Here is a 72,089-nt window from a genome sequence, read left to right as displayed (position 1 = left end):
GAGGGCAAGTTTAGAGGAGGAGGAGGCTAAAGACACCATTGAAGTTCTTCATTAACAAGGAGCAGATTTCTTCCATGGAGTTAGCCCTTGAGGGTTGGAGCGATATCTCCATGAGTGGCTAGACATCCTCTTGGGGCTAAAGTTAGCCCCAAGCATGCTTTCTATATCTTAATCTTGTGTATTATTGAGGGATTAGTGTTGTAATTAATGTTTTGACACTTTGATATATATAGATCTTGTTTATTCAATGATTTATGTGGTTTAATGCTTCCAATTGATCATTTCATTCTATCCATATGTCTATGTATGCTAGAATAGATGTTCATGTGCTTGTCTCTAGATTTTGTGTTATTGATGCATGTCTATGTGTATTGATGTTATAGATTTAGAGATTGTCAAAACATAGTGCTTAATGGAATGCTCTTGTGATTTTCTTGATGGTTCATACTTAATCCTTGATGGATTGTGCCTCTCCCCTAGTTTATTTTCATGCTAGTAGTGTAGATGTAGTGTAGTTGTAGTGTAGTGTTAAATGGGAGGACAATTCATGTTTGTTGTTTGATGATACAAGCTTTTGAATACATGAAGCATATGTTTCTAACCTTGTGTTGTGTTTGGATTGTGAGCTTAATGAAAGGATTAATGACTTGTTTTGATCTATTGTGCCTTTCACATGTTGTTTAGATAATATATGCTTCATTGCTTAGATATTGTGCATTTCACATAATGTTTAGACAATACATGCTTAACTAGTTATCCTTGCTTGTTGAATTAACCAAACACACACACACACCAATATTGCAACACACCATTTGCCCTCATTAGTCACTTGTCAATGGTATAGAAATGCATTGCTTGGTAGTGATCTCTAAACCCCAAGATTTCTCTCTCTCTTACTTATTCTTAGTTGCATTCTTTTGTTATTACTTAGTTTAATTTAGTTGCTCTCTAGTCTAATAAACCAACCAACCAATTGTTTGATCACTTGACCTACTAGCCCTAATAGCAATTCCACAACCTTGTTCGACCCTCACAATCCCTTGGGATGATCCCTACTCACCCTAGCTATATTTATAGTGAAAGGTAGTAGTGGCTTTTATAAATGTAAAACTCTTGGCCCTTGCTTAAATTTCACACTCTCCAAGCTTGATGGTAGTTTGGAAGACCGGCCAGTTTTTGGCGCCGTTGCCGGGGATTAGGCAACGTCGTATTTGTGGAATTCATTAGGAATTATTACTCTTTTGATTGTGTCTTTACTTTATTTTTATTTTTCTTTAGATTACTTATTGTGTTTGTTCATCTTCGACAAGGAGCGTTGAGCTAGGAGGCAAGCAAAGAAGCCATCAAGCAAAGGAGCTAAGCAAGTAGGGACAAATGCTGAAAATAAAAAAAAATTTGCTAAGCTAAGCTTTAAATTTGGAGTTGAAGTGCTAAAGGACCTTTGTGAGACTTTTTTACCCAATCCCTTAGTTAAATCATCGGCCCGCGTGGAGGCTAGTTTTTAATTTCTTAGATAAATCGTGAGCACGCGTGGAGGCAATCTTTAATTATTCTTTGCATCATTATTGTTTGAGCATGGGAGTATGGGATCATTGTATGTGGAGGAAGTTTGTTGATTGTTGATTTGTTGTGAAAGAGGAGTGCTTGCTTGTTTTGTTGTGATTTGTGTGTCATTTGTAGTCTTATATAGACCTTGTCATATCATTCATTCTAGGCTTTCACATGGAAAATCTAGAGGGTAATCTTGGCTACTTAGGCCCACGTTTCATGCAAAACCTACCTCTTAATCAACATGACCCCAGAGTTCAAGCTCCAATTCCTCCAATGGTCCTTTGTGATCATTATATTCTTCATGCATACCATGCACTTACTTGCATTGTGTTGCCTAATTTTGAGGTTAATCAATATGAAATCAAGCTCGAGACCATTCAAATGTGCCCACTCTTTTATGGCTTGGATGAAGAGGAACCATATAGGCATCTTAATGAATATCTTGAACTATGTTCCACCGTGAGGTACATGGATGTCCTAGAGGAGGTTCTCAAATTACTCATCTTCCCTTTCACACTTAAAAATAAAACAAAGCATTGGTTCTATACTTTAGGGGTAAATTCAATAACATCTTGGGCACAAATGCAAAATGAGTCTTTAAAAAATATTTTACCCCATAAGTTTGACCAATGTAATGTGTGCTTCAATTAGAGAGTTTTCTCAAAGGGAAGGAGAGTTGTTGCATGAGGCTTGGGAGAGATTGAATGACTTGCAAAGAAAGTGTCCACATCATGGTATTCCAAAATGGCAAGTTGTCTAATACTTTTATGAAAGCCTATCCGACATGCAAAAGGACATAGTTAATACCTCATGTAGAGGTTCATATTTTGGAAAACATGAAGATGACATTTGGAACCTCTTTGAAAAAATGAGTGAAAACTCTTTGCACAAATATTACACTTCTCGGCTTGATCATGGTTTTACTAAAAGGGAGAAAAGTGTAACAGTGTGTCAAATTGAAAATTCAAAGGAAATTGTAGCCGAGGTTAAAACTCTTTCTCAAAAACTTGATAAATTCTTGTTGAATCAAAAACCGGCTATCAATGTATCTCCTTTTCATCATACAACTCATCTTTATGAGCCTTGCATGACATGTTCAAGTGTTTTGCATACTACTTTCGATTGTCCCCATGGACATGTTGTTAATGAACACTTTGAACAAGTTAATGCTACATTTGTTCACCCCTATTCAAATGCATATGTTCCATTGTGGAATGAAAGCCCTTATTAAGCTAAAAATCTTCAAAGAAAATACATTCCACCTCCTAAAAGAAATGGAGGTTCTCAAGGGTTCGTCTCTTCTTCTTTCCATCATCAAAGAATGAATGACTTCTCACATCCTCAAATGTATGATTCCCAAGTGGGCTTCCATTATCCTCAAGCACTTTCTAGTAATTCCACATTTGAAGACAAGGTTTTGATGGCCTTGGGTAGCTTAGAGAAGGATACCAGCTTGTTGCATTCCCACTCTCAATCTATATCAAAGCTTGAATCCCAAATTAGGACCATAGCTAATGCATTGAATGTAAGAGAAATTGGGAAATTACCTAGTCAACCCGAGAGGAATCCAAAGGCCCAATTTTGTGTGGAAGCAAACCCTACATCAGGGTATCCTTCCTAAGCTCAAGCGCAAGCCATCACCACCTTGAGAAGTGGTAAGCAAGTGGACAATAGGGTTGAACTACCAAAGGAAGATAGTGAATCGGTGCAACCTAAAGTTGTCACCCATCCAATTCCCTATTCCACTCCTACTCCTTTGAATGAAATTGTTCCTAACCGGAATTCTCAATCTTCTCCATCATCCTCTCAAATTACAAAGTCTTGTGAGCCAAAAGCTCCATTCCCTTATGCTTTAAAAGAAACTTCGCCTTATGGGAGGCAAGAAGGGAAAACACATGACATGATGGAAGTTTTTAAGCAAGTTAATATCAATCTTCCTCTTTTGGATGCCATTAAGAAAATTCCACCTTATGTAAAATTCTTGAAAGATCTTTGCACACAAAAGAGGAAGAGCAAGGGACTAAGCCCTAAAAAAGTGTTCTTCACGGAGCAAGTGAGCTCCATTCTTCAACAAAACACTCCACTTAAGTTCAAAGATCCTGGTGCTCCGACTATTTCTTATGTAATTGGAACCCATGAAATTTGTAGAGCTCTTCTTGACTTAGGTGTAAGTGTCAATTTGATTCCTTACTTCGTATATGTCTAATTAGGGTTGAATGAATTGAAGCCAACCTCGTTGGTGCTTCAAATGGCCGATAGATCAGTCAAAACACCTAGGGGCATGGTTGAGGACATTCTTGTCAAGGTGGATAAATTCTACTTTCCTGTTGATTTCGTAGTTCTTGATACCGAACCGGTTGCTAATCCCTCCAACCACATCCCAATTATCTTAGGAAGACAGTTCCTTGCCATCGCAAATGCAACAATTAATTGTAGATCCGGGATTATGGACCTCTCTTTTGGCAATATAATGATCAAACTTAATGTTTTCCATGCAAGTCGATATCCCATAGATAAAGATGAGTGTTGCCTTGTAGATGTTTTAGATAAGGTTGTTGAGGAATCGATTCCAACGATAGTAATTAAACAACCAATCAAGGATAGTCTTTCATCTCTTTTATCCAATGATCCTCTAGCTTCTTGTCTTCTTGAAGTGTATGGAAGTTGTGGATTTAATGATGAAAATTTAATGAATGAAGTAAAGAATCTCATGGAATCTGTTGCAAGTTTCAATTTTTCATCTTGAAAAACTTCAATAGAACATCTTCCTCCACTCTCTAGCACTCCATCGGTCTCATCTTTTGTCTCTCCATCAATTCTTGAGCTTAAAACTCTACCTTCCAATCTCAAGTATGCATTCTTAGGACCAAAAGAGACTATTTCGGTTATCATTTCTTCAAGTCTTGAAAAAGACCAAGAAGATGCTCTCTTAGGTGTACTTAAAAGAAAATAAGGAAGCCATAGGATGGAATGTGGCGGATCCTAAGGGAATTGACCCTTCTATTTGTATGCATCGCATACTTATAGAAGATGATGCAAAACTCCTTAGGGATGCCCAAAGGAGACTTAATCCAGACATGAAGGAGATAGTTAAGAAGAAAGTTGTCAAACTTTTAGATGCCGGAATCATTTACTCAAGCTTCGACAGCAAAAAGGTGAGTCCAACTTAAGTAGTTCCCAAAAAATTGGGGATTACGGTGGTTGAAAATCCAACACCACCCTTCGATCGATCGAACACTTTTGTCCTTATTCAAATGATTGATCCTATCTATAGCTGTACCACCCACTAACCACTTTTGTCCTTTTCTCAAAAATATCTCCCAAAATATCTCGGATTTGTTTTTTCCTAAAAAGCTCAACCAGTTGGATTAATCCAGCCTAAGTTCGATGGATCTCAGCCAGTTCGATCGATCCAAGTCCAAGGTTCGATCGATCGAACTTCCTTCAGTGCGAAAAAGTTAAATTTCCATCTCATTGAAAGTTATCCTTTATCCAATCATTAGGGACTAGTCTTTGCACGACCCCAGCTCATTTTGTGTGTCACTTGACCAACCTATAAAAGGAATATGATACACTCTTTAAGACAAATACAATTCTAGGGTTTATTCTCTTGGAGGGCAAGTTTAGAGGATGAGGAGGCTAGAGACACCATTAGAGTTCTTCATCAACAAGGAGTAGATTTCTTCCATGGAGTTAGCCCTTGAAGGTTGGAGCAACATCACTATGAGTGGCTAGACATCCTCTTGGGGCTAGAGTTAGCCCCAAGCATGCTTTCTATATCTTAATCTTGTGTATTATCGAGGGATTAGTGTTATAATTAATGTTTTAACACTTTGATATATATATATATATATATATATATATATATATATATATATATAGATCTTGTTTATTCAATGATTTATGTGGTTAATGCTTTCAATTGATCATTTCATTCTATCCATATGTCTATGTATGCTAGAATAGATTTTCATGTGCTTGTCTCTAGATTTTGTGTTATTGATGCATGTCTATATGTATTGATGCTATAGATTTAGAGATTGTCAAAGCATAGTGCTTAATGTAATGCTCTTGTGATTTTCTTGATGGTTTATACTTATTCCTTGATGGATTGCGCCTCTCCCCTAGTTTACTTTCATGCTAGTAGTGCAGATGTAGTGTAGTTTTAGTGTAGTGTTAAATGGGAAGACAATCCATGCTTGTTGTTTGATGATCCAAGCTTTTGAATACAGGAAGCATATGTCTCTAACCTTGTGTTGTATTTGGATTGTGAGCTTAATGAAAGGATTAATGACTTGTTTTGATCTCTTGTGCCCTTCACATGTTGTTCGGACAATATATGCTTCATTGGTTAGATATATTGTGCCTTTCATATGATGTTTAGACAATACATGCTTAACTAGTCATCCTTGCTTCTTGAATCAACCAAACACACACACACACCAATATTGCAACACACCATTTGCCCTCATTAGTCACTTGTCAATGGTATAGAAATGCATTGCTTAGTGGTGATCTCTAAACCCCAAGATTTCTCTCTCTCTTACTTTCTCTTAGTTGCATTCTTTTGTTATCACTTAGTTTAATTTAGTTGCTCTCTAGTCTAATCAACCAACCAACCAATTGTTTGATCACTCGACCTACTAGCCCTAATAGCAATTCCACAATGTTGTTCGACCCTCACAATCCCTTGGGATGATCCTTACTCGCGCTAGCTATATTTATAGTGAAAGGTAGTAGTGGCTTTTATAAATGTAAAACTCTTGGCCCTCGCTTAAATTTCACACTCTCCAAGCTTGGTGGTAGTGCGGCCTCTGATCTCCATCATCACTATCTAGTGATCCATATAAATATGTTGTAACCATATCCATTAGATTCATATGCAATCTTTCTGTGACTGCCAAATGTATAATGAATCTAAATATGGGTGCATCGATCACAGGAGAGTATGTTTCCTCATAATCAATACCAGGTCTCTGTGAGAAACCTTGAGCTACCAGTCGGACTTTGTATCTCCCAATTTCATTTTTCTCATTACGCTTTCAAACAAATACCCATTTGTACCCAACAGGATTAACACCCTCAGGTGTCTGGACTACAGGTCTAAATACTTCATGTTTAGCTAATGAATTTAGCTCTGCTTGTATCACTTCTTTCCATTTTGGCCAATCATTTCTTCGTCGACATTCTTCGACGTTTTGAGGTTCCGGATTCTTATTATCAATATCAAGAGCAATGACATGAGAATATGTTGTCGACAACAAATTTATTTCTATTCCATCTCGTTCCATAATTTAGTGAGATCTCAACATTTTAAGGTACCTTTGCCTCATCAAGGGCCATATCATCATTGGTTGCCTTTGTCTCATCAATATTTATTATTTCATTATGTTTGGAACCTGGGCCTCATTAAGAGCCTCTGCCTTATCAAAGGCTATTATCTCAGATTGAGCAATAATATCTGGTGCTCCTTTTGTGACCTCTTTAGGAGTGCCAATTTTTTTTTTGTGATTTCCTCTTATGAGGAGCATTATGTTTTGCACTGACTGGTCTACCACGCTTTAGGCGTGTTTTGGATGCATTTGCTGTATTACTAACAGAAGGTCCCTTAGGGCCAGTAATTCATGCAGGAATATTTACAGCTAGTATATGTGATTTTATTACTTTATTTATATCAGTAAATGCATCAGGTAATTGATTTGCACCATTTTGCAAGTGAATGATCCTCTGAATTTCTCGTTCACATTGATTTGTGCGAGGATCAAAATGAGACAATTCCAGGGCATTCCAAGCAATATCACGTTGTTGCTATGCCTTTTCTCCCCCTAATGGTAGGAAAACCGTCTCATCAAAATGATAGTCAGCAAATCGTGCTTAAAAAACATCACCTGTCAGGGGTTCAAGCAGGGCCGACCCTGAGATTGAAAAAATCTTGAGAGGTAAAAGTGCGAATTTTCATTAATTTTTTTTTTATTGGATCAAACTCAGCAATCATTTCAATTATACTTAAAAAGTTTCCATTATTTTCTTCATAAAGCTTCTCATTTTCCCTAGGGAATGCCAAACTATTTTTAGCAAGAGTTTTCACAACAAGAATTATTCTCAATAATACTTGCACCCAATGTTCTCTATCTTTGTTGATTTTTTCTTCCACACTTTTATCTATTGTTGCATTTTTTGTAATATGATTTTTATTTCAATTCAATTCCCCATGTTAACAATGTGTCCATGACTAGTCTCGTGACTTTTAAGTTTGTCCCAAAGATTTTTCCAGTCATTGACTCCTTCATTTGCCAAATGAGTTTTTTGTTCGTCACATTTAAACAACTTACAACAAAAGCAATAGACTCTATCTAAAGAACTCGAATAGATTAGCCATCTCCATGTTTTTCACCGTTTGACAAGTGTCGAATGTAATATGTAGAAGAGAAATATCTATTTTTTGAATTTTTAATAAAATTTTCAAGTTTAGCATCTCTTGGAGGACCTCTTTCAACTAATAAATCTATCATTTTTTATCAATATCTTTCCAATTTCTTAGATCATTAATGTTCAAAGGAAGATTATCATTCTCATTCATATATTCTTCCTTTACCAAATCTTCAAGTTCATTCACATTTTCTTCATTTTGATTCTCTTTTTTATCTTCATTCATTAAATCTCCATGTTCATTAAGAGTTTGTTTCATTCCTATGTTCTTTATTCACCAAATCTTCAACTAAACTCTCAGTTTGTGCATCATTCCTAAAAAAAAAACTTATGAATAGTGCCATTTTGAGATTGAATCAATTCTTCTTCTTCTTCTTCTTCTTTTTTTTCATACCCAGATTTAAATTTTCTTGTAGACATAATTGTCAAAAATCTTGCAAACTTAGACATCTAAATAACACAAGAAACACAATTAACATAACACTAAACTTAAAAAAAAATGCTTTGCGGAAAGAAAATATAGATTACCTCGATCTCAATGGCTCAATATGTAATAATATGATTTACAGAAAAACAAAAATACATTTCAAGTGAAGGATTGCTAGATTGGAATTTGGAACTCATGTATTACAAGAAATTCATTTGTCAAACAATAATTCCATAAGAACAATCGATATAGATTTTAAGTTCATCAAAATAATTTTTTGGTTTAAGATTTAAGTTCATCAACATAACTACTTGAAGTCTTGAAGACTTGAATTAGAGTTAGAAGTAAAAAACTTACACTGTTCAGTGAGTTCATACAGAAGAATAAGATGATGATGTTGCAGATGCAGATGCGACTATTGCAACTTGTGAGTTACGAACCCAAACTTGAAGTCTGGAACAGAGAGTCTACTCTATCTAGAGAGAGAGAGAAGATAGTCGAACAGAGAGCGAGAGCCAAAGGAATTGAGTTTTGAACTTTTGATTTTTGAGGAAAAAAAGCTTCTGATTGTTGCAGTCTTGCAGAGCAGAGAGAAAGGGAGTAAAAGTTTAAGATTAGTCTGTTGAGAACGAGAATTTGGATTTGGAGGCGAGGTTCAATTGTTCAAACCCTAATTTTTTTTTTTTTTTTTTTTTTGAAGCCCCTTTTTGCTGTATTTTGTTACAATTTTTTTTTTTTTTGGTGGCCCATCATTCTTGAGGCCTGATATGCTGTATTTGGTTATAATTTTTTTTTTTGGTGGCCTAACATTCATGGGCCTAAGCCCCATAAATGATTTGTTGCTTTTGGTTACAATTTTATTTTATTTTATTTTTGTAGCCCATCATACATGGGCTTATAAATTTGGAGGCCCTTAAATTCTGAGGCCCTAGGTGACCGACCGCCTTGGTCGCCTTGGGCCAGGGCTGGCCCTAGGTTCAAGATATCTAATAATAGATGGAAAATCAAAATCAACATAAATTCCAAGTCTATGTTAAGGACCCATTTTAGTGCGTTAGGGTGATGTAATTGGAACATATACAGCACAACCAAAAATTTGTTTGTAAGAGATATTTTGTTGTTGACCAAAAACAAGTTGCAATGGTGAGTACTTATGATAAGTAGTTGGTCATATATGAACTAATGATGCAGCATGTACTATGGCATGTCCCCAAGTAGACACAAGTAATTTTGTTCGCATAAGCAAATGACGACTAATTAACCGAAGTCTTTTAATAAAAGATTCGGCCATACCATTTTGAGTATGAGTGTGTGCAACAGGATGTTCAACATTAATTCCAACTGACATACAAAAGTTATCAAAAGTTTGAGAAGAAAATTCAGTGGCATCATCAAGACGGATTGTCTTAATTGGGTAATCAGGAAAGTGTGCCTGTAATTTGATTATTTGAGCAAGAAGTCTAGCAAATATAACATTACGAGTAGAAAGCAGACAAACATGTGACCATCGTGTTAAGATATCAATTAAGACCATAAAATAGCAAAATGGTCCACAAGGTGGATGAATTGGCCTATATATATCCTCGTGAATTCGTTGTAAAAATGGGGGAGATTCAACAATGACTTTTGAAAGGGATGGTTTGATAATCAACTTACCTTGTGAACAGGCAGTACATAGATGATTATTTGGTAAGATGATTTTTTGATCCTTTAATAGGTGTCCATGTGAATTTTCAATAATTCGACGCATCATTGTACTCCCTGGGTAACCAAGTCGATCATACCAAAGCATAAAAAGTTTTGGGTGACAAGATTTTTTATGTATCATAGCATTTAACTCAATTGTCCTAATGGTTGTATAGTATAACCCAGAAGAAAAAACATAGAGTTTTTCTAATATCAGCTTCTTGCATGAGGTAATGGAAGTAATGTAAAGATATTCCAAATTTCTTTCATTTGCGGTCTCAATATGATACCCATTATAAAGCAAGTCTTTAAAACTCATCAGATTTCTCCGAGATCTTGTAGAATATAAGGCATTATTGATTTGTAATCTTATTTCACGTGGTAAAATGATGTTGGCTCGTCCGGAGCCTTTAATCAAGTTGGTGGGACCTGATATTGTACTGACACTAGTGTCTGTCATAGTTAGGTGAGAAAAATATTTTTGATCTCAAAGGATTGTGTGTGTCGTTCCACTATCAGCAAGACATATACCATCACCATTTATTTTGGAAACAGTCAGATCCATTCCTATTCATGCAAATTTCTTTATTAGAAAAAAAACATTTATAACAAAAGAAACTTTGATACAAACTAGAACATAAAAACGTTAATACAAGGAAAATAAAAACTTGTTGAAGATAACATAGTAGACAGAACATGAAATGAAAATATGATTAATTGGTGTGGACATTTCTATCACCAATCAGGTGGTCTATTTTTCCATCATGGTCCTAAAAAAAAAAATCTAATACATCCAAATTTGTGATGTCAACAGGCTCATCATGATCAATGAAATTCATTTCTTTCCATTTCCCCTTTTCTTTCATTGAGGCTTGATAAAGTTTAACCAGATGCTTAAGTGTACGACAAATGCTTTGCCAATGCCCTTTCATTCCACACCGATAACAAGTATTATCATATGTCTTGGGAGGTCGAGCCACATCCTTCCCTTTTACTTGTTTCATTTCATTATAATCTCTCCTTTAGGGATATGGTGTGCATCTCTGATTGCGAAAATTTGAGGATTGATATCCTTCACGGTAATAAAATTGATTTCTACCTCGACCATATTCATTATTGTGGTAGTTATTTTTACCACGGCTGTATGCATTATTATAGCCATTTCTACCACCATGACCACGTCCACGTCTACGTCCACAACCACGGGATGAGGCAACATATGTTTCAGGGATCGGTGTCCATCCAGTTGGACAAGATTGGTGATTTCTTAACAAAAACTCATTATTTTGCTTTGCCACAAGTAAACATGATATTAGCTCTGAATATTTTTCAAATCTACGCTCTCGATATTGTTGTTGTAAGAGTACATTTGAGGCGTGAAATGTGGTGAATGTTTTTTCCAACAAAAGTTCATCAATGATGGTATCACCACACAATTTCAATGTAAAGCTGATTTTAAATAGGGCAGAGTTGTATTTAGCCACGGTTTTAAAATCTTGCAACCGCAGTTGCTGCCAATCAGCCCAAGCCTTTGGGAGGATAACTGTTTTTTGATGATCATATCTTTCTTTCAAATTTTTCTACAAACACAGTAGATCTCTTTCAGTGAGGTATTCAGTTTTTAGCTCCTCACTAATATGGTGCTGAAGGAAAATCATGGCCTTCACTTTATCTTGTAATGATGCATCATTCTCTTCTTTAATTATGTTTCCGAGACCCATGACATCTAAATGGATCTGAGCATCCAGAATCCAAGATAAATAATTTTTGCCAAAAATGTCCAAGGCTACGAATTCTAGCTTTGTCAAGTTTGACATTTTCAGAATAGCTTGATGTGACAATAAGATAACAATATAATTTAGCATAGTATATAAATAAATAAAATGGCATTAAGTGAAATAATAACATAATATGAATTATTTAAATAACAAAAGCAGTAAAACCAACCATAGTGAATAAGTTATTAAATAATATAGGGAGTAAAACCTACTATAAATCATTAAATAATAAAGGAACAACAAAGGCGGCAAAACCAGCCGTAGTGAAATAAATTATTAAATAATAAAGACGGTAAAACCTGCCATAAATCATTAAATAATAAAGGAACAACAAAGGCGGTAAAACCAGCTATAGTGAAATAAATTATTAAATAATAAAGGTGGTAGAACTGACTATAGTGTGAGTACATATATCACTTATTCATGAACAATAATCAATAATTAAAATTTTCTTACCCTTTAGCGGCAGAAATATAATTTTCTTCAATAAAGCAAACAAACCCAACAATCTATCAAAACTAACATCACAAAAAAGATATATAGTTGAGATAGAAAGAAGGAGAGAGAGCTTCTTCTTCAAATCTCAGATGGGTAGAGCTCGTACTGATAACGTGTAATAAATATATGTGTGTATATATATATCTATATATATAGTAAGATTAAGTGAGAGAAAATAAGATAGCTTTCATCATCTTAAGAAAGTATAACAGAAGGAGATAGATGCCTTTTTTAATCTTCACACCTATTACATACATATGATGCCTATTTATAGGCATATAATTCGTGGGCAGTAAGCAGCTTTCTATACCAGCTTGCTGTCATTTCCAATGTACTTCCCATACATGCTTGCTGCCATTTCCAATGTGCATTATTTTAATCACATGTGAACCCCACACAAAAACACACACATACATAACATTATACTAATTTTAGATATGACATCTTTATGTAATATAATTAAACAGTAAATTGTGCAATAGTATAATATTCTTTGGTAGAAAGAAATTGTTAAAAGATTAACACAACATAGAAGAAGTCAAATTCCTTGTTGGCCATTGTTTCTCGTCTAGAGAAATTACATTCACATATTATATTACTCATGCCCTTTTCACTAATTTTTATTTATTTATTATGTTTATTATTTTAAAGTCATAAAAGTTAAATCGACATAATTTTAATTACGTGTTGCATGCACCCTTTTACTGGTATACACATACATATTCAACAAGAAAGGGGTAAAGTGAATTTATATATGGGAGCAAATCTTCTGAATTTTTACTTTTTCACTAAGAGTAGTTCTCTAATTAATCCACAATTCATTTACTTATAATTTGTATTGGAATTCTATTTCATGAAATAAAATCTGGACACTTGGCTTTGTCCCTTCTTTATTTGATTGATAATCCTTGTTTTATAAACAATAGCCTGAAATTCTAAGTCGATTTCCTTAAGCCAATTTCCTTTTTCAGTTGAAAGGATAAGTTTAATTACTTTCAACTTGAGTTAAAAGACTATGGCAGGCTGCAAAATTTTACAGCCAAACACTAGTGTTGGCCTTGTTCCAGTCCAACAATTTTTACTTTGTAGAAATTATTGGGAAACGTGCAAGTTTTAAAAACTTTTCGAGGGATTTTGATTCATAGATCTTGATTTATCACATAGAGATAAGTTTTATGCAAAAATAAAATATGATGTATCATTCAATTAATAGATTGAATACTTACATCAAAGGTTTGTGTAAGCCTTAGATCTCTACTCTAAAGTGAATGTTCTCACTTATTGTAGATCCTTTTGTTAGATGTCTTTTCCTTGGATCTCCATCTTCTTGGTAATAGTCTTGCCCTTAAGAATCACCTATAAGCCTCCATGAATGACCTTGGAAAACTAGGCTTGTGGGAGCTTCCATTAGATGAGAACATTAACCTTAATTTTCTAGAGAGAGAAAATATATTACTTTTTTCTTCTTCCAAGACTTCCCCCTAAAAATATACATAGACCATGTATATATAGGCAATATAAAGATAAGGAAAAGGAAACAATAAATCCTTCTCAATCTCTAATTCACATGTCTCAAGTCTAATAGGATTCTAATATCAAGTTAGGCTATGAGTGAGAATCCTTTGGGCTTATTATTTTATTGGCTACAATAAATTAATAATTGGCCCGATCTATGGACTCAATTCAATTAATTCATAAATTAATTTCCACTCCACTAAAAGAAATTAATTGAACTCCAATTAAATAATAAATAACCTCTAAGTCAATGTTATTTTTTGACCCCTCTATACATAATTAGTTATTGGATAAATAAAGTCATCAATCCGACTACTTAATTAATATATTTATTTTGATACCTTTGATTATTTCCGGCTTGATCACAATAAAACATTTATTTGATAAAAAATAATAATTTAAATAAATAAATATATAATAAATCATTTTGTCTAAAAACACACGAAGGCCTTCGAATTTACTTTGTGATCAACTATAATTAATACAAAATAAATACAAGTAGCAATGATACAAATATTGAAAATATAACCCTCTAACTATTAATTACGTAATTACCTAAAGTGCCGGTCTAAGGATTCTGAAGATTCCGCCGAACAAATCAAAGTAATTATTAATTAATAAAAGAGTCTATACTTCTCTCATGCTTAAGAGTCAAATGTCATGACGGTGATAGGGAGCAATTGCATACGACGGCTCTCACAATATATCTTAACCTAACGCGGATCAAGTTCAAGTCTTAATTAATTATGAGTCCATCCATAATTACCGATTATGAACTATTTATGATTACTATTTACATATTCATGTGCCGGTCTAAGGATTCCGAAGATTCTGCCGAACAAATTAAAGTAATTACTAATTAATAAAAGAGTCTATACTTCTCTCATGCTTAAGAGTCAAATGTCATGACGGTGATAGGGAGCAATTGCATACGACGGCTCTTATAATATGTCTCAACCTAACGCGGATCAAGTTCAAGTCTTAATTAATTATGAGTCCATCCATAATTACCGACTATGAACCATTTATGATTACTATTTATATATTCATATATTGATCGTCATCACATACATATATAAGTATCTTTTGTAATCAAGTGGACACTATCAATTCTATAATGAATCGAAACATAATACATTAAATTCACTAATTGTATAAAACATAAATATTTCAGATTCGTCGGGAACATATGTCACTTTAATCCAAACAGGAATTTGCTATGTTAGGGCATATAAATCCCAACAGAATTATCCTCCATAACAAAAGGATTAAACCCTAAGAGTTTTAGTTTAATGACAAAGATTCTTATCTCACTTTTTAAAGGTCTGGAGTTTGAGATCTCTTGAGGTCACACCCAAGAAATTTTACCAATTATCATATTCCTTTTTATATATCATTGGAGGAGTACCACAAGCAGATTAGTATTCACTATTCATCATGTTTGGAATTCCACACATTGTACTAACAATACACAAATCAAACATGATGTTACATCTTCAACAAAGAGATTACTATAATGAAATAAAATCTACTGCAACACTAGTTGTAACGATCAGTACACAAAAACTTGACACTTAAGGAGTTCCTTCACCCACCTCCATTTATCTTGTTTCTTTTTCATTGAAGACATTATGAAACTCTTTTTATGTTAAGTTCTTAGTCACAGACAACATTGTAACTTCTACTTCAATAATTACAGTATCATTCACTATGAATCCCTTTGATTTGTCGTAGAGGTCACTTAGACAGGGCTGGCCCTGAGATTGAAAAAATCTTGAGAGGCCCTAGGCGAACTTTAAATGTGAGACCCTCTATACATAAGTTTCACACGCACAAATTTTTTTTATTTATAAAAGTGCGAAATTTTCATTAATTTTTTTATACTGGATCAAACTCAACAATCATTTCAATTATACTTAAAAAGTTTCCATTATTTTCTTCACAAAGCTTCTCATTGTCCCCGTGGAATGCCAAACTATTTTTAGCAAGAGTTTTCACAACAAAAATTATTCTCAATAATACTTGCCCCCAATGTTCTCTATCTTTGTTGATTTTTTCTTCCACACTTTTATCGATTGTTGCATTTTTTGTAATCTGATTTCTAATTCAATCCAATTCCCCATGTTAACAATGTGTTCACGACTAGTCTTATGACTTTAAAGTTTGTCCCAAAGATTTTTTCAGTCATTGACTCCTTCATTTGCCAAATGAGTTTTTTGTTAATCACATTTAAACAACTTACAACAAAAACAATAGACTCTGTCCAAAGAACTCGAATAGATTAGCCATCTCCTATCATGTTTTTCACCATTGGACAAGTGTCGAATGTAATATGTAGAATAGAAATGTCTATTTTTTGAATTTTTAATAAAATTTTCAAGTTTAGCATCTCTTGGAGAATCTCTTTCAACTAATAAATCTATCATTTTTTTATCAATATCTTTCCAATTTCTTGGATCATTAATGTTCAAAGGAAGATTATCATTCTCATTCATATATTCTTCAAACCAAATCTTCAAGGTCATTCACATTTTCTTTATTTTGATTCTCTTTTTTATCTTCATTCATTAAATCTCCATGTTCATTAAGAGTTTTTTTCATTCCTATATTCTTCATTCACCAAATCTTCAACTAAACTCTCAGTTTGTGCATCATTCCTAAAACAAACTTATGAATAGCGCCATTTTGAGATTGAAACAATTCTTCTTCTTCTTCTTCTTCTTCTTCTTCTTCTTCTTCTTTATTTTTTATTTTTTATTTATTTTCCATACCCAGATTTAAATTTTCTTGTAGACATAATTGTCAAAAATCTTGCAAACTTAGAAATCTAAATAACACAGGAAACACAATTAACATAACACTAAAGCTATAAAAAATAAAAAATAAAATAAAAAATGCTTTGCGGAAAGAAAATATAGATTACCTCGATCTCAATGGCTCAATATGTAATAATATGATTTATAGAAAAACAAAAATACATTTCAAGTGAAGGATTGCTGGATTGGAATTTGGAACTCATGTATTACAACAAATTCATTTGTCAAACAATAATTCCATAAGAACAATCGATGTAGATTTAAGTTCGTCAAAATAATTTTTTTGTTTAAGATTTAAGTTCATCAAAATAACTACTTGAAGTCTTGAAGACTTGAATTAGCGTTAGAAGTAAAAAACTTATAGTGTTCAGTGAGTTCACGCAGAAGAATAAGATGATGATGATGCAGATGCAAATGCGACTATTGCAACTTGTGAGTTACGAACCCAAACTGGAAGTCTGGAACAGAGAGTCTAGTCTGTCTAGATAGAGAGGACAGTCGAACAGAGAGCGAGAGTCAAAGGAACTGAGTTTTGAACTTCTGATTTTTCAGGAAAAAAAAGCTTCTGATTGTTGCAGTTTTGCAGAGCAGAGAGAGGGAGTAAAAGCTTGAGATTAGTCTGTTGAGAACGAGAATTTGGATTTGGAGGCGAGGTTCAATTGTTCGAACGCTAATTTTTTTTTTTAAGCCCCTTTTTGCTGCATTTTGTTACAATTTTTTTTTTTTTTTTTTTGTGTGGCCCATCATTCTTGAGGCCTGATATGCTGCATTTGGTTATAAATTTTTTTTTTTTGGTGGCCCAACATTCATGGGCTTAAGCCCCATAAATGATTTGCTGCTTTTGGTTACAATTTTAATTTTTTTTTTTTTTTTTTTTTTTTGTAGCCCATCATACATGAGCCTATAAATTTGGAGGACCCTTAAATTTTGAGACCCTAGGTGACCGCCTTGGTTGCCTTGGGTCAAGGCCGGCCCTGCACTTAGAAACTTTAAGCTTTGGTATCCCCAAATCGAACTCGTGCAGAAAACCTGACCACTAGCTGCAAAGATTAATTTTGAAGGAAAATTAACAAAATAAAATAAAATAAAAGAGAATATTGAATGCCTCGACAAGAGAAAAAGCTTCAGCAATAAGCAGCCCAGAGTAACAAAAACAGTTCTTACCTTCCAATTCATCGTGCTTACCATTGACTTGGTCCCTTATCCTCAGCTTGTATTTTGGATGCAGTTTGGCGGAGTTAACAGAGAGTTTTTCAGAATCAGCTACTACATGATAGAGATAGGCTTTTGCCTTCATCCTCTCTCTGTCCTTTGGGATAGAGCAAAAGCTTCCTGAATTCATTGTAAAAAGACACAAATAATAGCTCACCTTCAAGATCTAACTAGCCTTTTTCAATTTGACATCATAAAAAATAAAACAATTTGACATCATAAAAACTAAAATAAAAATAAATAAGAAAACATTAATAGTACCAATTCCATCCTCCAATGTTAAACTCCCCAGAGTAAAGTTCGTTACTTAATGCTGAAAAATGACCAACCTTCCAAGTGTAAGTACTGTCACTTAATGAACTTATGGACAGACGCTCACCTTTGTCTGCAAATTTGATAACGAAAACCTCTGCTCCAAATACACAGGTATCATCTAGGAGGTACCCATTTGAAGGATTTTGGAACTCTTCGAGAGAGAGCAATTTCTCAAAACCCCATTCAGTCTTCATAATGTGGAAGCGCCTTACTGGTTCAGCATCTATACATGTACATATCTATCTATTTAAATATTATGTTGCTATAGCAGATTTCAAAAAAAATAACGTATAATAGAGAAACTAAATACTTGTCACGTATGTGATCAAAGACGAATAGTTTAAAGTTCACATTGACTTCCCAACCAGAAGGAAGATTATTTGCATCTAATATTGCCAGGTATAGTGAAATGTGTTGTTTCCCATTTTTTTTATTATTCCCATTTGGATAGAAAGATAATTTCCTGAAAACACAAAGAAAAATAAAGATGATTAATTTAGCTTTGTTGCAGAGACATGGACAAATAAAGAGTATGCAAGGAATTTTTTTTTTTTTTCCATAAACACTCCATTTATAGCCACCAGTTTCAAAAACATCCGATTCAATATTTCCATTTTCTGTTTTGTAGAAGCACAGAGAGAGACTCTATCTTGAACATGTAATGCGATGGTTGTACATCACGTAACGTTCTTCTAACTTCTGCTACAAATTGAAGACAGACAAATATTTAAAATCACTAAAACTCATTGTATATAATATCATGTAAAGGGAAAATAAAAATAAAATTGAACTTACCAACTGCGTCAAGCTTGTTAGATGGCAATTCTTCTGCTGAATCAAAAATGAAGGAATTAATCAAAAATGTCTTGTGAATTTCTTGGTGATGACTTCTGCTAGGAATAGGTAGTAAGAAATGGACTCCATATTTACATACGATTCACTAATAACTAACAATTCATTTGGTATAAAGCCCACGATGGAAAAATATAAGTAGGTTCCCAGCATAATCATTTACTTGTTTTATATTTTTTTAGAAGTTCTCTATCTAAAGACATAAAAAATTAAAAAATTAACAAAAAATAAAAAATAAAAAAAATAAAAAAATAAAGTTGGCCATAACATATGAATAAATTTAATATCAGTTTTTATTATGAAATTTTCTAAGACTCGAAGAAATAAAAATACAACCCCATAATTCATGTTTTTAGTACTAAATTTGTCAACAAATAAATAGCTTTCTAACACCACTTGCATCACTTTTCAGTATGACAAAATGTATTTTTTTAAATCGTTATATTCACTAATTTTTTATTTTTGGTTTATAGATTTCTATTCACTGCAAAATATGAAAATCATATTAAATCAATATTTCCATTAGAAATAAATTCAGTGAACCAGAATTTATTCTTAATATTTTACTAATTTTAGATATGACTTTATGAGGTATACAAATAAATACACAGTAAAGTTTGCAATAATATAATATTCTTTCATAAAAGCAAATGCTAAAAAGATTGACACGAGATAGAAGTCAAATTCCTTGTATGGCATTGTTCCATTGCTATCTTCCTCGTCTAGAGAAATTACATTCACATGTTATATAACTCGTGCCATTTTTACTATCTATATATTTTTATTTCTTTTAATATTATGTAATTTCACAAAAACAAATTAATTAGGTGCAATGCAGGCATGCACCCTTTTACAAGTATATATACATACATATACTAGGATCATAACAAGATATTGGTGGAGTGAATTTATATCTATAAATAAATAAATATATATATATATATATATATATATATATATTTACATATATACAGGAGTATTCAGTTGCCCGTCGTGCAAGGAGCTTTATCCGCGACTCTTAAGCCAGTTGTTCATCCAAAGGTCCCAAAGGAAAATTGCCCTTTTTTAAGATTTTTGGTTTTAAACAACCAAAACAGTTGGATTTGTGGCTCAAATTCTTGAAGGTTGCTAAATGCTGAAAAGTAATTAGGTGGCCAATGATATGGCAGCTTGTGTACTGGAACATAATTTATTACATAAAATTGAATTTCTGCTTCGTTGGGAACATCATTTCTCTTAAATCTTCATCCAAATCCCAACATAATTCAATAACATGATTTCAATTTCTATTTAAATCTACGTTTTAAACATTTTTTCTTTTAAAATTTAAAAAATTTACAACATTTTTCCATAATTTCTTTGACCTACGCTTTTGGGGTGGCCTCTTTCTCGTGAATAAGAACCTAGTTTGGAAGCCATCTACATGTGTCAATAATATTAGATAAATACATAATCGCTTTTTATAATTGTAGGATTTTAGAGAGAGAAAACGTGTGTAATTAAAGAAAGACCCAATAAAAACATTATATGACTTATACTAAAAAACTGCACACACACACACACACATATATATATATATACACATGTATATATGGAAGGACAATCCATCAACTGTAATCACATATTCCCACGTCTTTAGGAGAAAATATAATATGTATCAAAGTAAAGAGTATTTTTATTTTTTTTTAGCTATGGCCACATCAGTTTCGAGGTACACATATGAAATTTAATTCTGTGTAGTGCTGCTCGGTTAGAATTGGCTTGGGGTCAAAAAGTTTGACATAAAATTAATGGTGGTTTTATAGGGTTTAAAATCGAGATCTTTCAAAAATAGCAATTTACTTTTATGTTGGTCGGATGAAATTGAACGGCTGGCTTAAGAGTCACGAATAAAGCTCATGATCGGGAGCTATTGAATACTCTTGATAGACATATATATACGCAGGGGCGGAGCCAAGAATTCAATTCAAGAGCTAAAAAAAAAAAAAAAAAAAAAAATTCATCCCAAAATAATACACCAAAAGAAGTATAAAAAAAAATAAAAAAAAAGAAATACTTCGACAAATATAAGAACCAAAATGTTGATCAGTAATATTTCCATGGAATACAATTGTAACTATCATCAACTTGTATTCTCATTTTGAAGCTATGCAAGAAATTACACACATTGATTTAAATAAGAATAGCAAAATAAAAAGAATTAGAAGAATTTTAAGAAGTGGGAAAAAAAAAAGAACAAGAAAAATTAGAGAGCTTTGTAAGGGGAAAATATTTAGAGTTTGATTGAAAAAGAGATTTTCTTTTCTTTTCTTTTTTAGATTCAAAGGAAGTTGGAAAGTAAAAGTAAAATGAAAGAAAAAATTATGAGATAATTTTAGTAATTGGAAATTTTAGGGGGGCATTAGTTAAAATTTATCTTAGATATATATGTAAATAACAAAAATTAGTATCTTTATATAGGGGACATGGGCGGGGTTAAGAGGGGTAAGTGCCCCCGGCCTTAATTGGCTCCGCCCTTATATATACGTACATGGAGTCACAATTCAGGAAAGATAAAAGAGAAGGTGGCGACTGTGGGATGAGGTGGAGAAGAAAGATGAAAGGTGATAATGGTTCTAGTGTTTGTGGTGGAAGTGGTGGGAGGAGGTGGTCGTGGTAGGGGTGGTGATGGTAAATAACAAAAATTAGTATCTTTATATAGGGGACATGGGCGGGGTTAAGAGGGGTAAGTGCCCCCGGCCTTAATTGGCTCCGCCCTTATATATACGTACATGGAGTTACAATTCAGGAAAGATAAAAGAGAAGGTGGCGACTGTGGGATGAGGTGGAGAAGAAAGATGAAAGGTGATAATGGTTCTAATGTTTGTGGTGGAAGTGGTGGGAGGAGGTGGTCGTGGTAGGGGTGGTGATTGTAGGTGCAAAATTTCGCTCAACCAATAATGATTAAGAAAAATAAAACAACTCACTCTATCAATAGTAAAAATAAACAAGAACAATATATCTCGAAGCGTAGAATTGCTTGATCCCTTTATTGGAGGTCTAAGCCTCTATTTATATACAAAAGATTGTAAAATTATGGTAGGACTCGCGTTGCTTGCCCTCCAATTCTTTCTATATAAACATTCTTTACTAATAGAGTTCTTTCCGTTGTCTAATTTTCCATACATAGAACTTGCCTTGTATAGAACTTCCTATCTCAGAATTTTCCTTCTACGGTAAATCCTTCAACTGATAGGACTTGTGCATTCTTGAATAACTGGGCTGAACATACTTTGATCTGGCTGGGCTTGAGTAACGAACCGGATGTTAAATATTAACAAGTTGGGCCGATGACCTCTTGATTCGGCCTTGATGGAGGCTGGAGGACAAATAACAATGGTCTTGGGCTAAAAATACCCTCAATTTGGGCTTAAGCATGATGGGCCTTATATGTCCTTGGAGTGTAGATATGTGTAGTGATGACGTGTGCACTTTTTATTGGAGGGAATTTTTTTCCCTCCACACTTTGCCCCAAATTTCATTTTTAATTGAGTGACGGCTCCTATTAAAGAGGGAATTGAAACCGGTTTTTTACTTTGCTTCAGAAACGGTTCGAGGTCTTTCATTATTACTTCGTCATACAAGATTCTGCAAGAGTTACATTCGCCCTTGCTGCACTCCTGCGTTCTTCATTCCATCGCCTTGTCAGGTTAGTTTTTTTTCGCATCTTTCTCTTCAATCTTTCATTATGAGTACTTCATCTACTCCCGAACGTATAGACATTGGGGATTCTGAATCCACACCTTCATCTTCCCCCGTTCGCATTAGGGCTCCCCCTCCTAGGGTTTCTACAGATCGTCTTTCGTTGAATCAATTAGGTACTTCCCCCCTTCCAGCCGAGACATCCACCTCAGGCTCTGATAATGTTATTACTCATGAAGAGAGGAAAGCAATCATCTCTATTCGCCACATCAAGCTCTCTATTGCTTCGGTAATGGAAGAATTTGATATTCCTGAGGGAGTAGAAATTGCAGAATATCCCGAGGGTGCCGATTTTACCTCCGGCGAGGGAATTGAAGAGAGTGAATTGCTTCTTTCGGTAGGGCATCTTAACGCCCTCCAGTTCCCTCTTCATCCCTTCTATCATTTAGTTTTCAACAAGTTAGGTCTTGCCCCCCTTCAGGTAAATCCTAATTTCTTTCACATCCTTTTGGCACTGTTGGTGCGCCGGAAATTAGAGGCTCTGGATTTGACCTTTTCCGACTTTCTGCTTACTTACAATATATTTAAGCATGGGACCGAGCCTGGTCGCTTCTTTTTTACCTCTCCCCTTCATCAGAGGATATGCACGAACCTTCCTTCATCCGAGAAGAAGTGGAAAAAAAGGATGGTTATAGTTAAAGGAAAATGGTTCATGCCCCAATCAATTACGCTCCCCATCCTGCGTAAGTTCGGGAAATTAGGTATAGAATATTTAACCTCCCTTCATACCAAGTGTTCTGGCTGTTTTCCTTGCCAAGTCTTAATGTTTCGCCGTACTTATGAGTTTCTTGGTGTTTTTTCAGCTACATTCCCATCCTCCGCAGCAAGGAACAGACTTTCTTTTCTTGAGGAACGAGTCTGGAGTGACCCCTCGCCTATCGAGGACCTGCTAACTTCTTCAAACCTCAAGGATATTTCCTCCAGTGCTGTTGTTGCAGGCCTCATGGATCTGTCTCTACCATCCTTTGACAGTTTCCCCATGACTGAGGAGGAGATACGGAGGGCTGAGGCTTTAAAAAAGAAAGCCGAAGATGCCCAACCCTTGGTCATTATTAGATCTACTGAGGGTGAGGTGGAGGCTGAGGAGCCACCAATGAAGAAATCTCGCCTCAACCCCCCATCCTCTGGCAAGGGCAAGGTCCCTTCTAAAAGTAAAGGGAAAAAGTCTGGAGAGGCTGAACCTGAAGATGAAGTCAGGGCATTTGTTCTGGCTGAGACTGGGGCTCCTTGGACTCCTTCCTTCACCAGGGCTGACAAGTCAGTCCTGCATTCAGGGGATTCCGTGATTACAGACCCTTCAGCTGCACTGACGGTGGCTCGAGAGATGTGGCTCCCAAAAGACGAGGAAGCCATCAGCCAAATGGGGTTGGAACAACTACTCCCCTCTACCCCGGTCCGGGCCATAGAGGTTCGCATTGCTCCTTCAGAATTATGTTACTCTTGCTTGCTTATGTTTCCATTTATGTTCATATTTGTTCCTCTGTTATACAGAGTCTATACCACACCATGGCCCTCTGCGCCACTGCTGAAGCCCAATCCCTCTCCATCAAGAAGCTGGAAAAGGATCTTGACAATGCAGAGAAGAGAGCCACCACTGCCTCTACCAATCTGAAGATAGCTTCTGAAGCCAAGGATGTGTATAAGAGGCAGTTGGCTGCCTATGAGGCTAAGGTGGATTCTCTTCAGGCCGAAGTTCAACGCCTGACCGAGGCTCTTACTACTTGCTTCAAGGCGGGGAAGCAAATGCAGGGGCGCTACTCCTGTCTGGCACACTTGGCTAGTGCTAAAGCGTTCCGGTCTGGCTATAATCAGGGCTCGGGCCCTAGGACGATGGATCCGGATGCTTTTGACAAGCAGGTAGGGGTGCACTTCCCATATGATGAAGGGCCAGAGGCTTTGGAAGCTGAAATCCGCTTTGCCGAGATGGTGAAGGCGCACCTGAAGGGTACTCCTAGCTCTTCTGCCCCTGCGGCTTCAATTCCTCCTACCCCAAGTCCTACTGTAGTGGATGCTTTTGAATCTACTCCCTTCGATCCGAAGAGGAAGTAGAACCATGTATTTTGTTTTTATTGACAGTATGTTTAGGATAATGAATATGATTTTTTGTTTTAGGCTTTCAATACCTGATTTGTTTTTGCTGTATGCTTTTGATACTGTTCATATTTTTCTGACTGGTAATGTTTTTATGACAAACAAAACACATTGTCTTTATGCTTCGGATTTATGCTATCCGAGAAAAAGCAAGGATAGTGGGAAGAAGGAGATCCTTTTAACAGTTTAGTTGATATCTCAGGATGATTCATATGGACAATGATTTAACTGTTAAGTGAACTCTCCTTGCCTTTGACTTGCCTGCAGTAGACGTATACATACTCTTTCTTTCTCGTGTGTTCCTGATATGGGGTGGATCATGATGAACTTATGATATATCCACATCCACAGGGTATTAAACACTTGGAGTCCGGAGGAAAGAGTTCTGATCCGGGCACCAGAGGTCTGAAGCGAATTATTCCGGTTTTGCCGAGCCGGACACTTAGGGTCCGAGGCGAGATTTTTGCCGAGCCGAACACTTAGGGTCCGAGGCGAGATTTTTGCAGAGCTAGACACCTAGGGTCCGAGGCGAATGACCTACTCCCCGGCGCTGAGCCTGAGGGGAGGTTTAAATGAATTACTCCCCGGCGCTGAGCCAGAGGGGAGGTTTTGCCGAACCGGACACTCAAGGTCCGAGGCGAATGAACTACTCCACGGCGCTGAGCCTGAGGGGAGGTTAAATGAATTACTCCCCGGCGCTGAGCCAGAGGGGAGGTTTTGCCGAACCGGACACTTAGGGTCCGAGGCGAATGAACTACTCCATGGCGCTGAGCCTGAGGGGAAGTTTGTTTATATTTTTTCTCAAACAACTTATCATGAGGCCGAGGATTCAAAAATGATAAGAGGCCAAGAAAGCGAGTAACAGTGGCTGTGAAGTTTCCTATTTGTTGACTTTGGAGACTTTCCTCCTCCACTGATACTCCCTTCTTGGCAACCAAATGTTGTGGACCACGTATATATGAACCGCATTTCTTTTCTATTTCTATCCGATGTGGGATATAGACTAAATTTTGTCAAAAAGGTCGGTGTAAGGAATGCCTCTGGTATCGAGCTTGATAGCCTTAAATACCAGTGGGCCCTCCTTACACCATAATTAACTATTTGAATATTCCCATATATAACAGAACGTAGCACATACTTTTTTGTCAATGTGGGATAGAAAGTTTTAAGCATAGGCTATAACTCATGTGTTTTTTTTTTTTTAAAATCATTGTGATGAATGCTTTTTAGCAGCTTGCTTCTAATTGCATAAAAATTGCATAGTGCGACTTGGCATGCATAAAAATTGCCTAATGCGACGCATGCATAAAAGTTGCATAATCATAGAGTAGTATGGCCCCCATTTTTATAGAAAGAAATAAATAGAGTAGAGTTGTACTGAATATAGAAGCAAAATAAAGAAAAGTTTGGCTGACTGTGGACATACTCAGCCTTATTTGTGAAGAATTTGCAGCAAAATTGACAAACTTAACTAATGGAAATACCTTTTAAGGTGTATTGGGTTCCAAGGACGCGCAATGGGACGTCCGCCAGCTTCGGCCAAACGATATGCTCCTTTCCCCACTACTTCGGTAACCCTGTAGGGTCCGGTCCAATTAGGTTCCAGTTTCTTTACATGAGCTGTCTCTTGCTTCAAAACCCAATCGCCTACCACAAAGTTCCTAAATTTGACGCGTTTATTATAACTGTTACACACCTGTTGTTGGTATGCCGCGAGCCGAATTGCTGCTGCATCTCTCCTTTCGCCCATAAGATCAAGGCTATGTTCGAGTTGTTGCTCATTGTTCCCTTCCAGTACCAAGGATGTCCGAAGGGTTGGGATTATGGACTCGGTAGGAATGACAGCTTCGGATCCATATGCCATAGCAAATGGGCTTTCTCCCGTGGGTCGTCTTGGAGTGGTTCGATAGGCCCAGAGCACTTGAGGGAGATTCTCGTACCATTTTGTCTTCAATTTCTCTAACTTTTTCTTTAAGCACCCAAATATCATGTGATTAGTTATTTCAGCTTGCCCATTGCCTTGTGGATGACTAACTGCAGCCAATTTTTGCAGGATTCCATGTTCGCTAAAGAACTTTCTTGTACTTCTGTTATCGAGGTTCTTACCATTGTCCATTACGATAACTTTTGGTACCCCAAACCGGCAAATAATATTGCTCCAAATGAAATGCTTTACTTCTTCGTGGGTGACGCTAGAGAAGGCTTCAGCTTCCACCCACTTGGTGAAGTAATCCGTAGCCAGAAGCACATGCTCCTTTTTTTCCATGGTAACGGTCCTACTACATCAATCCCCCATTGGGCGAACGGCCATGGATTAGCCATGGCGTGCAAACCTTCGGCAGGTTGATGCTTTATTGGACCATGGCGCTGACACGTGTCACATCTTCTTGAGTATTCTTCGGCATTCCGAGCCAAGTATGGCCAAAAATAACCTTGGGTTAGAATTTTATGTGCAAGGGATCTTCCTCCCGAGTGATTTCCACAATCTCCTTCATGAATTTGTTTTAGAATTGTGAGAGCCTCAGTAGGGGTTAAACACTTGAGATAAGGACGGAAGAATGACCTTCGGTACAACTGGTTATTGATGATTGAGTACTTAGCCGCGGTAAGCCTAAGCTTCCTTGCCTCAGCTTTTTGATTTGGGAGAACTCTTTCCTTGAGGTAGGCCTCGATTGGATCAATCCAGCATGGCTCGCGTGGAACTTCCGGGATCACCATCACCTCTTGCCGGGGATTAATGCTGGGTTCTTCGAGAACATCGATTGGAACAAGCCGAATCAACTCTTCGTCTGAAGATGATGCGGCTGCGGCCAATCGATCTGCTTCGACATTTTCATCTCGTGGTACCTGATGGAATTCGATTTGATCGAACTCCCGGATAGCACTCTCTACAACATCTTTGTATGATTTCATACGTTCCTCCTTGGGATAATAGTGCCCTGTCACTTGATTGATCATAAGCTGTGAGTCACTAAAAACTTTTAAACATCGTACCTGTAGCTGTTTAGCTAGCCGAAGTCCGGCAAGCAACGCCTCATACCCGGCCTCGTTATTAGTAGCTGGAAAATCTAGCAAAATTGACTGCTGCAGCTTGGTACCCTCGGGTGTTGTGATGTCAATCCCGGCCCCTGACCTTTTCTGGTTAGAAGAGCCATCAACCCGTAACTCCCAGTACGGCTCTTGAAGTGTCGGTTCCTTAGATTGATCTTCATACTCTAGTAGGAAATCCGCTACTAACTGCCCCTTGTGAGATACCTTCGGTGCATAGGTGATATCAAAAGAGCTAAGTTCAATAGCCCATTTTGTAATTCGACCAGACAAGTCTGGCTTAGCTAGGATAGCCTGTATAGGGTGATTTGTAAGTACCACTATGCTGTGAGATTCAAAGTAATGTCGAAGTTTCCTCTTGGCATAAATTAACGCCAGGATTACCTTTTTCGTCTTGCTGTACCGTGTCTCGGCATCCGTCATCGTTTTACTTGTGTAAAAGATTGGGTGCTGAACCTTACCTCCTTCTTTGATCAACACTGCACTTGTTGCTACAGTTGATACTGCCAAGTACAGGATGAGAGTGTCTCCGGGCGTTGGAGCAGAAAGGATTGGGGGTTTTGTCATGTAGCTTTTCAATTGATTGAGAGCTTCCTGCTGCTGAGGTCCCCACATATCTTTGTTTTTGGATCGAATAGCATCAAAGAAAGGTTTATACTTATCAGATAATCGGGATATGAACTGGCTGAGAGCCGCAATTCGGCCGGTTAGAACTTGCACTTCCCTGCGGGTTTTTGGCTCTTGGTTCTGTATGAGTGCCTTTGCCTAAGCTGGGCTTACTTCTATTCCTCTTTTATTTACAATGTGCCCGAGGAACTGTCCTGACAAGACGGCGAAGGAGCACTCGGTGGGGTTCAGCTTCATATTGTACCTCTTGAGAGTATCAAAGACCTCCTAGAGGTGCTTCGGGTGGTCTTCTTTCCGTATACTTTTGACCACCATGTCATCGATATAGGCTTCAACTGTATTCCCTAGTAGATTATTGAAAATTTTATTGACAAGTCGCTGGTAAGTGGCTCCGGCATTCTTTAGACCGAAGGGCATCACTCTGTAGCAGTAAGTGCCCGTCTCTGTGATGAAAGCGGTTTTCTTCTCATCTTCAGGATTCATGGGAATCTGATTATAGCCGGAGTATGCATCAAGGAATGTGAGCCTCTCATAACCTGTCGTAGCATCCACCATTTGATCAATCTTGGGCAGAGGGAGCTATCTTTTGGGCAAGCTTTGTTAAGGTTGGTATAATCTACGCATACCCTCCATTTTCCATTCTTCTTTTGAACGACTACTACATTTGAGAGCCATTGTGGGTATTGCACCTCTCGAATGAATCCTGCTTGTAATAGTTTATTTACTTCCTCGGCTATTATGCGATTTCGTTCAAGTGTGAACCGTCGGTGCCTCTGCTTGACTGGCCTGAATTCTGGGTTAACCCTCAAACTATGGCATGAAACCGTAGGATCGATCCCTACCATGTCCGAGTGATCCCAGGCAAAGACATCCGAATTGGACCAAATGACCCTGATCAATACTTCCTTCTCTTCGGCTGTGCAAGATGAGCCAATGTAGGTGACCTTCTGAGGGTCTCCGAGGGCTACCTCTATAGCTTCGAGGGACTCCTCGGTAGGTGCTTCAGCCTCGACTTCTTCCTCTGCCTTGAGATACTTGGGCAGAGGATACTGTAACTGCTATTTGATTGCGTCTTTGGGATTCGCCTCTAACCGAGGTGATTTCGACGCCTTCTTTGCTTCATGTAGCGTTAGCATGTAACATTCTTTTGTAGCAACCTGGTCTCCCCAGAGGTCGATGACCTCCCTGCCATCTAGGGATAAACACCTCATTACTTGATGAAGGGTAGAGGGGACTCCGTTCATACGATGGATCCAACCTCTCCCCATAATGAGGTTATAAGATGGATGAATCTCCGTCACGACAAAGTTCTCCTTCAGAGTCCTCTTTGCTGCAGTAACGGATAGATCGATCACCCCAAGCGGATTCACCTTAGCACCATCAAATCCCATTAGGGGGCTGGAAGTTGGCCTAATGGACGATGGTGAAACCCCCAACTGATCAAAAGCTGCTTTTGTAATGATGTTGGCGCTACTTCCCGGATCTATCAGCACCCTCCTGATCATATAATTCGCTACTAAGAGGCTAATGACCAAGGGGTCCTCATGCGGGCGCTGGATTCTAGACAGATCATTGTTACCGAATCCAATGTTGATGCTGCCTGGTGCAACCGTGTTTACCGAAAACAATCTTCGTAACTTATGAGCCTCTCTCAGCCTGGATCTATACAACTCTTCAGACTCTTCATCATCCTCTGACCTTTCGTGTATGGCATGGATAACCTTTACCTGACCGCCCTCTACCCGTCGAGGGTTAACCTCCCAAGGTTTTACGTACTCCTTCGTGGCGAGATACTCCACCAACTCTCCTCTCGCTATCATGCTTTCTACCTGTCGCTGAAGGGACCTGCAGTCATTGGTGGTATGCCCATAGTCTCTATGGTAGGCACAATGTTTGCTTTTATCCCTTTGCTCCAAGGGATGTTTCATGGGCTGAGGAGTTGCGAACCTCGTCTTATTCTTTTGGAATAGGCGCGCTAAGGTAGTACGGAGAGGGGTAAGCATGTCCTCTGTCCTTCGCCTCTTCTCAGGCGCTTGGGTGACTTGTGTGGTGGTATGAGGAACCTTCTGCATCCTTGTGCTTGCAGCTTTCTCTCGAGACTTGTTTTCCACTGTGACGAGGGTAGCGTGCTGTGCACGGTGGGCTACGTTTTCCTCCAACCGAATGTAGATTTGTTCCCTAGCGTTCAAAGTCTGCATATCCGGGGGGGGGGGGGGGGGATATTTGATCAAGGATGTGTGAAACTTGGTTCCCTGGATCATTGCCAACTTAAATGTTTCGATTGCCGTGGCAGGGTGGCAATCTGCTATCTCCGAGGCCTCCATGTTAAACCTGGATAAGAAATCTTGCAGAGTTTCTCCCTTCCTTTGCCTTATGGTGAAAAGGCTGGCGATACTTTTCTTCTGCTTCTTATTTCCGCAATACTGGGCTAAGAACATAGTGCACAAGGTCTCATAATCAGGGATAGACTTGTGTCGCCTATTCCTGAACCATTTTAACGCTGCTCCGGTTAAACTGGTAGGAAAAACCTTACACATCCACAGATCGTTATGATCGTCCAGTGCCATCTTTTGCGCATAATGATCGAGATGCCAAGAGGGGTCTCCTGCCCCATCGAACTGGGTGAAGGATGGCATAGTGAACTTCTTTGGTCTCTCCACAAGGTACACATCGTCAGTAAAGGGGGTCTTGACCAAGGAGTTCTTGTGCTCTCTAGCCATCTCGGCTGGTGTCTGAACTCTTAATAGCTTCTTTTCGTCGAAGGCATCTTGTACGCGTACGCCATCTGGAACGCCATTGGACCATACCGTAAGCCTATGGCTGGACTCGGCCTGTTCGTCCTGTGTGCGACACGGGAGATTATCCGAAGCAACCGCCTCGGACCTCGTCCCTTGCTTTTGCTGAACCTCATTAGGTTGAGCCCCGTTGGGTGGTGTCCCGTTGGCCGGAGGCTCGTGAACTGGAGGTAAATTCTGGGTGGGGGGTGGTGCTGCAGCATCGCCTGGTGGTGGTTGTGGCGTTAGCCTGGCCATTGCCGTGTGCAGCGTATGAGTCTGCTGCTGAAGCGCAGCTATCTGGGCGACACTCGTATCGTTTGCTTGCCGGAGTGTCTCAAATTGGTGCAAGAACTCCTCTCGCATCTTTTGCATCAATTCTATCTGTTGATTCATTGCTGACTCTCCGTTTGACATTCCAGATACGACTAAGGATTTGATTTGAAGAACAAGTGGGAGTATATTTTTATACGATTCCCACAGACGGCGCCAAAGTGTAGGTGCAAAATTTCGCTCAACCAATAATGATTAAGAAAAATAAAACAACTCACTCAATCAATAGTAAAAATAAACAAGAACAATATATCTCGAAGCGTAGAATTGCTTGATCCCTTTATTGGAGGTCTAAGCCTCTATTTATATACAAAAGATTGTAAAATTATGGTAGGACTCGCGTTGCTTGCCCTCCAATTCTTTCTATATAAACATTCTTTACTAATAGAGTTCTTTCCGTTGTCTAATTTTCCATACATAGAACTTGCCTTGTACAGAACTTCCTATCCCAGAATTTTCCTTTTACATAAATCCTTCAACTGATAGGACTTGTGCATTCTTGAATAACTGGGCTGAACATACTTTGATCTGGCTGGGCTTGAGTAACGGACCGAATGTTAAATATTAACAAGTTGGGCCGATGACCTTTTGATTCGGCCTTGATGGAGGCTGGAGGACAAATAACAATGGTCTTGGGCTAAAAATACCCTCAATTTGGGCTTGAGCATGATGGGCCTTATATGTCCTTGGAGTGTAGATATGTGTAGTGATGACGTGTGCGCTTTTTATTGGAGGGAGTTTTTTTCCCTCCACAGTGATGGTACAAAGTGAAAAGGAGAGAGCAAAAAGAGGGAAGGAAAGAGAGGCACTAGTTAGCTCCTATACCTTAGTTTGGCTAACTCAATTTCGTTGTGCAACCATATGGACTTGAACCTTCCTTCATAGACCGCATATATGGATGAGGGATCGCTGGTGGTGATGGTGGAAGAAGTGGTGGGAGCTCAAAAAGAATTAATCTTATTATTAGAAATTGGGCTTCTTATATAAATAAGATTTCGTAAAATGTTTGGGGAGTGTATTTTTTAAAAGTCATTTAGCTATTAAATAATTTTTATCTGCCAATTTTACCCACATCTCCTTTGTGCCATTTCTATTCAACCCATCTCCTTTATTCCCCATTCAAACCCATCTCCATGTCACTGTTTGACCAAGGTTGAAGAATGTAGTAAACACAAAATGAAACTCTTCCCTCATCCTTTAAACCCATTAACCCTTCGTTTCCTCCGCATTAATTATTTTTCTAAACCCATTAACCCCGCATTTCTTCCACATTAATTATTTTTCTCTATATATCATAAATATATATATATATATATATATAGATGAGTATATATTTTTCATCTACTGCAAGTTACTAAGTTCAAAAGTAGTCTACTGTTAAACTCATATTACTCACCGGCGTGCTAAAATACACTGTTCCTGTGACCGGCTCTGAAGTTATCTAGACGGAAAATTTGTGATCTTTTTCCTTACTCAACAACTCTGGCAGCTTTTACTACGAATTTTTAATTCGAAATTCATTGCTCTACAAGAATCCACAACCTATAAATTTCATCTTGATACCTATAAATTACAATGAACTAGATAGACCCATTTGTATCCATATTTCAATCTACAACCCTCAAGATTAGGTGATCATGGATTTCATCTTTAAGAGCAGTGCAATACATCCATCGATTCTCTAGAAAATCACCACCTAATGACGGTTTGGAGCCCACTTTCATACACACAGTCTCCCTCTCTCCAACTCTCTTGCTCTCTCTATATATACATAAATACACACAGACATGCATATATATAGATATATAAATTATAATTGTGGTCAGTGGTCATGGTTCTCTTCAATTCGAATTTTTGCCTCATCTCCGTTGCCGACTAGGTCAGCATCAGTGGATCGCTGGTGAATTTATTCCAAGTCTGTTCTCTTTCGCCTCATCGAAGAGAATCCGTGTCGTGATTAGGAGTAACATGTAGTTTACCCTTTTAACAAAGATTTGTAAATTCAAAAGCATAGGAGCCAGGAGGACGAGGAGCTGAGTGCTAGAAATTCAGAGAATTTACGGGGAGAGAACAAATAGAGAAGATGGATGTGGGCAACGTATGGAAGGAGAACGAATGGAGAAGATGGATTCAGAAAAATAGGTTTAAATATTTGGACAATATAGGAATTTAGAATTTATTACTTAAAAAAGTGTTACAATTGCGGGAAGTGGATCTGAAAGCACGTTTTATTAGCTTCTCTCAAATGCGCTTCTAAACTACTAGGTTTTTTCAAAAGTCCATTTTAGAAATTTAACCAAACACTCACTATTATTGGTAAAGGACTTCCTGGACTTGGAAGCCTGTTTTGAGGTTACAGAAAGCCCAGGCAAACAGGCCCTAATTAATTTGAATTTCTCCATCAGATTAAACCGGTTGAGCCTAATTAACCATGGTTGAGTCCGAATGGTTGTGAATGGGAAGTTATATCCGAATAGGTATGAAATATGGCTAAACAGTTGTGTCTCATAATGGTTTAGACCAAGGGTTTCACCTAATGCTTGTTCGGGTTGGACCTAATAGACATTACTCACCCTTGGCTGCCAAACTTAATTCATTAAATCCTACATGGTCAAGTGGTCTGAGCCACATAGACCTGGTTCAATGGGATCGAGCTATATAGTCTTCTGGTCTGAACCAAATGGTTCAGGACAAATCCAATTTCGTATTTTTAGTAGTATATGTGCATATTTGTATCAAATCAGATAGTTTATAGTGTTGGTTCACTAGATCCATTGGTGTGTAGTTCTGTTACTGGTAGATAGAGAGACCGTTGTATCATCGGAGACAAGTACCGTGGAGACCGTTCAGCCCATTATATCCTAGGAAATAAGTACTGTGGAGATCGTTTAGTTCCATGCGGGGTGTAATTTGTTTTAAGGATATAGTATCAAATACTAACATCAATCCATGTTCTTTATTTAATTGTATATCATTATTTTGTTCCTTTAATATACATTTTTAATTACATATTTGAGTTGAGTATTTAATTAATTATTAATTATATGATTTTTTTTTTTTTAACCGTGGCAAGAACAAATGCCAACGCGGCATCTACAGGCAAGGATCAACAAACATAAGCCAAACAAAATAACATATATAACCCAAAAAGCTAGCAAAAGCAAAACTAACACCCATGTCAAGATCTCAGTCTTGACAACAAACAAAGTCCAAAGGGTGTCAGTAAGTGTGGGAGCAGCACCCACAAGCAAAGCTAACTTAGTCACAAAAGATTGAGAGGACTAAAGTAAAGGAATCTGCCAGTTGAGTCCTAGACTTTCAAAACGATGCAGATCGCATACCAACCTCACCACCAACATCAGTCATAGCAACCACTTAAGCCAAATCATTAGCATCCAAACCCTTAATTTTTTTCTCCCCCCTTACCCGAGCACGAGGAGAACCACTCGATAAAGACTGCCTATGCTTACGACCTTTCTTAGCTGGAGAAGATCCTCGACTGTGAGAAGTAGCAGAGGAATCCGAAGTAGACCCAAACACGGGGCCAGCCCGACCTTTACCCTTTTTCCAGCCTTTTGACATTTCATCCCAGCATTGCAAAGGAAGAATCCAACCTTTAACAGGAGAAGTAACAAGTTCTAAAACAAGCAGCTTCTCATTTTGTGCCGATGCCACGTGAAGTACCTAGTATTAAACCACCATCTATCGGCAAAACAGGAACATCAGATGGACAAACATCCTCACCCCCATATGCATCCTGATCCCTTAAAACCACCCCAGTCTGACAAAACCCCTCACCACCTGAAAAGTCCTTAATACCAATACCCCCACCCTGACATGATAGACCACCAACACTCGAATTACCCAATTTCTTACTCATTAGGAGTCCCTTACCAGCACCATGCATACCAAATGGAATAACCTCCCACCCTAGATTCCGACGAAATGTAGAAGAATTTTTAGATCCTGCAAACCCATCCACATCATCAACATCACCTTCTTCCATATATAGCCAATTCTTAATATGGCCTTCACCTACAAAATCCACCCCATCACGCTCTAAACCCCAAAGATCCTTTCCTAGAAAACCATCAACACCCAACCAAAGGCCATACTCCGTAAGATCCCCAGGCCCAAAGAATTCCCATTTGGACAAGATTTCCACTGATGGCTAATAATACCACACGCAAAATAGAAAATCGGTAACTTCTCATATCGCACTTGCGCCTGAGACTCTTCACCCGTCGGACTGGTAAGAATAATATGCCGCCAAAAGTGGAACAACAAGTGCACACATACTTCAGTTCGATGAGAACGTCAATTTAAAAAGGTATGCAAGTGAGGAACACTTGTGAGGATGTTTAAAGTTGGGTAGGAGTGCAAAGGTTAAAAATAGCACTCAGCAGAGTCCAAATAGTTGAACTTTGAACTTGAACCAATTGAACTTTCTTCATGAAACTGCACTCTAAAAAGTCTAACCGGCTAAACTTTGAATTTGAACCAGTTCAACTTTCTGCATAGGAACAACTGTTAGGAAAAATATCATATGTATTGGCATATTCCTCATCAAAACTATTGTCGATTTTTCATTGTATTGTCTGAGTCAGATATAGCACTTCAGCAAAGATAAGGTAAACATGACATGTCAAGCATATCCAAGTACTGTTGAATCAATATGAAGATTTCAACAAAGACAAGGAGAGCATTGACAAATGTTTCAAGAGTATCTCAAGTTAAGTCAGAGACTATAGCTATGACAAGACAAATATGTTCTACAGAGATAGATGAGACACAATGAGGAGAAAGGTGAAATCAACATATTCAATTGCTTGACTAGGTTCCATGTAATGACCTAACTTGACCTTAGGTTGGTTATGGGCAAAGTGAGGAATCAGTTTATAGCTTTTTTAGACATGCATATAATGTTCTTAGAATCAAGTTTTAAGTTTTTCATAACTTACTCGATCATCTTAGGCATCTAGAGAAGACTATAAGTTTCATGCATGCTTAATACTCTAAGAAGTCTTTAGGCACCGTCGGTGTTTCATATGAACTATATGATTATATATACTATGTGTGCATTTAAAACTACTTATATATATATATATATGCACACACATATACCTATATATATACACATATTATTTTGGTATTAATAAATCTAGCTTTTACATGATTAAGATATATATATTTATGTTTGTGTGTCAAGTTCTAAAATTTTTTCATATAGATATATGTACATTAGGTATTTCTTGAGAACTCAAAATAATATGTTCCACTATATGAGATAAGCCATATATATGTACATCACGTTTACGAGTTTTCTAAACTTATTCTAAGATATATATACATATGTGTGTGTGTGTGTGTGTGTGTGTGTGCGTGTTTCATGGTTACAAGTTTTCTAAACTTATATACATCAAAAGCCTTTCAAATCATGCATATATATTTATGGATAAGTTTCAGATTTCTATAACTGATTTGAACTTTAATTATGTGTGACGGCCCAAGTTTTTCAACCCGGTGCGTCAGTGATGAACCGAAAGATGACCCGATAAAGGATCCGTAGTGCGGAAGCAAAAGACAAAACAACAGTCTCTAGAGATACAACATGGCTCTAAGACACCATTATGACCCTCAATGAGGTCACGGAACCCAAAGGAATCAAATGCGGAAGCAACGTTTCAAAAACGAACAAGAATGAACCTATGGGCAAAATCGTCATTTTCAGCTTAAAAGTGGATACCACCGAGCACACCATTGGAAAGACAACGAAAAATCAATGAACTTGACTCAAAAATCACTTGATTTGGAGTCCGGATGAAGAAGATATGGCTAATGGAAGAAACAGGGGCAAAATGGTCAAAAAATACCAACCCAAGAACATCTAACCGGTTAGATGGCCTATCTAACCGGTTAGAAGGCCAAAAAATTCGACCAAAACACTGCCCATACACATGTAACCGATTACGAAGCCCCATCTAAACGTTTAGATGTGAAGGGGCAGTAAGGGTGTGACCCAAAAACTTGGTAGCAGGGGTTGTTCCAGGAAAAATGGAAATTTGAGGACTTAGATGACATTTTATGAAAAAATACAAAGAAGAAACCCCCCTCAAAATCGAGTTTTCTAAGTGACTTGCAAGGAAAAATGAAAAATACGTAATGTGAAATACCCAAAATGCCCTCCCAAAAAAACTGGTCCAGAGGGTCCAAAAAGCTGCTAAATTTAAAAACTGAGAGCTGAACTTCGGATGCGATTTCCGATGCCAAGATGGCATTTTTTGGAAAACACGAAGAAGAAACTCCCTCCAAAATCACATTTTCTAAGTGACCATATAAAGAACGAAATTTATTTCACAAAGGAAATTTCCAAAATACCCTTAGGTTAGAATATGCAACAAAAGTGTAAAATGAGTCCGTTGGAGGCTCAAAACACAAACGATGAGGTTTTTCCCGGAAATGACTATGCACGCAAACGTAACTTACCTATTTAGACACGGTACAATGGTCCATGGCTTAAAAACATAGCCGATGCAAAATCTGACCCCCCAACGGGCAAAATGCCAAAAATAAAGTTTGGAACGAAAACTTAGAATTCAAAACTATGAAATGGTTTCAAAATACCATTTGGCCCTTGGCCACACTTCATACATAATTAATGAGACCCTATAGAAGAATCAAAATGGAATTCCCACACCCAATGCAAACATGGTGAAGCAAAAACTCAATATTTTTCAATACTTTCATAATATTCCATGAAGTCAAAAATTACATAGGATACAAATTACATGTCATTAGCCTCCAGCCTCATCTCATACATGTCAAATACATTGTAAAAAGTGTACTCATATACATACTACATATATGGAGTCAAATGTACACATGTTGACATATAAGACTATAATTGGCATTCCAAGCCAACCTTCACCAAAAATGGAAGTCTCCAAGTCCACAAACCATCGAAGCATAATGAAGACCTCAACTTTGATTCTTGTACCTGAAATATGCCCTAGTATCATAGGGGTGAGTAACATAAAGCTACTCGTAGGAAATGAGCATGCATCGACCTAGCGTTTTACAATTTATCATCTTATGGTGAAACATGTTAAAGGGCTCATGTCACCTAACGTCTACATCAATATGTGACTCGGGGAGCATCCTAAGCTACGTAAGATCATTTCTAGCATGAAACACATCATTCATGCAATTCAAGCAACATGGAAGCATGTTATACAAAGCAACAAGACATAGATTTTCAAAGTTATGAACTCGAAATCTAAAACACAAGAATTACCAAAATGGGTCATGCCACCTAATACAACGCATAAAGCATGATTTCACAAAGTTAACATCCTGCAACAAAATATGGATAATCAAATAAGAAACAATAAGTTATAACATCATATAGTTATCAACTTGAAACGAAATGCGAAATCAACTAAAGTGGATACTTGGAGGTCACGCCGGATCAGACCGACACCATAGTTACTTTAGGGTTACTAGCCCACGGGTAACCTCCCTATGTGCGCACTAGACTATATAGAGGGACAATCCCCCGTACTAGAACCAAGTCCTAGCCGTAGCCAAACAACGACATCCCCAAGTTTTCAAAATCAACAAGTTGTGCAACAACGTATATATCAACATGTATATACAAGATATCAACTATTTACCAAGCACAACCAAATTTGGAAACATATATAATACATGCACAAAGTCTACAACTACTATGGCATGAAAAATGTCCAATACAAAGAGTGCAATTTCTTACATAAGGCAACAACATATTCATTAAGGAAAACACATTCTCATGAATATTAATATAACAACTATGTTATCCAATGCTCAAAATATAACCAAATGAACATACAACAAATCCAAGTCCATGATTTAAACATAGAAATAACTTCCAAAACGTAATAAAATCCATGGAGCAAAAATATAGAATTTAATTAAGCAAAGATAATCAAATTCTCTAGATTCTAAATTAATTCCAAATAACCCCAAATTAATATATGTTGAAGGACATGTCATGGTCATCACATATATAACTCCAAACGACCAATTAAGTGATTAAAACACTTAAAACAAAATTAATTAAGCTAATTAATTAATTTCCTCTAGATTTCTAAACAATTCAAAATGCTCTCAATTTAAGATATGTTAGAGAACATGCCAAGACCTATCTAAATATCACATTACAACTTGATTTTATGCTTGTTATGACCATATGAATTAAACTTTCACCAAAGATAAATATTAAATAAAATTTGTAATTCTTAACCAAATGACCCAAATTTAATATATGTCAACAACCATACCAAAGCCAAATTTTCTTGCATGTCACAATCTAATTCCAATTTACATATCATCATGGAAATTAAACCTTAAACAAAGAAATTAATTAAATTAATTTCTAGATCTTGAACTAAAGCATGCATACAAGTCTTATAAGCTCATATAATCATCATTACAACACAAATATAATCCTAAGACACCCCCTACCTCCATTTGAGATGAAATCTCAAATCCCCACCAAAATAAATCGGCTTCGAATTCGACAAAACTCCTAAGTTTTGTCGGAGACAACACCACGAACATAAATCCCAAGGAAGCCCCATCAAAAACACAACTTGACTTCAAACCCGAACTCAAGAAACGGCCAAAACAAGATTCCAATCGGTTGGAATCGAAGGCCTCGCCGAAGGGAACAATAAACACAAAGGCATTACCACTTTTTAATGAGGGGAGGAAGTCCAAAAGAGGAAAGAGAAGATGGCAGCCATGGATGGAGCTTGGACCGGCCATGAGAGAGGAGAGAGAGAGAAAAATCTGATTTTTCTTTCTAAGACCTCCTATTTATAGAAAAACTCAAAAAGTGCCCCAAACGGGCCCCGCCGAGTCAAGAAAAGTGGAATTCTCACAGACGCGCTTAAATGGAAAAACTCCGTGAACAAAAAAGATTCCAAATGAGAAAATATGAATAAAAAAAGAAACAGCGTTGAAAACCGAGTCCCGAGCAGAAAGTTATGCCCAAAACAAGTTTGGCGCAAACCGGGGCCAAAAACCCTGAAACTGGAAAACATTGTCCAGGAGGAAATTCTAAGAGTCCATGATTTGACGAAATGTGAAAATGAATCCCATACGAGGATCCAGGCTCAAAAGAAGGCATTGAGCAATAACTTTCATTAATTGCACAATGAGCCCTCCAAAAAATGAAAACTGCGAAACTGCCCTAGAATGAAAATATCTTCCAAAAGATATTTTCTTTAATACCCCTGAAATAAAATATCTTCAAAAGATATTTATGAAAAACACCCTAAGAAAAGAAAAGATTTCCAAAAAACTTTACATTTATGCCCTTTGGACACCGGCAGCAACCAGAGTACTTTCTCACGAAAGTAAAGATACGTATCTCATAGAAATCATTGGGAATAAAGATACGTGAAGTCAGAAACCAACTCCGAACACAAGAAGTGTGGTTACGCAAACAGAGTGACAAATGAGGAAAAGACGGAATAGGGAAAAAGATAAAAAATGAATAGTGTCAAAAAATGAAAAATGTAGGAATGACTCAGTCCTCAAAGGAAGTTGTCAATCCACAGAAAAGAGTCTCAGAAATCACTCCAGAGCACTCGAGACGACACTAATCGACAAGAATCCAAACTCAGAAGGGAAAAGACAACGGAAAAAAAATTTATCCGAAAAATCCAGGTCATTACATTATGCATGAATAAACTTTTTGGAACCTAAAAATCCATGAAACCTTTATTTATTTATTTATTTATAAGGAAATTCCTATTGTCTCGATCGATCCACATAAGCTCCCACTTCAATCGACACAATATATATATTACCGAGATCCCGAGAGCTTGAAAATATTCGCTTGAACTTAGACTTCTTTCGATCGATTGAGGACTAAACAAGTTCAATGAAAGGAAACTGCATTAAGCTCGATCGAACTCTTTGATATTTCGATCGAAATCATAACTAGTTTGGTCGACATAAATGTCAGTCATGGGAAAAGTTTCCAAAACCTGATTTTTCCTACATGGTAAGACCTAATACTTGGATAACAAGTACTATGCTTGGAGGATAAGTATATGGGATTTATAAAAAGGCTTAGGTCACACATTAAACCTATGGCTTATTCTTAGGGCTTTCATATTTTTCATCTTATGTTGGAGTGAGCAGCTTTAAAATCTCTTTGAGGGACTTCAGATATTCATATTTTATGGAGAGAATCTGAACTTAAGAGTGGGGTTTTCATTATCATAACTTTTCACTCTTGGGTAGATGAGTTTTGTTTATTTTTCAATGTAGAAATCATATAACATATATATGTTGAGTGATTGAATATCAATTGAAGAGGCCGGATTCTGTAACAATAAACCGATAGTCAAAGGCGAAAAGCGAAAGGTTGGGACAAAATAGGTGTGTGGGTTGAAGTAAAACAATCAGGTTGAAACTGAGTTTAAAGTAAACAGATTTCATCAAAAAAGGCACGTGGACTAAAGTAAATACAACTGAGTAACTTGGAGGAGGTTGAAAAAGATACAAGGTGAGGAAGATATGCCTAGTGGGATTGATGTGGATCAATGGGATTATGTAACGGTTTAAAAGATCGACTGGAGGATGTTGTTGGAGTTATGTTTCAAATTAATATAGTAACTCTATATTTATGAAGACAAAGTATTGATTTTACAAACTTTAAAGTTCTTCACCTGATACATTTAATCTACTATATTAATATGTTATTTATGAGTTAAGTTTAAAGTTACATTAAATACTTAATTAATGTCTTCTAAATATATGAGTATATATAGTAGGCCTATGAAGCCTACAACAGATACACTCTCTTAATACAAGTAAGAGAGAAAAAAAAGAGATTTGAAAAAGTGTTTTCAAATTATTGAGTTTGAGTGTGTGAGTTTTATATTTTCAGTTGATCGGACAGAGATAAATACACAGGTTCATGAAGAGAAGTGCAACATTCAAGAACATACAGATTTGATATATGGGCTTAGTTAAATCCTAGAAATAATACTGTCAGTTGTTTTCTGTTTGAACATGGGAAAGGCTTCAATTATTTTCAAGAAGCGATTACGCGCCTCTAAGCCTCGATACTCACCGTTTTAATATATCAGTTCCAACAATTTGAAAATAGTTTTCTTTCCAATGGCTTCATCTTAATTGTTATCCAACGGTGTTTCAACCGTATATCAAGGATTTTTATGGTAAAAAGAAAAAAAAAAATTACCGTGTGGAAAGGGAAAATGAAAATTTCCTTCGACGATTGAACAATCACTTATGCCATGACTAAGCCATATCCAACACTCTAGGTGACAAAACACCATCTAATCAAATTTTAATTTGATCAATGAGAAGATTACAAGGTGGATTGAATTGGCATCCAGCCTATTAAAGGTGATCATAATTCTTTAATACCTATTAATTAGTGGGGAATCGTGTAACCTAATATCCTATGTTGGTGGGCATAAGGGCAATTGGATGAAATTGTACTTCTAGTAAGCTAGTCATTGTAAATGATGAACACCATATTCCTATGATTCACATGAATATGGTTTATAATTCATTTCATTTTTGGTGTGGCTTCAAGGTTATCTAAGACTCTGGTATGTTCCTTGAAATAATTATTTCATTAAAGGTATGTCTAAATTTATAAAATACTTTATACTTATGTCACCAAGTTTATTGATTAATCGCATGTTATAAACTTAATCAATGAACTGAATCCTTTTATCAAAGGATTTGTTAGGGATTGATTGAAAGGTTATGGTAAAACTTATATAGATCAATGCATTATAGGTAGCATATGAAAATCTAGTAGTCTTTCATTTATGTTGAAAGAAATATGGTACCTTAGAACTAATCTCATCGATCACATTATTGATGCTCATTTTGAATATTCTTTTGCTTATTTCTTGAAAGCTGACAGCTTGTTCAAGATATGCAGTTAAATTGAAATTTGCAGTGAGTTTTGAATTTATCACTTCTTCATCTAAAAGTGATATATTTGTCGAAATGAGCCACTCCATTAATGGTATGTTTGCATATATAAAATACTTCTATTGCTAAAATGTAGATTTATCGCATGTCATAATCTTTTTTTGGTATAAATCTAAAACCATTAATATGAGGGACAGATAATGGTTAATCAAAGATTGAGGTAAGACTCATGTGATTTACTAAAAAGTCTTATGGAATTGATCCATTATGACATACTTGAGGAGCTAATATTCTCATTGTTGAAAGAGAGAAAGAGAAAAAGAATATATGAAAATATATATGTTATTGAGTAAGTAATACAATAATACAATAATATTTATATAGGAAAAGCTACGGGAGTCGGTGAGTGGAGAACAAGAAAACCGTATACATGGTAATTTTATATATGGTAATGAGGGGTAGGTGACAACTCATACAATACTAACTGTACACGTGTGACAACTCATACAATACTGTATAACACTCCCTCTTAAGCTGGAGAACAAATGTCAATAACTCTTAGCTTGTTACATATGGAATCAATAGAGTTCTTGGGAAGTGCCTTAGTGAAGATGTTTGCCAGCTGTCTACCAGAAGGAACAAAAGGTGTAACAATCTCATTCGAGTCAACTTTAGATCGAATGAAATGGTAATCTACTTCAATGTGTTTAGTCCTCTCATGGTAGACTGGATTGCTAGCAATATGAATAGCTGCCTGATTGTCACAATTGAGAGTAATTGGGTACTAGACTAAAATCCCAAGTTCCTGTAAAATAGTTTTCAACCAAGTTCACAGGCAGTGTGTGACATGGCACGATACTCTGCTTCAGCACTGGAACGAGCCACAACTAACTGTTTCTTAATCCTCCAAGTTACTAGACTTCCTCTTATGAAGGTGCAGTAACCCGTGGTGGACCGTCGATCAAAAAGAGAACCGGCCCAATCTGTATCTGTACATCCCTTAATCCGAAGATGTCCAGAAGATCGATAAAGCAGACCACGTCCTAGAGCACCCTTGAGATACTTCAAGATGCATACAACTACCTCCATGTAAGGTACCCGAGGACTGGTCATGGACTGGCTCACAACACTGACTGCTTAGGAGATGTCTGGACAAGTGATTGTGAGGTAAATAAGTTTACGTATGAGTCTCCGATACATTTCTGGATCATCGAGTGGGTCACCATCATCCACCTTAAGTTTTACATTAGTCTCCACGGGTGTAACTACAGGTTTTAAACTAAGATATCCAGTATCTTGTAAGAGATCAAGAGTATACTTCCACTGAGAAAGACTAATGACTTGTTTTAACCGAGCCACCTTAATTCCTAGAAAATACCAAAGTTTGCCCAAATCCTTAATAAGGAAGCCAGAACTCAAGTGATGGATTAAAACTTGTATCCCATCTTTGTCACTACCGATGATAACAATATCATCTACATACACCACAAGAATCACAATACCACGTTTCATTTTCTTAAAAAAGAGATAGTGGTCAGCTTGGCTTCAGGTCATACCATGAGCTACCACTACTTGAACTATCAAACCATGCACGAGGGGACTGTTTGAGGCCATAAATAGACTTCTTGAGATGACATACACACTACCCCTTATACTCAAACCTAGGTGGTTGAGACATATAGACTGTCTCATTAAGGTCACTATGTAGAAAGGCATTTTTAACATCAAGTTGATGAAGTGACCAGTCTAGATTAGTTGCAAGAGAGATTATCACATGAGCAGAATTCAGCTTAGCCACAGGAGAGAACGTCTCAGTATAATCAAGGACATAAGTCTTAGTGTAGCCTTTAGCAACAAGTCGAGCTTTAAGATGGTCAATAGTTCCTTCAGGCTTCTGTTTAACAGTAAAAATCCAACGACAACCAACAACTTGAGTATCAACAAGCTTAGGAACAAGGTCCCAAGTATGATTCGATTTTAAAGCGTTAATTAATTCTTCTATAGCTTTTGTGATACCCCTCGAATTAGAAACATGGGTTGATCAGGCCCAAGCCCAAACCCGAGGGGACATCAAACAATTAATATTTAAATGAACACTGATTACAAAATGAATTAAGAATTAAATAATTAAAAGCTGAAAGAATTCCAAAAATATAATCCTTTAAACTTAAGTACTGAAAATCCATATAATCTAAAACCTCCAATAGTTTAACAACTCATGAATCCATCCAGTGGACCCCTAATAATATCCCAAACTGAAACAGAAAACTAAAAGAAATCCAGAACTAAACTATAAAGAGAGATCCTACATCGTTGGAAGAATGAGTGGCTGTCTCTGCTCAGCATGAACAATCTCTATGCCTGGAACTGACAAACACCTGAATAATAGAAGTGGGTCAGGCCCACAAACAAGTTCTATCCTACTACAATCCAAGTAGAGACTCGATACGCATGTATATCCTAAACAACTCAACAATAGCTATGTAATCCGTACATATATATATCCACACTACGGGACTCTCACTAGACTATGCAGGGGGTCTCAACCTGAATAGAAGGCAACATGCAAAGGCATGAGTACCTAAGCCTAACAGGGTATACCTCAACCTATCATATCTAGCTACGCATCCTACTGTATATATGCTCCTTAACCGTCGACTCTGAGACTCAAGCTCATATGGCGGTACCATAAAGATATATATATCTAAATTCCATACTATCCATCTATAATAAATTCAGTTAGCTGTTCAACTTGTTCAGCCGCATAGACTTACATATAAATAGGATTTTATTTTCATAATCCGTTTCCTTATTCCAAAATAGGTAGGACTTAGCGATTTGAGCTAATCCATCCCTAGTATGCCACCGTCCCATACTGGTGCATACAATCCAAACATCCAGCAGTTGATAACACGAGTAATAAATGTAACTATCAACTAATTCATATATTCCACAATCGATATTTAAATATTAACTATAAACATCAATTGTTCCATATCAAGCATGATAAAATTTTATAAATTAACAGGCTTATTCGATACTACTCTGCAAAGTCCAATAGTTGATATTACAGGTTATATATGTAAGCCAATTAATTCTAAGTAAGTATAATAGAATATATAAATTCACATGCTTAATTTATAACACTGGAACATAATTAACTGATAAATCATCACTGAGAATTGCTATCCTAAGATTAAGCAATTCAAAATCCTTTCCATCCAGAAACATTAAATTAATTTAATTCCAAATAAGCATACTAGAATATATAAATTCACATGCTTGTTTTATAACACTGGAACATAATTAACTGAGAAATTGTCACTGAGAATTGCTATCCTTAGATTAAGCAATTCAAAATCCTTTCCATCCAGAAACAGTAAACTAATTTAGTTAAAATTTGTCTACGGTTCAAGTATAAGCATCAGTTGGTCAGTTTTCTGTTAACCTGCTCTCAAAAGATTAACTAAGGCTTAGGACATCCCTGAATACCCCCAATACAGCTTCTACCTAGACCTAAAACGTCAAAATCCAAGCACCGTAGCCAAACAGGTCAATGAAAAGCCAAAAAAATAAAAATATTCGAGGGAGCCGCCTCCCTAGATCATGGAGCTGGCTCCCCACAATAGGGAGCCACCTCCAAGGCCCCTAGATTCGGCTCCCTCTTTCAGGGAGCCTGTTCTTTGCTTAGGGGAGCCTGCTCCCTTCCAACGGGAGCCGGCTCTCTTCCTATTCCTTCGTCTCTTTCAAGTCCGGCGATTTTCTGATGAACTATCCTTCATTCCTAAGGTACCTAGGTGTTTAAACTAGGTCCCAGTATGTTCCAGAAACAATTAAATTCTTTATTCAATTACCAACATAAATTAAAACATGAATTATGCAAAAAGAACTTAAACCGAGCAATTAGCCATTCCTGAACACCTACAATTTAAAGCAACTCAACCATGCAAACCAGATTAATTTTAGTGTTTGCCAATGTGTTCCAAACTAATTAAATTCTTTGTACATCAATTGACATGAATTAAATTATGAGTTAAGAAAGAAAGAATTTAAAACGAGCAATAAACAATTTGTGAACACCACCTGTTTAAAGTATCTCAGACATGAAAACCAGATTAATTTTAATCTTTATTTATTCCTGAAATTGTATTAGACATGTAAAGAACATGAGCCAAAGGGAGAGAGTTAGGAATAAAACTTGCCTTTAAGTCTCAATCTGAAACCTTGCACCGTCGTCTTCCTAAATTCTCCGGATAAATCCGACTACTGTAAACCCTCCTTGGTTCTCTCTCTGCCTCCACTTTCGTGAATAGGGTTTTAAAACCCTAAGCATAACTTAATACATATATTTATAGGCCACACTTAAACCTAAGTCGAAGTGTATTAAGAGATGGAGACTAACTCGGCTAACCACAATTTCATAAAAGAAAAACCCTAACCTATACGACATATAATTTTAAACCAAATAAGTCCACTTAAACAAACATATAATTAAAAAAAATTAATCAGACAACAATAAAAATAATTAACCAGTTAATTAAAAATAAATAAACACTTAAACAATTAATTCAAATACATAACAATTAATTCAAATAATACAAATAAAATAACCAATTAACAATTAAGCAAAATAGGCAACTAACCAAAAATCAAATAATCAACTAAAAATGTAAGAAAACAATAATTAAAATACCGAGACTCTCCTTTTTAAATTTAGGGGTATTACATTCTTCCCCCCTAACAAAAGGAATTTCGTCCTCGGAATTCGGTCTTACCATCTTCCAATATTTTAGGAAACTGCGAGCGAATAACATCCTTCCATTCCCAAGTAGACTCAGCCTCATTGTGATGACTCCACTAAACACGCACCAAAGGGATAACCTTATTACAAAGGATTTGATCCCGATGGTCGACAATACGACACGGTGGCTCCAAATAAGTTGCATCCGGCTGCAACACAATCTCCCCAACATGGATATGCTGATACCGATCCTCATCTCTCAAAAATTTCGGCAACATGGAAACATAAAACACATTGTGCACAGGATCCAAATTATCCGGAAGTGCCAACCGATAAGCAACAACTCCAATTCGATCCATAATCATGAATGAACCGACAAACCGCGGTGACAACTTCTCTTTCTTCCCAAAGCGCATTACTCCTTTCATAGGAGACACTTTAAGTAAAACCTGATCCCCAACCTAAAACTCCAAAGCACGTGTGCAACGATCGGCATAACTCTTCTGCCGATTCTGAGCAGTGCGCATACGATCTTGAATAAGAGTAATCGTCTCAAAAGTTTCCTTAATGAACTCTGGACCCTAGAATTTGCTCTCGCCAACCTCCATCCAACAAACAAGCGATCGACACGGTTGACCGTACAAAGCCTCAAACGGTGCCATACCAATAGTCTTCTGGAAACTATTGTTATATGCAAACTCCACTAGTGACAAATAATCCTCCCAGTGGCCCTAAAAATTAAGAACACACGACCGAAACATATCCTCCATGATCTGATTAACCCTCTCAGTCTGTCCATCAGTCTAAGGATGATAAGCAGTACTAAGATATAATTCTGTACCCAAAGCCTACTGAAAACTCTTCCAGAATCCTGACAAAAAGCTCGAATCCCTGTCTGATATAATAGACAACGGGATGCCATGCAGCTTTACAATTTCTGTAATGTAAAGTCTTGCCAACTGCTTCGATGTGAAGTCAGTGCGAATAGGCAAGAAATGAGCTGATTTAGTCAATCTATCCATGATGACCCAAATAGAATTGTGATCCTTAAAAGAATTAGGCAATCCCTCCACAAAATTCATAGAAATGCTATCCCATTTCCACTCTAGTATCGGTAGTGGTTGTAGAGCTTTTGGCGGCCACTGATGATCAATTTTAACCATCTGACAAGTACTACACCAAAAGACAAAAATAACAATGTCCTTTTTCATACTTGCCCACCAAAACTGCCACTTCATATCCTGATACATCTTGTCCCCACCTGGATGAATAAAAAACTCAGAGTGGTGAGTCTCAGTCATCACATCCTTCCTCAAATCATCAGCAGAAGGTACCACCAACCGTCCCTTGTACCTCAAACCTCCATCAGTCCCAACATAATAAAATGGAACTTCCCCAGAAGTTATCTCCGCAACTCTGTCAATGCACTGCTGATCCGTGAGTTGTGCTTTCAAAACCTTGTGAATAATAGAAGGTGTAACTACCACGTAAGTCATGAAAGCATCCGATAACTCATTCATCGTCTTCAAAGCATTCCACTCAGTAGTGAATAGAGCAGAAAGACTACCAACAGGTCGGCGACTAAGTGCATCGGCCACCACATTCGCTTTCCCTGGATGGTACTGTATAGAGAACTGATAGTCTTTTATAAACTCTAACCATTGGCGCTGCCTCATATTCAGCTCCCGTTGAGTGAACAAATACTGCAGACTCTTGTGATCACTAAATAATTTGAAGGATTCTCCTAACAGATAATGCCACCAAATGCGTAAGGCAAAGACCACAGCTGCCAATTCCAAATCATGTGTTGGATAATTAAGTTCATGAGGCTTAAGTTTACAAGATTCATACGAAATCGGTCGCTCCTCCTACATCAAAACACATCCAAGACCCTATAAAGAAGCATCTATGTAGACAAGATACTCTATCCCGCTCTGTGGAGTAGACAAAACCAGCGCAGAAGTCAACTTGCATTTTAGCTCATCAAAAGCCTTCTGACGATGTTCATCCCATACGAATCGTACACCCTTTTTAGTCAAATGAGTGAGTGGTTCCGCTATCTTTCAGAACCCTGGATGAACCTACGGTAATATCCTACCAATCTGAGGAAACTCCGAATCTCGGTAGGTGAAGTATGTTGTCCCCACTCAACCACTGCTGAAATCTTGCCTGGATCTACCGTTATTCCCCTTTCTGACACCACATGACCCAGAAACTTCACTTCCCGTTGCCAAAATTTATACTTCTCGAACTTGGCATATAACTGGTGTTCACGAAGTGTCAGCAAGACTATGCGAAGATGTCTAGCATGATCGTCCTCTGACTTTGAATAAATCAAAATGTCATCTATGAAGATAATGACAAACTGATCTAAATAAGCCCTGAAGACTCTGTTCATTAAGTCCATGAAAATTGCAGGTGCGTTAGTTAGTCGAAAGGCATGACACGAAACTCATAAGACCCATATCTAGTGAGAAACGCTGTCCTCGGAACATCCTGCTCCCTAACCCGCAGTTGATGATATCCCGAACGCAGATCAATCTTAGAGAAGTGTATAGCTCCCTTCAATTGATCAAAAAGATCATCAATCCTAGGCAAAGGGTACTTGTTCCGAATAGTCGCCTTGTTCAACTCCCAATAATCTATACACAAGCGAAGTGAACCATTCTTCTTCTTCACAAACAAGACCGATGCTCCCTATGGTGATGTACTCCTACGAATAAAACCCTGGCTGAGTAATTGCTGATTCTGATCCCTCAGCTCTCTCATCTCTACTGGTGCCATCTTATACGGTGCCCTAGCAATAAGCGTAGTGCCTGGAGCTAAGTCAATCACAAAATCGATCTCGCGACTAGGCAGCAACCCTGGAATCTCCTGAAATACATCCAGAAAGTCCTGCACGATTGGTATGCTATCCATTGACACAGTAATCTCCTACTCCGTTTCCTCCTCCATATGGAACAAATATGTGCTAGTAACCCCATTAGAACGTGGCATAGCGACGACGTACATATCCTGACGAGGTATGGTAAAAACAACACACCTATCATAAGAATTAACTTGGGTATGGTAGTGCGATAACCAATCCATCCCAAGTATCACATCATAAGTGTGCATGTCCAGGACCAAAAGATTGGCTAGAAATCTAAGTCTACCAATATCTAGTGTCACAGACTCATCATTCTCATGTAGAATGACTGTATTGCCTAAAAGTGTAGAAATACCCTGAGGTCTACTGCATACCCGCGTCGTCATCCCAGATAAAGTAACAAAAGATCTAGCTAGAAATAAGTGTGTAGCACCCGTATCAAATAAAACATGTCCCTGTAAACCATGAATAAAAAACTTACCCTCAATAGCCTGAGGTGCCTGCATATCCCGAGGCACGGGGTTGTACACCCTGCCATAATGCAACTGCTGTGGTGCCTATCCCTGAGGCTGTGGCGGTGCCGGTAAAGCCGGATATGTCTGTCCCTGAATCCGTGGAACCTGTGGAGCAGGTAAAGGTACCGGTGCCCTCTATCCTTGCTGCACATGTTATCCCTGTCCCTGCCCTGATATAGGACACTGCCTAAAAGTATGACCATACCCTCCACAAGTGTAACAACTACCCTGGAAAGTACCAAATGGCCTCCTCTGTCGGTTAGCCGGTGGCTGACCCTGTCCTGCCTGTGGTCCCCCATTCTGCTGCCTCTTAATAGGTGCCCCATTCTTGTGAGCATCTGAACCACCCTTGTGCTTCTTCCAAGGCTGCTGTCCCTGGAATTTGCCCTTATCATTCTATCGATATCCATTGCCATTCCCTTTCTCAGCTGACTAATTAGCAGAGTCTCTGTCACCCGGTTACTCACTCTTAGCTTATCTAAAGTCCATGGTGGTCAACTGATACTACTGTAGAGCGGCATCCACCACTTGAGTATAAGTAGTGTAGGCTGGCTTACCTGTAATAGCTCGCTTAATAGATCACATCAGACCCTTAATGAAACTATTGCACTTCTTCTCCTCTGTATCTACCTCTTCTGGAGTAAAAAGAGATAAGCACGTGAACTGCTGCTCATACTCTGCCACTGTCATGTTTCCCTGCTGCAGATTCAGAAACTCAGTCTTCATAGCTACCCTGACTGCATAAGGAAAGTACTTCTCATCAAAGCATGCACTGAACTGATCATAAGTCAATAACATCCTCTCCTCTGTAGTGGTAACTGACTCCCGCCACTGCAGTGCATCTCTGACCAGTTTGAAAGTAGCAAACATCTGTTTCTGAACCTCCGTGCACTGAACCAATGAAGATATCGCTCGATATCCTGTTTCCACTGGTAAGCTGCTTTTGCATCGGTGGAGCCTAAGAACTCAGGTAGGCTCCCTTTTGTGAAATAACTCCTAGCCTTCTCCTAAGTATCAATCTGAACCACTGATGCTGGTATAGGTGCCTGCTGAACCTGTAGCTGATTCCAGAGTGCAGCTGTTACCCCTGCTTCTATAGTCCAAGCAATGAGGTCATTGATATGAGGAGGACACTTTGGATCTTCTCGATCTTAAATCTGCTGAACCTCCTACTATTCTTCCTGAAACCTAGGCATTTGTTGTTTTTTCTCCATTTGCTAACACTGTAGGCGTTCTTGCTACTTACGTGCTGCTCTTCTTTGCCTCATATTGCCTTGCATGTTCTATTCTCTTCTAGCGTTAACCATCTGTTAATACGGAAAGACAGACATCAGAACCATTTAAACCGAACCATAAAGGAATGCAACGAATCCTAAACTTAAGCTCTAATCAAAAGAAAACGTTACGCGAAAGTCTTATACGATAGAATCCTAGAGACACTAAACCTGGAGTGCTCTGATACCAACTGTGATACCCCACGAATCCGAAACATGGGTTGATCATGCCCAAGCCCAAACCCGAGTGGATATCAAACAATTAATATTTAAATGAACACGGATTACAAAAAAAATTAAGAATTAAATAATTAAAAACTGAAAGAATTCCAAAAATATAATCCTTTAAACTTAAGTACTGAAAATCCATATAATCCAAAACCTCCAAAAGTTTAACAACTCGAGAATCCATCCAATAGACCCCAAATAATATCCTAAACTGAAATGGAAAACTAAAAGAAATCTATAACTAAATCATGAAGAGAGATTCTACGTCGTCGGAAGAATGAGTGGCTGTCTCTGCTCAGCACGAACAATCTCTATGCCTGGAACTAACAAACACCTGAATAATAGAAGTGGGTCAGGCCCACAAACAAGTTCTATCCTACTACAATCCAAGCAGAGACTCGATACGCATGTACATCCTAAACAACTCAACAATAGCTATGTAATCTGTACATATATATATATCCACACTACGGGACTCTCACTGGACTATGCAGGGGGTATCAACCTGAATAGAAGGCAACATGCAAAACACACCTGAGTGGGCATGAGTACCTAATCCTAACAGGGTATACCTCAACCTATTATATCTAGCTACGCATCCTACTGTATATACGCTCCCTAACCGTCGACTCTGAGACTCAAGCTCATATTGCAGTACCATAAATATATATATCTAAAGTCCATACTATCCATCCATAATAAATCCAGTTAGCCATTCAGCTTGTTCTGCTGCACAGACTTACATATAAGTAGGATTTTATTTTCATAATCCGTTCCCTTATTCCAAAATAGGTAGGACATAGCGATCTGAGCTAATCCATCCCTAGTATGCCACCGTCTCATATCGGTGCATATAATCCAAACATCCAGCAGTTGATAACATAAGTAATAAATTTAACCATTAACTAATTCATATATTCCAGAATCGATATTAAAATATTAACTATAAACATCAGTTGTTCCATATTAAGCATAATAAAATTTTGTAAATTAACAGGCTTATTCAATACTACTCCAAAAGTCTAATAATTGATATTACAGGTCATATATGTAAACCAATTAATTCTAAGTAAACATAATAGAATATATAAATTCACATGCTTATTTTCTAACACTGGAACATAATTAACTGACAAATCATCACTAAGAATTGTTATCCTAAGATTAAGCAATTCAAAATCCTTTCCATCCAGAAATAGTAAACCAATTTAATTCCAAATAAGCATACTAGAATATATAAATTCACATGCTTGTTTTATAACACTGGAACATAATTAACTGAGAAATTATCACTGAGAATTGATATCCTAAGATTAAGCAATTCAAAATCCTTTCCATCCAGAAACAGTAAACTAATTTAGTTAAAATTTATCTACGGTTCAAGTATAAGCATCAGTTCATCTGTTTTACATTAACCTATTCTCAAAAGGTTAACTAAAGCCTCGGACATCCTTGAATACCCCCAATACAGCTTCTACGTGAACCTGAAAACATCAAAATCCAAGCACCGTAGCCCAAACAGGTCACTGAAAAGCCAAAAAAATAAAAATATTCGAGGGAGCCACCTTCCTAGATCATGGAGCCGGCTCCCCATAGTGGGGAGCCGCCTCCAAGGCCCCTAGAGATGGCTCCCTCCTCGAGGGAGCCTGCTCTTTGCTTAGGGGAGCCTGCTCCCTTCCAACGGGAGCTGGCTCTCCTCTTATTCCTTCGTCTCTTTCAAGTCCGGCGATTTTCTGATGAATTGTCCCCTATTCCTAAGGTACCTAAGTGTTTAAACTAGGTCCCAGTATGTTCTAGAAACAATTACATTCTTTATTCAATTACCGACATAAATTAAAACATGAATTATGCAAAAAGAACTTAAACCGAGCAATTAGCCATTCCTGAACACCTACAGTTTAAAGCAACTCAACCATGCAAACCAAATTAATTTTAGTATTTCCCTTCTTTATACATCAACTGACATGAATTAAATTATGAGTTACGCAAGAAAGAATTTAAAACAAGTAATAAACAATTTGTGAACACGTCCTGTAATAGGAGCATCTCAGACATGAAAACCAGATTAATTTTAATCTTTATTTATTCCTGGAATTGTATTAAACATGTAAAGAACACGAGCCAAAGGGAAATAGTTAGGAATAGAACTTGCCTTTAGGTCTCAGTCTGAAACCTTGCACTGTCGTCTTCTTAAATTCTCCGGCGAAATCCGACTACTGTAAACCCTCCTCTGTTCTCTCTCTGCCTCTACTGTCATGAATATGGTTCCAAAACCCTAGGCAGAACTTAATACATATATTTATAGGCCACACTTAAACCTAAGTTGAAGTGTATTAAGAGACGGAAACTAAGTCGCCTAACCACAATTTCATAAAAGAAAAACCCTAACCTATACGACATATAATTTTAAACCAAATAAGTCCACTTAAACAAACATATAATTAAAACAAATTAATCAGACAACAATAAAAATAATTAACCAATTAATTAAAAATAACTAAATACTTAAACAATTAATTCAAATAAATAACAATTAATTCAAATAATACAAGTAAAATAACCAATTAACAATTAAGCAAAATAGGCAACTAACCAAAAATCAAATAATTAACTAAAAATGCAAGAAAACAATAATTAAAATATCGAAACTATCCTTTTTAAATTTAGGAGTATTACAGCTTTCCTCTACCCTTGATGAGAAAGTGTCTCCCTGTAGGACTTAGGAAGAGCAATAAAGGACAATAACAAAGAAAAAGCTTGAAAGGAGGAGGACAATTTATTATATGATACAAAATTAGAGATAGGGTGATTGGCACAAGACCGTTTACCTTTCCGAACAGCAATAGGTTAATCAAGATCAGAGTCCGGAGATATGGAAGAATCTTCAGGCATTGAAGTGACTGGTGGAAGTGGCGAGGCTGGGTTTATTACTTTAGTAATTGGGACATAATTAACTACTATTTTCCAGCGACGAGCATAGACACGAAGAACTGGTGGGATGTCAGAATCAAAAATTGGAGTTGGAAGAACAAACTCTTGAAGAACCGAGTCCTCCAGACGACAACCTTCCTAAGAATAATAAGGAAGATCCTCAAAGAAAGTTAAATTTGCACACACAAATTGTTTATGAAGAGTTGGACTGTAACATTTATATCCCTTTTTAGTGCGAGAATAACCTAAGAAAATACATTTGTGAGCATGAGGATCAAGTTTGTCTTGTCCCCGGCTTAGATTATGAACAAAACAGACACACCCAAATACCTTTGGAGGAATGGAAAAAGGATTTTTGTCAAAAAAACATCATTCGGAAGGGTGATTTTCCTTAAAGGACCAAAGAAGGCATACGGTTTAAAACATAAGCAGCAACCAGAACTACATCTGCCCAAAAAAGTTTTGGAACATGCATTTGAATTATTAAGGCATGAGTCATAGCTCTGAGTGGGCCATTCTTCCGTTCAACAACTCTATTTTGTTGAGGGGTATCAACATAAGATGTTTAATGGATAATGCCCCTCGACTCAAGAAAGTTTTGAAAAACATTAAGTTTATATTAAAGGGCATTGTTAGTTCTAAGAACAAGTAATTTTGCATCAAACTGGTCTTGAATTTCAGCATAAAAGGATTGAAGAACAGAGAATACTTAAGATTTATCTTTAAGAATATAAGCCCAAGTTTAACGTGAATAATCATCAATAAATGACACAAAATAATGAGCACCAAATAAACCAGTAGTTCAAACTAGTCCCCAAACATCCAAATGTACTAACTCAAAAGGTTTTAAACTTTTATCAAAACGAGACTTAAAAGTAGCCCGATGATGTTTACTAAGTTCGCAAGTAATACAATTAAACTTAGAAAAATCAACTAAAGAAGGGACCAAGGCTCGAAGACTATTTAAAGAGGGATGTCCAAGACAGTAATGCCACTAGTAAACTGAAGATGGGGTGGAATGTAGAGCTGTTGGAGCAATAGTTGGCTGGAAGTAGTAAAGACCATCCTTCTCAAACCCCCCACCAATTGTCTTATTCGTCTTGAGATCCTGAAAGATACAATGGGAAGGAGAAAAAGTAACTGAGCAATTTAAATCTGATATGATTTTGTGAACTAACAATAAATTGAATGAAAATTGAGGGATATATAAAACTGATGAAAAAGAAAGACCTGAAGTGCGGAAGGTACCAATTCCATGAATAGGTGATTTGGCACCATTCACTATGGTAAAAACCAATGGTGACAAAACATGAGAAATATCAGAAAGAAGAGATGGGTTACCTATCATATGATCGAATGCCCCTGAATCAATAATCCAAGGTGTAGACGATGAAGCATGGAGACACATATTACCTAAAGTAACAATAGTAACGGTGGAGGGGGGCTGATTTGCACGCTCACGCTTTACCAGTTTGGTGTTGGTGATTAACCCAAGAAGATGGGATTCCTTAGTATCCATCACAAGAGCTGCCGAACAAATGAGATATAGTAACGAGAGGGAGCCGAGATAAGAGAACCAAGATCTAGCCGAGATGAACCTTTGAGAAATTATCATGGAGAGAGCTGAGGAGGGATCCAAGAGAGATTGCTGAGACGATAACTAAGATCACAGAGGAGAGATAGCAAAGAAGAGATTGAGAGAAATCCAAGATGGAATCAAGATCAGAGTCTGAATAAGACTAAAAAAAACTTAAAAATTAAAGAGGGATCGATTTCCGCTCTAATACCATGTTGAAAGAGAGAGAGAGAGAGAGAGAGAGAGAGAGAATATATGAAAACACATATGTTATTGAGTAAGTAATATAATAATACAATGGAATTTATATAGGAGAAGTTACGGGAATAGGTGAGTGGAGAACAAGAAGTACTTTATCTATACATGGTAATTCTATATATGGTAATGAGAGGTAGGTGGCAACTTATACAATACTAACTGTACACGTATGACAACTCATACAACACTATATAACATGAATGGAAAATTGCTTTCTTATTATTTTTATTAATAATACTAATTTTTATCCTTGAAAGCTCATTTTTTGAAAGCTCCTAAACAGAGGAATGAAATTTTGGGAAAGCAATGATTGCAGTTGAATTTCAGATTGATAAAAGGAGATTTCAAGGAAACTCTGGTATGATTATTTTCCTCTACATTGAGGATATACTTTTTGAAGTTTTTGGCTTCAATTTTGGAATGAAGGATCTTAGGGAGGCCGGTGTGATTGTGTAAATAAAAGTGTGGGGCCTTAACATGGATTTACTCTCACACAATATAAAATTATCAGTTAATCTTGAAAGGTTCAACAACTTATCAGATATTGCAGTCTTTGTTCTTATTGATCCCAAATGGGAGCTAGTTTGCAATCAAGGCAATGCAATGAATCAACTTGAATTCTCAGATTATTGGTAGTCTTTCTGACGCGATAAACTGCACTAATGCAAACATAACTTGTTATTAAGTACAGAAATAATCTGGGAAGTGATCACTGGATTTCTCTTGCGAGAATATTAAGGTACTTGCAGAGTATTATGGATCATGGATCGTATTACTGCAAATACATAGTTATTTTTTGCTATGCATGGTTAATGTTCGTACCAACTTGGATCTTTACCTTGGGTGGAGTTGTGATTTCTTAAAAATTAAAAGGGTGGACTAGTATAACTCATTTCTCGATGGAATATGAGTTGTATTGCACTTTCTCTGCTGGAGAATAAGTTGACAGGGTAAGTATCTTACTGGATGATATTCCAATATGAAGTAAACCTATACCGCCCTTGAAATATTTTCGTGACAATAAAGTTGCGATGCTTCAAGCTCACAACGAATGTTAAAATGAAAAATCCATACATGTGCAGTTGAAGCACAATCATCTAGAAGAGATCCTGGATATTGGATTATCAAAGTTTACTGTGTAAAGACCAAATCTAATTTGGCAGATCCACTGTCGAAAGACATGTGAAGGGACTTAATATCTAAGACCATATCTTATTTGGCATATCCACTGTTGAAAGACATGTGAAGGGACCATGTGTCCAAGACATCTAAAGAGATTGAGAGAATGTGTTCCATAGTGTAAAATTGAAACACTTATCTCCCCTGTAGATTGGCTAAATAACCGGGACCTCACCTATAGTTTCAAATATAACACTAACCTCTCTTATCAGTGTTGACTTCGACCTGATAGTGTTAAACAACTATTATATCCATTATACTTTTATTGTTTTTTAATGTAAAATTTCTAAGTGCATTCTCGGGTTTTAAGTAAATATTGAGCTTGCCAAGATTGTCATATTTTACAACAGAGGAGGTTAGTGTTACTCAAACCTAAACTAGAGGGAAGATTAGTGTTATATTTAGAGTAGAGTTTCCTGATATTTAGACAACTTACAAGGGAGGTAAGTGTAATTTTTCGTAGTATTTTCGTTATTTTATGTCAAAAGAGAAGGCTATTGAAGGCTTCTAACATAGGACAAGGGCAACCAAGTCATTTTCTAAAATTTCATAAACGGAGACAAACAACAGCAGGGGGTTGTTGAACACATGCTCCTAACCTCAGGGGAGGTCAATGTAATTTACCCATTTTTCTTCTAAAAATTAGGATGAACCATGCTTTGTTTATGGAAAAATTTCTATCACTAGGAAACCACCAGTACAAGCAAATTGTAAACACTTAAAAAAATTACTCTCTTTCCTGGCATGAATTTCAGAGCAACAAGGACTTCATCGCTGAAAATTTTCTTCAAAAACAGTTTTAACTACACAAATGCATGCCTAAACTCAACAGGTAAACAAAAATTAATCTTGATGAGGCAGGAGTCAGGACAAATATACTGAAATTAACCTCATCCAATTTTGAAGTTCTGAATAAATAGCATAGGCTGCATAGCAACCTCAAACTTCAAATGGAAATACAGATGTAGGCACAAAGGGCAGATAATAACTTAATTGCCTAAAGTTTTCATTAGATGAACTTAACTGCCTGAAGTTGAGACCTCAGCTTTCTTATCCTCTATCTGCAAATATTCAATTGCCTGAGATGGTGGGGCTTCACGTGCTTCACCAAATTTCAGTCTGTAAACAGTTTCATAAACAGGATGCAGTGGCAAAATCACTTGAGCATCTAAATATGCATTACACAAGTGACACCAAACTGACAGATCACTGCTTCCAAAAGTAAACAAATAGAAAATGAGAAATCTGAAATATATTGTCCAATAAAAGAAGAATGAGAATACAGAAGGAATTCTATTTAAAATATAAATATATCTTAATACATACCTGTAGCCTAGTGCCACACAATGTTTGCTCTGCTGAAATTGATCGAGCATATGCTTGTTCACGTAACGGCTGCAAAGAACATCCTTACAGCATAAACATAACCAATTATCATCGGGTTGGTGGCACCTTCAGTAAGTAGTAGAATAGGTTAGGAAATGCATTTTCCTGTTAAAAGTTTAACCGTGAATACTAAAAGAGGATATCAAGCCCCAACACAGATAGGTTGGCTGGAATATCTTGGTGGATATCAATGGTATAAATCAAACTATTTTCAAACAAACCTTTTTCTATAAGAGGCAGTAACAGTCAATTTCACCTGCAACCAATAATGCTTTGGTACATGATTCAATTAATTTGCCTTCGAAATATTTCTTTTACTTTCAAGGATACTTGAAAATTTTAGGTTCAAGGCGTACAACCAGGGTCAAGCCAAATCATAACATATACATGAACCAGCATTCTTTCGAGGGAGTAGAGAATCAAGTTCATAAATTTAAGATTACGGATTTGGATGTTCTATTTGGTTTGATGACAAAGAGGGTGAATCCTTCCTCGAGCTAATATAAATTTGTTGATGATTTGAATTTGTCTATATAAAGAGTGTGTGAAATTTTGACTCTATATAAAGAGCCAGATGGGAAGACTGAGTGTTTGAGCCTCGCTGAAGGCATAACATATATTGTGGGCGTGTATTTTTGCTTGAAATTTTGGAAAAATATAAAAATAATTTGACTCTATATACAATGTGTGTAAGTAGGTTGCATCCCTTTAGTATTCTTGTATGAATACTATGGGAAAATAAAATAGCTATCACTAATAAATAAAAGAAATAAATAAGTTCAGATATTTCAAACAAATTAAACAATCATATCAAATAGTTAAAAATTATTATAAAATTATTCATAAAACTAGTTTATTATGTTCATTTGCTTCAAAATGAGTGAAAACACTATTTTACTCTAAAAAGGAAAAATAAATAAAAATAAATAAATAAATAAATTATATAGGTTTGGGGAATTGATAAAATAATTCAAACTTATTATAAAACTATTCATAAAACTCTTTTATTATGTTCATTTGCTTCAAAATGAGTGAAAACATTATTTTACTCTAACAAAGTAAAACATTATATCCGTTTGGGAATTTAATAAAATTAAAAAAATAAAATGCATACTCGTACCTAACACATGTACCTGGGTGCATGAAACATAGGAAGTATTATAAGTTATAAAGAAAATTCAATAAGATTTCAATAATTTCATAACTTTGAAGTAAACTATTAGGGACCAGTACTGCTTGGTGGCGGAAACTTAAGCTAAAAAAAAAAATTGATGAGTAAAACTTAAGCTAACAAAATGAAAAATGCTTAAGGGATGATTAAACTTTAATGTCCTCTATGGCATGTATGATCCTTGCACCTTATGAAGAATACAATGTATGAAACTCATCTTCAAATATGGAAGTTTATGCTTTAACTAAGACCTGAATCAGCAGTTTAAAGGATGCACACACTCTCTCTCCCCCAACTTCTTCTTTTGAACTAGCAACTCAGTTGACATTGTTACTTACAAATTTGTCACTTCCTGAATATAATTTAACCCATATATGAAAAAATTACAGAAATTCATAATCAGATAAAATTCAGCAAAAAAGTTCAAAACAGTTCAATTAGATTTGGTGAGACCGTAGCAAATAATTGAAAATAATATATATAATTTGCATATTATTGGCTGCTCAAGTGGATCAGTAATGTTGGTGGATAGGCATTTTCTTAATTACACGGTACACAAGTGTTGCATTCTATAACAGTTGGTTACCAAAAAACCATTGCCCTTCTGTTTTCTTACCCATTTTGTGTTTTTTTTTTTTTTTTTTTTTTTTTTTTTTTTAGTTCCAAAAGAAGATGGATACAACTCAAGCCAATAATTTATAATAATACTAAATTTAGTTTGTTATGATGATTTTTTTTTCCCCCAAAAAAATAATTTTAATACAAAAGGAGGTTAAAAGTTAAAACCCATCCGTATCATTTAGCTAGGTTAATGTAAAATTAAAATATTTTCAGAGCCATAAGAAGAATATTAAAAAATGAAAAAGTAGGGTTTGTGAGAAGATGACAGATCTTCTCATGGACCTGTTGCAGGGAGTGTCTAAGGTAAAAAAATGGGTGAGATCAGAAGACAAAGAAGCCAGGTGATCACAAGTTGTTTGGGCTTTGACCCAAGCCGATTTGGACCACAAAAACAAGGAAGACGAAGAAGAAGCTTTGTCCACCATTGATGGACTGACTTTGCTGCTTCTCAATTGAATTGAATTAGATGTTCACCCAATTCATGAATATTTTAGCTTCAGTGAATCAACTTTATCTCAGAGTTTTACTTTTTGCTTACTCCATTGCTGCACAGAATTATAAAAGATTTTTTTAAAGTCTATACATGCCTTTCTTTTCAAAAGCATGCTTTTCTTTTTATTTTTTTTTTCAATAATTTTGGTACTACATGGAAGACTCCCATTGGAGCAGAATTATGATTGATAAAAAATTGGCAAAAGTGCAAAAAAAACCCTGAACTATCCATTTTGTTTCAAATCCACCCCCCCCCCCCCCCCCCTCCCTAAAGTACCAAAGTGTGCAAATACCCCCCTGGGAGTCACCAGATCAACTTTTCCTGCGTATGTTAATTTGAAATGACCTTAATAACCTTACTTATTAAGTTATAAAAAAATAAAAATAAAAAACCCTAATTTTTTCTTTTCTTATATATATATATATATATATATATATATATATATATATATATATATATATACAGATGCATCATACATATATCCACACACACAAGGTCGCGCTTTCACCGCCACCTCATTCATCGCCGATGCTTAATACCAATTCCAGCTCTACAGTGCTCAAGTTATCGCCGCCGCTAATGATTACATCCTTCCATCGGTCTTTGATTTAAGCCGTTGTCAGAATTTCCTTCAATCAGTCTTTGATGGGTTGTTGCGATTGAAACCGAAGATAGCCATGGACAGTGAGCACGAAGCTTCCGGGTTTGACTTGGGGTTCCTCTTGATTCAATTGGGTTCGTCATGGGTGTGATTGGCTTTGTTGTGGGTCAGATTGGGTGGTGATGATGGTGGTAGAAGTGGTGGTAGTGGTGATACACACACACACACACACACACACACACACAAACCAATTGAACCAAGAGGAACCCCAAAGAAACACAACATCTCTAAATTTGAAGTTGATAAGAACTTCGTTAAGGCAAAATGATTTTTCTCTCACATTATCTCTCTACAGCATCTCTCTCACTCTCTTCTCTTCTCTCATACCCATAAACCCATACGAAAATCCTCTAGTAACATACGAAGGACGAGGTCATAGAGGAGGGTGGAGAGAGTGTGGCTCTGATTTTTGGTCTGCTAAGATGGGGTATTATTCCATTATTTTGCCACCATGGTTGCCGATGACAAAGCAATCGATGATGGGTAATTTCAGATATGTCGATCCTTGGCCAAGCACAACTGCACAAGATCTGATGTAACATTTCCCATCCCATTAACCCAATTCAATCCCTATTTCACAATATCAATTTTTCCCATTTTAATTCATCTAAATCAAGCCCTGATTTGCAATCAAATCCAACTGATCAATATAATAGAGCAAATCAAAAGGGAGATGAAGATAAAAAATCACAAGAAAAGGAAATTGCTCTGTATAATAGAACAAATCAAAAGGGAGAACTGTGCTGTCCATTAACGAACTTGGGATAACAAATAACAATCAAAAAGCATAGGAAAAAGTGAAAAAGAATGGATGGTTACACATGGGGAGTGAGATTTTAGAGTGAGATATATATATATATATATATATATATATATATATATATATATATTTCTCTATCTCATGGAAGTCTTTCCATGTCTCGTGACTCCAAAGTCCCAATCCAAACTCATCACCACCATAGAATCAATTTTTCCAGAATAAAAATCTGAACTTTTCCAGGTTACTTCATTCTCTCATGACTTCTCACTCTCTCTCTCTCCTCCTCCCAATCATTGTTTTCTCTCTTTATAACGCCGGCCGCGAAGATATGCGGTCCCCACGGTGGCTCCGCAACGGCAGCAACGACGCTCCCTCGCATCACCCTCGAATCCAGATGCCTCCTCACTACCAATCCACCGTTTCCATGTAGAAGCTCCAGTGATTCAACACACTGATTCTCGTGTTCCGACTTGCCGCGTTTTGCTTCTCTCTCACTACTTCAATTTTCATGATCACTAACTCCAGAGGCTCTAAGTCACCTTATTGGTACGACATTGAGGGAGCAAGGGTTTTTTGGTCATTTGACAACAAAGAAGGGTAGTTTCGGCATTTCCATCATTTCAATAGGCGCGTGACTTTGCACGCGTCGGAAATTTTGATCCGGTGACCCCCAGGGGGTATTTGCACACTTTAGTACTTCAAAGGAAAATTTGCAACAAAGTGAATAGTTCAAGGGGTTTTTTGCACTTTTACCTAAAAGATTTTTAAAGCAGTTCTTGTCTTTTTCTTTTTTTCTCTCAAGAAATGAATGATTGTTAAACAATGTATAAAAGTGGAAACTGTAGAGTGGGCCAGGCCAAAGAGGCCAACAAAATCCAAGAGGAGGAGGAGGAGGAGGAGGACAGAAAAGAAGCACAGAAAGTTTGTTTTGTTTGTTTGGTGTCAAAACAGTGTGGTATAGGTAAGTGAACACGACTCTCAATATCAACTTTTAGATTTAGTTTGACGAGAGGAGAAGAGAGATGGCTTATGTAGAGGATCCGTGACCCCTACAAACAAGTCTCTCACCTCTCTCAAATCTCCTCAAAAGCACTCTCAACTTCACAATTATTTTCAAAAAATATTCTGACTTTTTATCTTGGTACTTATGTCAACTCAATTTTAAAACCAATTTAATATATTTTTTTTATAACATTAGGCATAGTGGTTCGGCTAATTCAAAACTTCAGAGCTTTCTCAGACGGCAGAACCTCTCGGCAGCAGCTTGAAGAATAAGAGGTACAGGTCTAGAATATTTTGCTTGATGTTATGATTACCCAGGTTTTTTTTTTTTTTTTTTTTTTCAGAAACTTAACATTTTGTAACAATTCTTATCAATATTATTTATTTAATTTTAAAATTTGCTTAATAATAAAAAATTTATATATTGAATTCTAATAAAATAGATAATACAATCTGGATAAAAAATTAATTAAGTGTGACAAATAGCATGTATACGGTTTCAATCAGTGGGCTGCTTTCAATTGAATCCCATGTGGAGGTTGAAGTTTGATTGGAGACAGAAATCGAAGATTCACACCAATGGCAATGTTTAAAACTTCCGAACATTTAGGCAATTTACAGACCTAAATTATTATTATTAAATAAAATTTTAATTTTTAAAATTGCTCAATTACATTTACGGTTATCGAATTCCAAACATGTTGTAGAATTAAACTTCTCAGTGAAATGAGTGTTTGATTCAGTGAGATGGGTGTTGACTCTCATTCTTTTATGGTTTGATTTCTCTATCAACAAATTATCGAGGGAGATGGGTGCTGATTCAGTGATCGGTGTTGATTCTCATTGTTCTAGCTTTGATTGCTCTATCAATAAATTATCAAGGTTGGAGAGTACCTCAATCTTGCGCATATATTGGAACAAGCAGAGTTGTTATAATCTCGTAAATCACCTTCAGAAACAACAGTACCAATAAATTTAACTTTCAATTTCAAAGGTAATTCTATTATGTAAGACATAGAAAAAATAAATTACGGAGTAATAAATAAAACTAAAAGAAACAAATATACCCTACTTGCTGCACGTAAAATAAATAAAAAATTATGTTTAGATATAAAATAAAAACTATCAGCTTTTGTTAAATGGTAATAGTAAGTTGCACTGTTGCAGTAGTGCATCATTTTTTTATTTTTTAGCAATTTTAATAAATCAATGTAATATGAGATTAAAGAAATCCATTTAATTTATTATTATCTTATATCAAGCATCAACTTTCAGTTAAAAATTAAAAAATAAAAAAATAAAAAAATAAAAAATAAAAATATATATTTGAGGATAATTATCATGATAATTATCCAAATTATAATTGTGACAATTATCTAAAGTGCCTCAAATTACTATATTGTCCCTTTATGAAGTCAATTAATAGAAGTGAAGGCGGAAGGAAAAGGGGATTCCAACATAACAGTGAAGCTCTGTCGAATTCAAGTGGTCTTCTTTTATAAAAGAGTTTCTTTTAAATTCATACACTTATTCATATTAAACACTTTTTTTTTCATGATTAAAGAGTTTCCGTGCAATTAAAAAATATCACCTCCCTATTTATTTTCTTTTAATAAAAAATAATAATTCATACCAATACACTTTCACACCTTTAGATAGATTTTTAATATGAAAAATAATTTTTTTTAAAAGTTACCTTAACTTCTAGCATATGTTTGTAAAGCGAAAAAAACACACACACACTCTCTCTCTTTCTATCCAGTTAAAATATATTATTTCTCTATTTATATATATATATATATATATATATATATATATATATTTATAAAAAAAATACATGAAATATTTCAATTCCCTAATTTACTCTTTGTATAGTGACTCACTCTGTGAAAGATATATGAATGGTTATTTAGGAAAAAAAATAAATATAAATAGATATGAAGAAAGTTAATGGTAAAAACTTTTTATAGTTCAACAGACCTATCATTTCATTAATAGGTGTGTTGTAGCCTATAAATAGAATAGTAGTCTAATAAAAACAATATATGTTTTACATGTTCCTCTTTGTTTCTTTTCTAATCTTTCTTCCTTTGTCTATCCAATATACTATATCATTATATATAAATAATAAATATAAATATATATATATATATATATATATATATATATATATATATTGAATTTATAAGCAACATGTCAATGAAAGACTTGATAAATGTTATTCAACATGACAATTGTCTTGAGTCTCCTTACTCTCCAAGAGGCCAGAAATAAGTTTCCTACTCTCTCTTATTCTAAATATGCTTTTAGTAATTGATATTTTACTGGATTATTATTATTTTATAATGTTTTATTTGTACTATTTATATTATGTTATAACAAAGTGTTTTGGCCTCTTTATATCTTATTTGCGTATATAATATGATTATTTTTTCATGTTGATTTTCTGTCTAATTCTGTATTCCTTTCTTGTTTAATTCTCTAGGAAATGTGTGTTCTTTCATATAAGTTCTCTACTTTGCCTAATTCTTTCAAAGTATTTATGATTCCGTTATATAATGTCTTTATATTTGGAAGAGATTTTTGAAAGTATGTTCGGTGGAGATTTAGGATAAGAATACTAAGAAATGAAGAAACAATTTAAAGTTACATTTAGAATAAAATGGTAGTTAGTTCAATCCATTTAATATGTATTTTTAACCCTTATAAAAGGGGATTCATTTTGTATTATTTATATACACTAAATTTTTTTAGTAACTAACTAACACCTTGGTGTGAAAAAAAAAACTCCAACACCTCCTATTATAAAATAAATAATGTATATATTCTGTTTATCATGTAGCCTGCTTTCATAAAGAGTTTCTTTTAAATTCAAATGCCTATAAAGAATATCGCTTTTTTAGATAATATCCAATTAAAATATATGTGTTCTTTATTTCAATTATTTTGTATATATTATATTTTTTAAATAATTTTCTCAATATAACAAATTTCAACGCTTTTTGATATTCCTTGCCAATACACTTTTATACCTTTAGATATATAGATTTCTAATATGAAAAACAAATTCTAGTCACCTCTTATGTTTTACATGCTTTGCTTACCAAGTGTCTTCTTTTACAAAAAAAAGTTTCTTTTAAATTCAAACACTTTTTATATTAAACATTTTTTCTTTAATGAAGAGTATTGTCAAGTTAAAATATATCATCTCTCAATTTAAATTATTTTGTATTTTTTTATAAATAAAAGTACGTAATTTTTTTTTTTTTGGTTGAATGGGAAGTTTTTATAAATAAAGAAAAACTGTACAACAATGACCACAGAGCAACAGGAGCTATTACAATAACAAAAAGGACCAAGCCAAAAGCCATTGTCACACAATGAAACAATAAAACAGAAATCTACTTGTAAACCTAGAGGACTTGAACTCAAAGCCAGAAATTAGCAGGACAATAAACAACAACCATAGACTATAAAAGGACCATATGAAATCAACTTGTACGTGATTTCCTTCCTCAAAACTATTGAAAGTATATGTCGATTTGATCATGTAAAAAAACTAAATGGATATATCAACTCCCTAAATTACTCTGTTGCTTTCTCTCTCTCTTTCCTTCTTTCTATGCAAAAATTTCTGTGCAAAAAATTATTAGAAGTTTTTTTCACATCACCTTTGAACCCATTTTGTTGGATACACATCTTTGATTAGATTGCATCATATTGGTTTTCAAGAAACTTCTTATAGTTGAACAGATATATCATGAATATATAGGTGTGTAGTAGCCTATAAATAATAGAGTAGTCCAATAAATAAAATATACTAGGTGTTTAGAAACACTTATTAAAAGATATTGGATAAAAAGAAAAGTGTTGCGAAAGTGAAATGTGGAGTTTTGTTTTTCATTATAAGTGCATCTTATACCTTTTATGAATTTAGAAATACTTTTAATAGCAAACACTTTTAAAGAAATGAGATGGTTGATAGATGTAAATTCTATGTATGAATAAATCGTAATACTTACTCTATATAATATCTTTAATTTATTTTTAGCCTTTCATTTATCTTTCATATATTCTTTCTTTTTACATAAATCTACTACCCTCTTACATAGGTACTCTAGATGAATTTTAATGGTTTGAAAAATAAATTTTAACTTTGTCTGAACAATTTTATAGGTCTCTATATACATAATATGTTATCATGTATATTGTATTATATTCAGTCATTTATTAAAAAAAAACAAAATAGATATAAGACAACAGGTATAATTATTAAAATTTTATTGTAAGTAACATTTGGTCATGATGCAATGTTTATAAAATTTATTGTTATATTCTAATACATCATATGATTTGATGTAATAAATTTCTTGTAGAGTTGGTTCAATAATTATTTTCATTGCTTTGCGAAATAAAATTATATTCTTTAATTGTTAGATAATAAATACCGCAAGAATATTGGGGTTTCCATAAAATTTTGCATAAAGAGATTTTGAAGATGATGAAAAGTATCAAGAGGATTGAATTAGTGAGTTTTAAATCCTTATTTATCTTTGAGATTAATAGTCAAATAGTACTCACACAAATGATTGAATGATAACTTAAAATTTTGAATAAACCAAATTAATTTACAACTTCTATTTAATTATTTTAATTCCATTATAGATTTCTCTTCTATTTTACTATATCTCAAAATATGATTAAGATATAATCACGTGCATCGTACGTGGTTCTATCTACTGTGTGTATATATATATATATATACACTGAAGAGAAAGAGGGAGAGAACTATTTACCTGATTGATAGTTTATAAGACTTGGGAGTGGAATTGGAATCGAAAAAGGATGGTCTATTTGTATCTCAAAGTCAAATTGGATTTATAGGTTCTCGACCTTGTTCCTCTCTATGTAGAGGTTCTCAACCTTGTTTGAGTTTTTTCTTTCTCTTTTCTCTGTAATGACCCGGTCATTTTCTTCCTTTTCCATTTTTCCTCAAATTTTGCAGATAAATTTTTTCCATTATCTTTTCTTTTCTGTGGATGGTTTTTCGTCGCTTAGTATCATCTCGAGTGCTCAGAATTGGTTTCTGAGACTATTTCATGTGAATTGACAACTTCCTTTGAGAACTGAGTCATTTTCACATTTTTCGTTTTTGGACACTATGCGTTATTTCGTCTTTTCCCTATTCTGTCATTTTCCCTATTTCGTCTTATCTCCGTTTGTCAGTTTTTGGCACAACCTCACTTCTTGTGCTCGGAGTTGGTTTTTGACTTCACGTATCCTTATTGTGAATGGTTTCCACGAAATACGTTTCTTTACTTTTGCAAGAAAGTACTCTGGTTACTCCCGGTGCCCATAGGGGCATAGATGCATAGATCGTTGGAATTAATTTCATTTCTTGGGGTGTTTTTCATAAATATCTTTTGAAGATATTTTATTTCAGGGGCATTTAAGAAAATATCTTTTGGAAGATATTTTCTTTTTGGGGCAGTTTCGCAGTTAACCCTTTTTGTAGGGGCCATTGAGCAATTAACGAAAGTTATTACAAAATGTCTCGTCTGGAGCCTGGATCCTAGTACAGGATTCATTTTCACTTTTTGTTGACTTGTAAATTCATAGAATTTCGTTCTGGTCATTTTTCTCCAGTTTCAGAGTTTCTGGACCCGGTTGCCGCCGAACTTGTTCGGGGCATAACCTTCTACTCGGGACTCAGTTTTCAACGCCATTTCTTCCGTTATTCATATTTTCTCATTTTGAATCTTTTTTGTTCATGGAGTTTTTCCATTCGAGCATATTTGCTCAAAATCCACTTTTTCGGATCCGGCGGGGCCCTTTCGGGGCACTTTTTGTGATTTATTATAAATAGGTGCTTTAAAGAAGAAAAATCAGATTTTCTTCTTCTTCCTCCTCTCCTTGCACAACCAAAGGCAACCATGGATGCCCATGGAGCTGCCATCTTCTCTCTCCTCCTTTAACCTACTTTTTCTAAGTGAAAATCCTTCGGCCTTTGCATTTGTTACTCGCCTCGTCGTGCTCTACCATTACCCCTTATTAGAAACCATTTTTGACCAACTTTTGAGTTTGTGATTGGCCAAGTTTGGATTTTCATGGCGCTTTTTGGGGATTCATATAGATCGTGTTGTCTCTGACAAAACCAAGGAGTTTCGTCGGATTCGGAGCCGTTTCGTTTTGATGGCTTTTGAGATTTTTATCTCAAATTGAGGTAGAGGGTGTCTTAGGATTATATTTGTGTTCTATTGATGATTATATATGCTTATACAACTTGTATGCATGTTTGTATAAATCTTAGAATTTAATTTTAATTAATTTCTTTGTGAAGGATTTAATGCTTAAGGATATGTATGACTTGGAATTGAATTGTAACATGTTAAGAAATTATGCTTGGATTTGTTGGTTAACATATATTAAATTTGGCTCATTTGATTAAGAATTATAACTTTCATTTAATATTTATCTTTAGTGAAAGTTTAATTCACATGGTTGTATAAAGCATGAAATCAAGTTGTAATGTGGTATTTAAATAGGCCTTGGCATGTTCTCTAACATAGATTAAATTGAGGGCATTTCGAATTGTTTAAAAATCTAGAGGAAATTAATTAATTAAGTTGATTAATTTTGTTTTAAGTGCTTTAATCACTTAAATTGTCATTTGATGTTATATATGTGATGACCATGACATGTCCTTCAATATATATTAAATTGAGGTTATTTGGGATAAACTTGGAATTTAGAGAATTGAA

General features: G+C 36.2%; 2 protein-coding genes and 1 pseudogene across 2 annotated transcripts; all 3 read right to left on the bottom strand.

Moving 5' to 3' along the window:
- Positions 1–15,527: 15,527 nt before the first annotated feature.
- Positions 15,528–24,173, bottom strand: LOC132296520 (uncharacterized; annotated as a pseudogene).
- A 20,309-nt stretch (positions 24,174–44,482) lies between these two features.
- Positions 44,483–45,175, bottom strand: LOC132296519 (uncharacterized mitochondrial protein AtMg00810-like). The gene is made up of 2 exons (XM_059794711.1): positions 44,845–45,175; positions 44,483–44,796 (listed from the first exon to the last, which is right to left on the bottom strand). The coding sequence occupies exons 1-2, from the start codon at positions 45,173–45,175 to the stop codon at positions 44,483–44,485; spliced, it is 645 nt and encodes a 214-aa protein (XP_059650694.1).
- Positions 45,176–60,168: 14,993 nt separating this feature from the next.
- Positions 60,169–62,894, bottom strand: LOC132288133 (uncharacterized). The gene is made up of 3 exons (XM_059789838.1): positions 62,695–62,894; positions 60,561–60,686; positions 60,169–60,443 (listed from the first exon to the last, which is right to left on the bottom strand). The coding sequence occupies exons 1-3, from the start codon at positions 62,835–62,837 to the stop codon at positions 60,254–60,256; spliced, it is 459 nt and encodes a 152-aa protein (XP_059645821.1). The 5' UTR covers positions 62,838–62,894; the 3' UTR covers positions 60,169–60,253.
- Between the last annotated feature and the right edge of the window lie 9,195 nt (positions 62,895–72,089).

The sequence above is a fragment of the Cornus florida genome, unplaced genomic scaffold (assembly GCF_030987335.1).
Source record: "Cornus florida cultivar Cherokee Brave unplaced genomic scaffold, ASM3098733v1 CherokeeBrave_3.0.0_Hap2_Chr02, whole genome shotgun sequence".
Lineage (NCBI taxonomy): Eukaryota > Viridiplantae > Streptophyta > Magnoliopsida > Cornales > Cornaceae > Cornus > Cornus florida.
This window is presented reverse-complemented; position numbering and strand designations above follow the sequence as displayed.

Excerpts from the sequence above, each read along its gene's own strand:
- LOC132296519 (XM_059794711.1), bottom strand. The coding sequence starts at position 45,175 with ATGAAACGTGGTATTGTGATTCTTGTGGTGTATGTAGATGATATTGTT. Across the intron at positions 44,797-44,844 it reads AATGTATCGGAGACTCATAC|TCAGTGTTGTGAGCCAGTCC; the intron begins GTAAACTTATTT and ends TCTCCTAAGCAG.
- LOC132288133 (XM_059789838.1), bottom strand. The coding sequence starts at position 62,837 with ATGGTGGACAAAGCTTCTTCTTCGTCTTCCTTGTTTTTGTGGTCCAAA. Across the intron at positions 60,687-62,694 it reads TTAGACACTCCCTGCAACAG|GTGCCACCAACCCGATGATA; the intron begins GTCCATGAGAAG and ends TACTTACTGAAG. Across the intron at positions 60,444-60,560 it reads TGTGTGGCACTAGGCTACAG|TGATCTGTCAGTTTGGTGTC; the intron begins GTATGTATTAAG and ends TTTTGGAAGCAG.